At 60.6% G+C, this 65,435-nt stretch overlaps 6 protein-coding genes across 7 annotated transcripts; 2 read left to right on the forward strand and 4 right to left on the reverse strand.

Annotated features, from left to right (window-relative positions):
* The first annotated feature begins 3,544 nt into the window (after window positions 1-3,544).
* Window positions 3,545-8,414, forward strand: ASPHD2 (aspartate beta-hydroxylase domain containing 2). Its single transcript, XM_086474388.1, has 3 exons — window positions 3,545-4,430; window positions 6,993-7,106; window positions 8,305-8,414. Exons 1-3 carry the CDS (start codon window positions 3,545-3,547, stop codon window positions 8,412-8,414), a joined length of 1,110 nt encoding a protein of 369 aa, XP_086330514.1.
* Window positions 8,415-13,007: 4,593 nt separating this feature from the next.
* HPS4 (HPS4 biogenesis of lysosomal organelles complex 3 subunit 2) lies at window positions 13,008-26,747 on the reverse strand. The gene is made up of 13 exons (XM_086474455.1): window positions 26,707-26,747; window positions 25,645-25,735; window positions 25,024-25,167; window positions 23,943-24,050; window positions 23,450-23,566; window positions 23,227-23,321; window positions 21,639-21,711; window positions 20,904-20,937; window positions 20,199-20,295; window positions 18,824-19,712; window positions 15,761-15,893; window positions 14,763-14,871; window positions 13,008-13,214 (listed from the first exon to the last, which is right to left on the reverse strand). The coding sequence occupies exons 1-13, from the start codon at window positions 26,745-26,747 to the stop codon at window positions 13,043-13,045; spliced, it is 2,103 nt and encodes a 700-aa protein (XP_086330581.1). The 3' UTR covers window positions 13,008-13,042.
* Window positions 26,748-26,910: 163 nt separating this feature from the next.
* SRRD (SRR1 domain containing) lies at window positions 26,911-28,829 on the forward strand. The gene is made up of 7 exons (XM_086474457.1): window positions 26,911-27,011; window positions 27,089-27,129; window positions 27,220-27,356; window positions 27,439-27,537; window positions 27,684-27,838; window positions 28,076-28,121; window positions 28,420-28,829. The coding sequence occupies exons 1-7, from the start codon at window positions 26,911-26,913 to the stop codon at window positions 28,645-28,647; spliced, it is 807 nt and encodes a 268-aa protein (XP_086330583.1). The 3' UTR covers window positions 28,648-28,829.
* Window positions 28,830-29,637: 808 nt separating this feature from the next.
* On the reverse strand, window positions 29,638-38,457 carry TFIP11 (tuftelin interacting protein 11). Its single transcript, XM_086474454.1, has 12 exons — window positions 38,255-38,457; window positions 37,681-37,834; window positions 36,846-37,002; window positions 36,200-36,327; window positions 35,498-35,650; window positions 34,168-34,677; window positions 33,465-33,571; window positions 33,057-33,225; window positions 32,619-32,862; window positions 31,846-31,988; window positions 31,155-31,320; window positions 29,638-30,045 (listed from the first exon to the last, which is right to left on the reverse strand). Exons 1-12 carry the CDS (start codon window positions 38,449-38,451, stop codon window positions 29,690-29,692), a joined length of 2,484 nt encoding a protein of 827 aa, XP_086330580.1. The 5' UTR covers window positions 38,452-38,457; the 3' UTR covers window positions 29,638-29,689.
* Window positions 38,458-38,935: 478 nt separating this feature from the next.
* Window positions 38,936-48,126, reverse strand: TPST2 (tyrosylprotein sulfotransferase 2). 2 transcript variants are annotated; one of them, XM_086474170.1, is made up of 6 exons: window positions 48,082-48,126; window positions 44,197-45,104; window positions 42,488-42,686; window positions 41,097-41,147; window positions 40,027-40,075; window positions 38,936-39,293 (listed from the first exon to the last, which is right to left on the reverse strand). In XM_086474170.1, exons 2-5 carry the CDS (start codon window positions 45,030-45,032, stop codon window positions 40,046-40,048), a joined length of 1,116 nt encoding a protein of 371 aa, XP_086330296.1. In that variant the 5' UTR covers window positions 45,033-45,104; window positions 48,082-48,126; the 3' UTR covers window positions 38,936-39,293; window positions 40,027-40,045. The 2 variants fall into 2 exon arrangements, with proteins under 2 accessions (XP_086330296.1, XP_086330297.1); XM_086474171.1 differs by lacking the exons at window positions 38,936-39,293; window positions 40,027-40,075; window positions 41,097-41,147 and adding an exon at window positions 41,901-41,932.
* A 10,329-nt stretch (window positions 48,127-58,455) lies between these two features.
* On the reverse strand, window positions 58,456-62,163 carry CRYBB1 (crystallin beta B1). The gene is made up of 5 exons (XM_086474330.1): window positions 62,023-62,163; window positions 61,025-61,143; window positions 59,157-59,289; window positions 58,907-59,049; window positions 58,456-58,636 (listed from the first exon to the last, which is right to left on the reverse strand). Exons 1-5 carry the CDS (start codon window positions 62,161-62,163, stop codon window positions 58,456-58,458), a joined length of 717 nt encoding a protein of 238 aa, XP_086330456.1.
* Between the last annotated feature and the right edge of the window lie 3,272 nt (window positions 62,164-65,435).

The following is a 65,435-nucleotide window of genomic DNA, read 5'->3' on the forward strand; positions in this document are numbered from 1 at the left end:
GGGCCCCGCAGGCTGCCGCCCCGGCGCGGTCCCGGCGGGGGCGGTGCGGGCCCCTCCTGCCCGGGCTGCTGGGAGTTGTGGTCCGCGGCGGCGGCGGCGAACGGAGCGGAGCGGCGGCCCCGCACGGCCCCGCACGGCCCGGCCCGGCCCGGGCAGCAGGTCGGTACAGACCGCGTCGCATCGCACCGCAGGGCGGGCGGGGGGCGGGGGGGGGGGGGGGTGGGGGTGACGCGGCGGGGAGCGGTGGCCAGGGCGGGGGGGGCGCAGCCGGGCTGCGGTGGGGGCAGCGGGGCTCGGCGTCGGCCGGGCGCCACGTCGGCACGGTGGTGGTGACACCGGGGTGGCAGGTGGCACCGCCAGGCTGGGGGGACGGTGACACCGCCAGCGCGGTGGGCATCGCACCGCGGGTGGTGCGGCCGCACCGGTGACACCGGCTGGAGCGGTTGAGGCCACGCCGGGTGACACCGTCACGCTGGGCGAGGGCAGCGGGTTGGGTGACACCGCCGGGGTGGCACGGTGGCGGGAAAGGGCGAAGCCAAGCGCCCGCGGCTGCCTGGCTGTGCTCCAGCTCCGTAGTAGCAGCCGGCACCCCGCCTCACCCCAACGCTCCTCCATCCCCACGAGGCGCCGAGCCCCGCTTCCGAAGGCGACGCCGCCCGTGCCGAGCCGAGGACAGCCCCGCCACGCGTCCCGGGCACCACGGGGCCCGCGGCCTGGGCATCCCAGCCAGGCTGAGCGAAACCTGCCTCCTCTGGGAGATGCCGGGGTCCTCACGGAGCCACCGAGATGCAACTTTCTGCTGCATCGAAGCCTCTCTGCCTTCATTATGTAACGCCGCTGCTGCCTGGCACGGTGCTCGCCTCCACGTCCTGCACAACTTCAGGGCGATGTGGCATTGATTTCCACTCTTCTGGGCTGGCTCCGCTGCTTGTTACTAGCTGATGAGCTTTTTTCTCGGATCTCAGGCCAGGGGTGCTTTATTGAGACCGCCCGTCTCGGCGCAGGGCCGCCGTGCTGCGTGCCGCCGGGCTGGACGGGTGACGGCACCAACCGGCCCGCCAGTGGGTCCCGGCCACGCAGCGTCCGCCGAGAGCGGTGCCGGCGTTCGGGGCTCTGCCGTTGCCAGCGCAACCCCTGCGGAAGGTGGGTTGGGGCAGGTTGGCATCAGGGCTGCCTGTGCCGGTGCCGGAGGCAGCTGCTGGGCCGGATCGCCGCGGGCGGCTCTGCCCGAAGCAGCCCCGTGCAGCCCGGAGGCTCCCTGGGTGCGAGGCGCTGGGGCCAGGCAGGCTGCACGTGGGCGCGGGGGCTTTGGGCTGTTGCTGCTCTGATGGTTTGCTCCTTATTTTCCCCCTCTGAGGTGTGGGCAGCAGCACCGGGGCAGCTATGGGACTGTGTTTGTGCTGTGCTGCCCTCGCAGGGGTGTGAGCAACTCCGGCTCGGGGACCCCGAGGCTGTCGGATCCCCCAGCTCTGCCCCCTCTGTGCGCTCAGCTTCTGAACCAGCCTGGCTGCTGCGCTGAGGCGGCTCCCTGCTCACCTGTCAGGGCGAGAGCCACCCTGAATACAGATCGTGCCAGGGCTCTGCCTGCCTTCCCGAGCACGCTCCAGCACCCTGAGGGGATCGTGCCAGCCTCGGGGAACACCCCTGGGACCGGCTCCATGGCTGCGCCCCAGCAGCCGAGGCCTGGGCTGGAGAAGTTGGCGTGTCTGGAGGGATGCCAGCCCGTGGGGATGGAGGAAAGTTATCTTAAAATTCCCGGGAGGCTGTGACGTGCCACGTGGACTGCAGATCCCGGGACAGGGCACACAGGCAATGTGCTGCTCCAAGGAAGTAGGACGGAGGCCGGTCGGCTGTGTGGATGTCCCTCCCCAGGGTGTGTGACTGCCCGAAGCCTGTGTCCCCAGCCCTGCACCAGGCCCCCAGCTGAAGTGCAGCACCGTTGCAATCGATAGGGAAATGCACATTCATTAACGGGCTGCAGGACCTTGGCAGGGGGGGCTGGGAAGGGTTTGGATGGCTTCCCTGGCTAATAAACCCATCCCGCTCCTTCAAGTCAATGCTCTTACAGATGAGCTCCCACAACGCCTCCCTCCCCCTTACCTGTGCTGCCCTGTGTCACTCCCCCCGGACTGAGACTCGTTTGCCCTGCAGCTCCATCCAGCCTGCATCCCCCCGCCTGGGGCTGCGCGGCAGCTGGCGCATCCAGGGGGTGCAGTCCAGGGGCAGCACCAGCAGGGATGAACCAGGTGAGAGCCCGTATCCTTCCCTCCCTGGTTGGTGCTCCAGCGTGGGCTGTGACCCTCCACGTGTGCCCAGCCTGAGCATCCGCTTGGTGGGGAGACCCGGCCCGCAGACTCTCCTGTTCAGCTGCTGTCGGGGATCACAGGGCTCTCCTTGGGCACTGGCAGCGTGCCGTAGGCTGGGGTAGCTCTTGGCACGCTTCCCGACCTGGTTGGTGTTTCCCCTCCGTTTCTCCCCTGTTGCCTCGCCTGCCCCTTTGCCCCTGCTGCTCGGAGTGCCCAGGGGGGCGTTTGGGCTGAGCGAACGTCGCTCGTGGTTGTGAGGAGTGGGAGCACCTTCTCTTTTCGCCGAGGTGTTTTCCCAAGAGCTGAGATGGTAAGGTGGGACAGAACTGCCCAGAGGTCATTGAAGAAGGGACCGACAGTGGCTGGGGGTTGTGCAGCAGCCTTATCCCCTGCCTCGGGGAGGGGGGACAGGCTCCGCTTTTCAGGCCAGGCGTGCGGGGTGTTGTGGTGGTGCTGGGAGCCATTCAACTCCCCTGACCTGCGAGCTGGTAACCTCTGGTCGGTGAAATCAAACAAGCCAACCCTGACCTGCTGCCCTCGCCGCCGTGGCTGAGCGTGGGGCTCCTGTGTCCCTGGAGGGCAGACCCTTGGGTGGGCTCGGGGCGCTCAGCTCACCTCTGGAGGGAGAGTAATTTCAGAGCATTTAGGTCGAGGGGATAAGCTGATGCTGCAAGATCGGGCTGTGAAGCTTCCGTTCCCAGATTTCAGACACACTAAGGCAGCATTGGAGGAGAGAGATGGGGCGGGAGAGCAGGAGGGGGGACGGTCACCCTGGGCTGTGGGAGCAGAGGGGCCTGGCTCTCCCCCCTCCCCTTCCATTTGGATATTTGTGGAAGATGCTGTTGGGAGGGGTGGGGGTTTTTTCTCCACGTGGGATGATGCTGGGCTCCTGGGCACAGAGGAGGGCTCCTCATCCATCATCCCCCTCACAGCCCTGGCTGCACCCTGTGCGCTGAGCCCCCGCGGGGAGCCTGCCTCCCTAACGCCTCCGGGTTTCTCTCCCCAGAGCCTCCCTCCAATGCTGCCTTTCAGGATGATCGACCCAGGAGCACAGGCAGGGACCCTCTGGGCACGTCGCTGCTGACCCATGGTGCTGGGACCCCCGGGCAGCCTGGTCAGCCGCCTCCCCAGGAGCTGCCGGCTGCTGCTGCCAATGCAGAGCCCCCGGGTGTGCAGGGGAGAGCCGCAGCCCCGCTTCCCCATGGCAGCCCCTTCCCCCTGCGCCCCGGCCCAGCTGCATGGTGTGGGTGCCTCTGAGGACCACGAGGACTGACCACCGGGCCCCCCTGCGCGCACCCACCCCTCGCTGCACCACCATGTCTTTGGAGTGGCTGGTGGACTGGAGCTGGTCCCTGGACGGACTCCGGGATTTCATCGCCACCGGCATCCAGTCTTTCCGGGACTGCGACGCCACCGCCCTCGCCGCCGTCGCCTGCCTCCTGGTCCTCTTCGTGTGGTACTGCTACCACGTGGGGCGGGAGCAGCCCCGCGTCTACGCCACCGTCAACGCCCTGATGCAGAGCGCCGAGGCCAACGGCGTGCAGAACGGGTATGTCTACTGCCACTCGCCCGAGTGCGTGCGCTGCACGCACCACGACGGGCTCAACCAGAAACTCTACCACAACCTGCAGGAGTATGCCAAGCGCTACTCCTGGTCCGGCATGGGCAGGATCCACAAGGGCATCCGCGAGCAGGGCCGCTACCTCAACAGCCGGCCGTCCATCCAGAAGCCAGAAGTCTTCTTCTTGCCAGACTTGCCCACCATGCCCTACTTCTCCCGGGACGCTCAAAAGCACGACGTGGAGTTGCTGGAGCGCAACTTCCAGACCATCCTGTGCGAGTTTGAGACCCTCTACAAAGCTTTCTCAAACTGCAGCCTCCCGCAAGGATGGAAAATGAACAGCACGCCCAGCGGGGAGTGGTTCACCTTCTACCTGGTGAACCAGGGCATGTGTGTGCCCAGGAACTGCAGGAGATGCCCACGGACGTACCGCTTGCTCGGCAGCCTTCGCACCTGCATTGGCAACAATGTCTTTGGGAACGCGTGCATCTCCGTGCTGAGCCCGGGCACCGTCATCGCCGAGCACTACGGACCCACCAACATCCGCATCCGCTGCCATCTGGGTAAGTGCCCGGCGGGGTGGCTCAGCCTGGCCGGGTGACCCCGCCGCGGGCGGTGCCAGGGGCTGCAGCTGCGCCTGGGTGCAGGAGCCCAAAAAAGGCCTCTCGCACCTCGCGCTCTCCGAGTTCAGCCACTCGTTGCAGCCCCGGGGCCGGCTCAGGTGCCTGCTCTGCTCTGGCCTGAGGGAGGTTTTGGGGCTTTGGCGGCAGCGGCCTCCCCAGGAGAGGCCGGCGCTCCGTCTCCCCCAGGTGCCCGACCTCACCGGGGTCCCCAGCTCAGCAGCAGGAGCGTTTCGCCTCCTTCTCCCTCCGACCTGGAGGGGTGGGCTCTTGCCTGTGCGAGATGCAGGACTGCTTTTGTGCAGGGCTCTGCAAACGACCCTCACTCTGCAGGCACCCCCACCTCCCCAGCACAGGGTGCGGGACAGCCCGGGGTCCCACTCCAGGGACCGTGCTGTCTCCCAGCACCGCCCCTCCGGCTGCTCCCCCTCTCCCGGGATTTCGGGTGCCCTGCAGATGCGAGCAGAGGTGCTGCTTTGGTGCAAACCAGGGGTGGGGGGTGCTGGGGTATCCCCTCTGGTGGGGCGAGGGCTGGGCCAGCGGCGGGGTGCTCCCCCGCCCCGCGGGTGCCCGGGATGGGGAGAGCCTACGCGGCACAGATGGTCGGGACTGACTCTGCCGCGCTGGCAGCGGCACAGATCGTGCCGGGGGAGGCACCGCACGGGCCCTGCTGGCAAACACCGAACGCGCTTGTTCAGCCAACTCCTCTTGGGTAAACACACTCAGGCGGTGACTGGCCATTTAGTGAGAAGGGGAATCAGTCTTCAGAGCTGCTCCGAGGAGCTCTCCAGGCCTCGGGAGCCACTGGGGAGCTGGGATCTCTGCCCTTGCTGGTGCCAGGAGGCAGCTCACCGCCCGGCCGCCGGCTCTCCCCTCTCTCTGGGGCGCTGGGGGGAGGCACTCACCTTGCAAGAGGCTGAGAGCGGTTCCTGGGAGGGGACCGGTGAGGCGAGGTCCTCAGAACCCCCGGCAGTGTGGGGCTGGGGCCAGCCCTCCACCCGGAGCATGCACGGCCCGGCGAGAGAAGCCATGTGGGTCGTTCCCTTGTCCTTCCACGTTTTCCAGCTCCATCTGCTCCGGGGCTGCTGGCCCATGCGCCAGGACACAGCACCGTGCCTGGGGCTACTTGTACGCTCACCAACACCCCCGCCTCGGTGCTGGGGACTCGGCTCTCGCTGGGCCTGGGGCACAGATGCGTTTGAGAGACGACCAGCCCTTTCAGGCCAGCTTGCTCTGACAAGCCAGCACAGCTGTCAGCGTAGCCGAGCCACTCTCTAGGATTTACCCCGACCCTGCTACTGCTCCTATGAACGCCCAGGGCCAAGTGCAGGCACCAGCTCTGCCCCTGCGAGGGACAGGGCAGCATCCCCCGGGGTGCGGGCGCGATGGAAAGGCTGCTGGCTGCCGCCTCCACCGGCTGCTCAGCTCCCCCTTTCCAGCTGGAGCGTCTCCAGCTGAGGCTGTTGTGCAGGGAAATGGCTTTGGGTTTTGCAGTCTTTGAAACACCCGTTGGAAAAGCAGAGTGGCTTCTGTGCACCCCCAGCTCTCCTGGGCAGCTGGGAGCCCCTGCTGCGCTCGCTCGGTTTTGGCATCGCTGGGAGATCCGTTCCTGCTCGTTTGCTGCATCGTTACCATTGCCGAGCCACGTGAGCCCTGACCCCTTTCTCCGCCAGGGCTGCGTCCTCGGGGCAGGTTGCACCAGCACCAGCGCTCCTCGGCACCGCGGGCGGGTGACATTCCCGGTGCAGGGGGTGATGGGTTCGACCCTCCTCAAACTGGCCTGGCCTGCGCTAGTGTTTTAGGAAAAGACACGGTTTTATTTCTAGGATCGTGCTTCTTTATGTGGCCTTCACGGGGCCTCATCCCCTCCCGAATTTCTGTCCTTGCAGCTGCCTGGTGGGTCACCATGTGGCAGCATCTCGGGTGTGGGGGACCGAGTGACAAGGCAGGTGCTGAGCGATGCAAGGTCAAACGGGGAGTTTGTGTCAGAGCCAGGAATTGAGTCCATTCCTCAAGTCGCAGCGCAGCCTTTCCTCCGACCCCAGCCTGGCAGCGGGCAGGGCCATCGCAGCAGAGCTGGAGGAAGGAGGAGGCAGGATCCCCCTTTGGTCCTGAAGCTGGAAAATGCACCAGAGAACTGGCTTCCTGCGGACACCCCGTGCTTGTGGGCTCCGGCGACTTGATGGCCATTCCAGGTGCCAAAGAGGATGCTCAGGATGCTGAGCTCGTTGGGGTACAACGAGTGACTGCAGGGACCCCCCCCTGGGGCAGCTGGGGACAAGAGGGGCAGGAGGGAGCGGGCAGGGGCTGCAGCTGGCCAACGGGGTGCTGGCTCCGTGTGTGTTTTGAACCCTGGATGCTGCCACTGCTGCTGCTCTCTGGGGGGAAGCAACCCCCCGGCGGCAGCGTGGAGCCCCCCGTTCGCCTTTCAGGGCTGCTCCATCCTCGCAGGGAGCACAGCACCACCTCACCCTCCCTGTCCTCTCTCTCTTCTCGTGTCCGAAGGTCTGAAGACCCCCAGCAACTGCGAGCTGGTGGTGGGGGGCGAGCCCCAGTGCTGGGCTGAGGGCCGCTGCCTGCTCTTCGACGACTCCTTCCTGCACACGGCGTTTCATGAAGGTAAGCGCAAGGCGCAGCTCCCCGGGGCCTCCCTGTCTCGTCTCACCCCCGATGCTGGTGCTGGGGGGGTTGGGGAGGAGCAGGCGGGCAGGGCGACAGCACCCAGGCCCTTCTCCTGCCAAGGGGTCTGTGGGGCTGGGGGCACCTGCATCCCATGGAGGTCACATCGCTGCGGCCCTCGGCAGTACCCCCCTTCCTGGCATGGTGGGGCTCACGCAGGCTCCCTGCTGCTTTGGTGTGGTGGAGCATCCCAGTGCCCCTCACCCGGTGGAGCCCCCCAGACGCCCCCCTCCTCAGCCTGCCCCAGCGCTCGCTCCCGTGCCGCCCCGCTGCAGCACTGCCAGCCCAGCACAGGACTCGGTGATCCTCTCCCTGCCGTGGCAGCTGGCACGGAAAGGCTTCCCTCGGCCCCCAGATCTTCGCAGGGCAGCTCGGGCTCCCGTGCCGACAGCCTCAGCATCCTCCCGCCCTCGCTCACGGCAGCGCTGCCGGCTGCAGCGGCCCCGTTGCAAGGCAGCAGCTCAGCGCTGACGTGCCAGAGGCGTCTTTGTCTCCCGTGCAGCGAGAAAAGCTCCAGGCCGACCTGTTTTGTGGCCTCTCCCCGTCACTGACGGACGCTGTTCTGCTTCAGTTCTCCTGCATTAACCGGCATTAGTCACCGGTGGCATAAAAGCACCGAGCAGAGCTGTTTTGTGCAGGGGAGCGTGTGAAGAGAGTGGGAGAACAAAAGCTGTTGCTCCCACATCAACCCTGCTGTGGGGTTGGGAAGCGCAGCGTGGCGGGGCCGGGAGGGCTGGGATGGCGCAGCAGCAGCTCCCTGCACGGCTCTGCCACGCAGCTGCAAGGAGGGCGAGCTCAGCAGCGTGCCTGCTGCCCCGCCCCGGGCGGGAAGCCTTCGGGTCTGAACCCCCAAAGCAATGCCGGAGCCCCGTCAGGGGGGACCCTGCCCCACACTGGCTGCTGGAGGCACTGGGCTCCCAGTAAGCAGCAGTTCAGATGTTTACTGGAGTTTACTGCGCCGGGCAGACGCGTCCCCGCTGCCCGGTGCAGCTGCAGGGTGGCCCTGCCACTGGGCACACACTCTGCCCAGGGTGCAGGCAGCAGCCTCCCGGGGTGCAGCTCGTCACCCACGCGTTGGGGCGAGCGCCGGCCTCTCCCACGGGCGCACGGCCTCACCCTGTGCCTGCCTACCGCCCAGGTCCCCCGGAGGAGGGTCCCCGCGTGGTCTTCATGGTGGACCTGTGGCACCCCAACGTCGCCGCCGCGGAGCGCCAAGCCCTCGACTTCATCTTCGCCCCAGGACGATGACGGCGCTGCCTGGTGTCGTGGGTTTGAGGGCAGCCGGCGGGCGGGCGGCCGTGCCGGCTCGGCTCCGCCGCGGGTCCAGCACCCCACGCAGGCGCCTGCCGCGCTGGAAGCTTCCTCCCAGCACACGGCCTCGGGTCCTCCCTCCCGGGGCTCTTGTAAATGGAAACTGCAACGTGTACCAACGCCCATCTCCTCCTTTCCATCGTCGGCTTCAGGGGTTGTTTTCCAACACGACAGCGCATCGCCTTCCCGCCGTGGTTAGCTGCAGCGCCACTCTCGTACGTGTTATGTTGCTACTGTGTTTTGCGGTGTTCAGAAGTAGAGTAACAAAGCCAAGGGTGTTCGTTTGAATGTAATAATGTAAAACTTCTCGTGGTCATCAAAAAACAACACACACATGCAAACCCCCACCCACCCCAAACCGGCAAACCTGCCAAGCAGCCCAGTGCTGCGCTCAGCCTGCCCCTGTCCCGGCTGCAGTCCCTGGATGGACGGACAGACAGAGGGACGCCGGGTGCTGCAGCGAGCACAACGACCTCCCCTGGGCAGGGGCTGCTCGGGCTGGGGCAGCCGGGGCAGCACAGAGCTCTTGCCCCACAAGCCCAGGGGCTCCCATTCCCTCCCTCGCATGCCAGCAGGGCCCTGGCACGTGGCTCCCCGGCCCTCCTGCCTTGCGAAACCTTTTTGCCACACGGGCAGGGAGAAGAGGACGATGCCACCTCCCCGCTGGCCCTCGCCGCTGTGGGTGCCCCCAGCCCCAGCGAGGCAGCAAGCCCGGCAGCACCCTGACGTACGCCCTCCTGAGGGGCCAGCATGCACCGAGCCCTGCTCTTTCGGCCGACCAAGGGCATTACCAGTTGCCTGAATCCCCTCCTTGCTTTATCTGCAACCTCTGGTTTTCACCGCTCGTGCTGGGAAGCCCCCACAGGGGCAGGGACGCTGTTTGGGAATGCAGAGCAGGGCTTTCATTTGTCCGTAAAGGCCAGGGAAGAAAGGAGGTCACGCTTCCTGCTGCTGCGCCATCTTCTTTCCTTGGGCCAGGGCAAGCGCACGGAGAGGCAGCTCACGCGTACCTGACAGCAAAGGACAGGTTTCCAAAGGCAGGGGCTGTTTAAAGGAACGAGCCCTCCACCCTGCCCAGCACCCAACGTGCTTTTCCTGAAGTCGCCCAGCATCCAGGGTTTGTTTTGGGGGGGGTTTCAGGGTACAGAGCTGCCGTGCGGTTTGTGACACGCTCCAGGTGAAGCACAGCATGTCGTGGATGCTCACCGCTGTCCTTGCGCCTCCGGTTGGGGAACGGCCGTGCCGGGCTTGGTGGCCTCGGCGTGGCTCTGGGGACCGCTCGCCTCTGTGCCCTGCCTGGGAGGGAACGCAGCCCCGCTCCCCTAAGGTTTCTTTACAGATTTTTCAGTGATTAGATTGCAAGGTAAGGCAGAGATTTCAAATACATCCGAGATATTTTTTACACCTGTCTTGTTACAGAATATCTGAAGTGCATGATTTCTACACGCATTGACTACCCGGAACCAGACCCTGGGGAAGCAGGCTGGCTCGGTAACTGTCTCACAGTTCGGTAACATTCATACAGTGGATAAGCGAAGATTATCAATAAACAGTTGTGCTGAAAACAGAAGGGGCTCTGCCTGCTGCTGTAACCAGCCCAGGGTCAAGCCAAACACTGAGGGGTTGGGTCCTGCTGGGGAGGAAGGCGCTGGGAAAGCAGGAGCTCCAGGGTGGGAGGAGGGGATGGGCCCGGGCTGCGCTGGCAAGCGACACAGCGAGCGAGGGTAGCGCTTCAAACTACTTCTGTCCTGCCCGAGCCTCCCTGCCCCGGGTTCCACCCGCAGCCCTGGAGCACGGGGAGCAGCTGCTCCGCACCTCCCGTAGCCCAGGCCCCCCAGAGCCCGGCAGGTCACAGCACCCCGATCCTTGCCAGCCAGCGGCAGGACCAGCCCCAGCCCCGCTTGCCCCCTGCTCTCGGGGCTCGGCAGCGGGGCCACCAACCCGCCGGAGGGTCCTCAGCCATCGCGGGAAAGGCTTCCAGCTGCATCAACGGCAGCTTCCCCGGGAGCAGCGCTTGGGCGGAGGGTGCTGGGGCCGATTCCTGCCCCACAGCCAGTGCCCGGCGTCGCCCCCAGCTCAGGGCCAGCGCAGCACCGCCAGGACTCGCTGGCAGCACTCTCACAGCTCGGGCAGGACACGGCCAGCGCAGCAGCTGCTCCTCGCCTCGCTGAACTGACCAGTTTTTAAATGTCCTCTCTACAAGGCAACCATTAAGTCAAGGGCCTGGAGCTCCTTGCTGTACCACCCCAAGACAACGCTCCCCTTCGCATCCAAAGGATGGAAATCGGTCTTGGTGGCCAGATGCATCCCCTTCACACCCGAAGGACAGAAATCTTGGTGGCCAGATGCAGTTCAAGAAGCAAAAGGGAACGGAGCCGCCCCAGCTGTTCCACCGCCGACAGACGGCACAGCAGATTGTAGAGGAAGATTCCTGACGACAGCAGGCAAAAGCATCTATTTTGTGCCTTGCTGCTGTGCCAAAACTCCCTCCTGTCCTTCTAAGGGTTTTCCTTCAACTTCTTCGTGTTTCCTGATAGAGCACACCACCACTTCCCCAACACCCAGCTAGGAGACAGCAGGATCTCCCTCGGGGGAGCGGAGCGGAGCAGCCTGGAGCTGCCTCGCAGCCCTGCCCGCCGTCTCCAGCGTGCGGGGAGGAGACAGACGGGGCAGCGCCCGACCGAGGGAGCTTCTCGGCTCAGCATGTCAGAGGAGCCCAGAGCACCGCACGAGGGCTGGAGCACACAACCGGCCTTTCCCCCCCCCCACCTCATCCCTCACCTACACGGTGCCTCCCTCCGGAACCAAGCCGCTCGGGGAAGCAGTGCCTCGCCCCATGCCCCCTCCCGCACGGGTACCACCACAGCAGGAGGTCTCCTGGATGGCCGTAGCTCAGGCTTTCCAGTGAAGTTTCACCACTACACCGCCATCAGCCAACCCCTCGTCCTTCAGCGCGGAGCAGCTCCGCTCCCACAGTCCCCGCGCCAGGGCGGCAGCAGCAGGGAGCACCACGCAGCAGCACCACGCAGCTCTCCTGCTGCCAAAACGCCTCCTCGGCTGCCAGAGCTGGAAGCCAGACGGCGACCCGTGCCCAGCCACCTCCCAAGCCAGCAGCCAGCTCTTCCTCTGGAGTCCAGTGAATTTCCCAGCCAAGGAGCCCTGCACTGGCACAGCCACCTCGGGCACTGTCAGAGTGGAACGAGAAGCTGTGATAAGGGCGATGGTGACCTGACCATGTCCAGCTCCTGGGGTGCCCTGCTAACAGACACAAGTCCGCTCACCATTTCATGGCAAAGCCAGGAACACACCTACCTTTAGCCACCTTCCCAGGCCCTGACAAGGAGCTACTTTGCAGGAGTGATCGAAGCAACAGGCACGGCCCGTTCGACCCCACCAGTGCAGGAACTCGCCCTCTGGGTGGAGTTCACTAGGGCGACCCGACCCCAAACCCTCACACCAGGAACCACAAACACGACAACCAAGCAGTAGGTGGGACTCTGGCCGCTGCCACACAGTCCCTGGATGAGCCTTGGAGACTCTTTTAATTTTCAGAGCGACAGTAACATGTGTGTAACAGCAGCGGGCTCCAAAACGCACCGCACCGGGCATCCACCACGCGGGTCTAAGCGGCCGTCACCCCCCCTCCTCGCCGCAGCCACCGCCGAGAGGGGACCCGGCCTCTGCGCAGGGAGAGCTCAGCTGCCGGGGGGCTGCACCACCTCGTGGTCCCACGAGCTCCAGGGGCTCCCCCTCGCCCTTTCTGTGAAGAGCACGGACAAGTGGAGCAGCGAGAGCACGGAGGTGGAACAAGACTCTCCAGCAGGAGGGAGAGGAGGAAGCAGGGGGCTGAGGAGCCGGCAGGAGGTGCCACCACCACGGCCCCTGTGCCGGTGGGCAGCGGGGAAGGCAGCGCTGGGCTGCACAACCACCGCTGAGGCAGGCGCGGAGGGACAAGGACCTCCCAGATCCAGCTACAGCATAAACTCCTCCCGACAGCGCCCGCAGGAGGTGTGTGGGTTTGGCAGCACTTGTTCTACTCCCGTGAGTCCTGTTCATCAAGGTAAGGCGCTGCGTCATGGCAGGGGATCGTTTCTATAGATTAAGAGATATAAATAAAGCCCAAGTCTGACCAGGGCAAGTGCAGGCACGGAACAGACGTGGCATCTGACTGACATCTGAAAGCCAGCGCTGCCCCATAGCCCGGCCTCTGCGTAGCTGAGAGCAAGAAGAGGTTTTACTTTAGGTCAAGGCACTGCAGGAGTCTCTGCCCGTGGCAGCGGATCACCACGACAAGTCCCAGAGTCCATGTAAACCCAGCGCCTCAACAGAGCCATTTCCTACCTTCAGTCTTTGGTAAGTGCCAGCATCACCAATGCCCTGCACGAGCCCAAAACGCGCTGCAGGGACAGGGCCCTATGATTTCCCCCGCCTCAGGGCAAGGCAGGCGGGAGACCCCACAGCCACAGCCCAGAGCCTCATGCCTCCGATGGAATCAAGGGCTTTGAGACTTTGGAGACGAACTCCCTTTCTGCACAGGCCGAGACTCGCTGCCCCAGCGCCGGCGTTCAAAGCAGGTTCACCCCGTGCTTCAGCAGCTTCTGCTTGGCCTTGCTGGGCAGGCTGAACGCGCTGTCCTGAGGGTTGGGGACGCCCGAGTTGCGGAGCGGAGCGCCCAGCTGCTGGAAGTAGGTTTCCTGGACGGGGCTGCGGCAGGCGTACAGGGCGGTGGAGGCGTTCCTAGCGGGGCAGGAGAGAGGCAGAGGTCAGGATTTACAGGATCTTTGTGCGAGAGCTGCTTCAGCTCACCGGGCTGGGCGTTGGGATGCTGAGGGACTCCCAGCTGTTGAGAGGGACTGCAGGTCTCTCTCAGCAGAGCGAAGGAACCCAGCGCGAAAACGGGCACTGAAACCCTGCCGGGTGTTACCAGAAGGCCAGCGGGAAGCAGACCCTCCTTCTCAAGGGTCCTGGCATCCTAAAAGAGAAACTGTCACACGTCCCATCCTCCGGGACCTGCTCAGCAGCGTTAACACCCGCGCAGGCAGCCGTCCCTCGCTGGCAGCCCAGCCCAGCACACCAAGAAGCGGCAGTTAAACACCCCTCAGGTCTAACACCCCTTTTCCTGAGGAACCTGCTGCTGCCTCCCACTGCTGCTGGTCCGTAAGCAACCCCAGCCCGGCAGCCCTGCAGCAGGAGCCGTACGAGGCCGTTGGGTCGCACGTGTGATGCAGCTCAGACAACAGTCAGACACCGGAACCACGAAAGCTGAAGTCGCGGATTAAAACCCACCGCTCGGTGTTTACCTGCGAGAGGGCTGGCAGGGAGCAAAGCACAGGACTCTCTCTTCCTCCTTGGCGGAGGAAAGCAGCAACTGATTTGTTTGCTGACACCCTTCTGTGACAACTCCCCGTAACAGAAAGCAGATTTAGTCATCTTGTTACTCAGCCTGATTCACAGAGAGTTGCTTTTTTTGGGGCAACACCAAACACACCAGCTTAGCCGGCACAGGATTTAAGGAGCCAGTCGAACTAACGCTAAACAAGGAGTTCTCCAGCACTGAAGTCTATGATTCACATTCCCTTGGCAAGCTGTGCCAGAGGAGCGAAACGCTGCAATTCCCAGAAGCAGCTTTATTTCACTGTGTTTCGGAGAAACGAGCAGAGCCGGGCAGGCCGAGCCCCGGCACGCTCACCACAGCCCCGTCCTCCCCGGGGGCAGCGGGAGCCGGGGGCAGCGCCGCGGCACGAGAGCCGCTGGGTGAAGGGCTCTGGCTGGGAGCAGACCGGCCCGCTTGGCGCGTTACCATCGCGTTTGCCACGCACATCGCAGCGTGTTTCCAGCCCAACAAGCCGTGCAAGAAAACAAAATCTAGGTTGCCAATTCTGGGCGCCTTTGGCTCCCGGCTGAGACACAAATTTATTAGGAACAGCTATATTTAAAACTGTGCCTTAGAACCTCATGGTGCCAGGAACCGGCAATGTTCTGGTGCTGTCTCTCAATCCAAACCCGGGGCACGACCCAGCTGTGCCTTCAGCTCACTCGCCTCGGTGCTGGCCCGGCCCCTCAGCACCCAGGTGACACCGCGGGCAGAGCACCACGCAACCCACACCCAGAGAGCAAATCTCAGGGAATACGATGTCGTGATCGACCCCTGGCCAGACAGCAGTGGGATGACGGGCGCCAAAGCTCAGCCAGCCTCAGGAACGGGGTGTCCCCCCTCTCTGCCTGCTCTGCGTGCCACACAGCCCCCCTGTGCCGGGCAGAGGAGGGGTCAGGAGCCCACCTTACCGGATGATCACCTCCGAGGCAGTCGGGAGCTGGCCGAAGTCAGAGTGGATCAGCGCGGCCGCCCTCAGGAAGTGCCGATCCAGAGGGCCGGGCGTCTGGGGTAGGTTGGCTGCGGAAGGGGAGGAAGGGGGTGTGAAAAGCCCGCTCTGCGGAGGAGCGTGCCCCCACCTGCTGAGCAGGGGAAGGCTGTGGGCCTCTCCCCCAGACCCTGGATATCTGCAGAGCAGAGACAGGGCGACACCTTAAGCCCCAGGGTGACCTCAGTGAAATCGGTCTGTGACGCGCACGGCGGTCAGCCCCGCCAATAAAAGTCCTGGTGTGGCTTTCCCTGCACGTACACACATCAGAGGGGGGATGAGAAGGCCTGAGACCAGCAGGACCTCAAATCACTGGGGTTCCTCTCTTTCCCTAAAGCACTTCTAAGCTGGAGAGAGGTGAAGCCAGAAAAAGGGCAGCATTAGAATGAACTGGAGCAATAGGTGCACGGGGCTTTCTGCATGTCGATGGTCTACCCAGCGATCCAGAGCAGCAGCCTCTGAACTCCTGGCTCCAGCTGTTCCCTGTTCCTGCTTTTTATAGCCAGAAACATCTGACAACACTCTGCTGAGCAGCAGGACAAAAGGCACCACACCAGGGACGAAGGAAGCTGGGGGGAGGGAGGGCGGGTTTGAAGAGGATGTTGAGCCCTGTCCTCAGACGCAGCCCTTAGCAGAACCCCAAGCAATACCATCCGAGCAAAGCGCCAGTGGCAGCTGCTCCATCTCCCAGCGGCCTCTGGCCCTCCCCCAAACACAGCCATCAACAAGCCTTCAGCACATTATAAACTCACAAAAGGCAAAGCTTTCTCAACAGGGCCTTATGCCCCAGCTATCTGGTGAGTTACAGCAAGAAATGCTCTGAGAAGCCGCCTGAAGCACGAGAGCAGGTCGCTACGAACCCTGCCCTCCTCCTTATTCCCTCCTCCGAAGCGGCTGCTGCTCCAGAAGACGACGGCTTACCTGTGAGCACGTTCTGGACACAGTCATAGTGAGTGAAGCTGTAGGTTGTCCTGGTGGAGGATGAGGAGTCTTTGGGCAGAGTCTCTCTCAGATGAACCTCAAGGCCGTTTAGAGAAGCCAGACTGCTGTGGTACTGCAGGCAGGGCAAGAAAAAAAGGCGTCAGAGCAGAAGCCCCTTCGCCCAGAGGTCCCAGGAGGTACCGGAGGGAGCCTGGGTGACAGACGCCGATGACAGAGGGACTGGGCAGCTGGGGCACAGAGGACAGTGCCTCACAGCTTACAAGTCAGCGAGACGGGGACTCAGAACAGAGCACTCCAACCTGAAAATAAGCCACTAAACCACCCGATGCTATTAATTACAGGAAAATGCAAGACTCCATTAATTTACCATCAAACATCACTCTCTGGGGCTCATTGTCACCTCCCAGCCATGACTTCCAGCTGCAGCAAGAAACGTTCCTTGGCTTCCCGGGCTTTATCACACCAGGCAGGCAGCACAGGACGCAGCTTTACACGCTTGGGCTGGATGCAACCGCCTGCAGCGCTTCCCGCAGCACCCTCTCCCCACAGGAGTACATCTCCTAAGAGCACCCGGCCTCCACGCTGAGCTTCTGGCCAGCTGCAGGCACTGGGCTGCCTCCAGCAGGAAAAAGAGAACAGCCAAGGGAACAGCCTCGCCTGTGGGGTAGGGACAGGCCCAGCACAGAGCAGAGGATTCACACGATGAAGTGCCAAGGTGAAAGCCAAGCTGCTTTCCTGACAGGGCTCTTGGGAGCCCAGCTGCCCTGGCCATGCCGAGGCTTCCAGGCAGCAGGCAGGGCTCAGGGCCCTCCGGCGCTGCTGGGACGATTAACTCCATAATCCTCCAGCCTGCCCGTGTGCTCTCCTCCGCCACGGAGAGGATCAAGCCTCCATTCAGCAGGGCGGCAGTGCCTGACCTACCCCTGACCCCGCTGGTCACGGAACAGATTTTCTTTTCTGCGCAGTGAAAGGAGGGGATAAGATCAAAAGGGCGGCAGGAGGTGAGCCTGAAAGCCTCCTGCTCCGGAGGGGAAGCCTGCACTGGAAACCGCCCTCCCGGAGGGATGGTCGGTGCTGCCTGCTGCTCTCAGCTGCACAAGGAGCATATTTTACCCTTCTTTGGTGTCATTCAGGGCCCTCAAAGCATTCGACAAGCATTAATTATAACTAAGCTTTGACATCCCGGATTGCTGAGCGTCATTTTTAATCTACAGATAAACAAAGGAACGGACAAGCTGAGGTTGCGCCTCAAATCCACCACGACGCCAGCAGCAGAGCCTGGCTCTACCTCCCCAAACAATGCTCTTCCTCCAGGGATGAGGGGACAGGCAGCACATCTCTCCTGTGAGATAACAAACACCTGCAGCCAGAGGAAGGGGGTAGTTGGAAGACCCCAATCACAGCCCAAATCCAGGCTGTGTGAAAGCACAGTTTTGCCAAGACGGGACCCAAAGTAAGAGTATGTGAGAGGGAAGCAGCACGTTTGGGAGAAGAGGAACCTGGACGGAACAGGGCTTGTCGACCCTGGGGCAACACATAAAGGAAAACCGACTGCTACACGGCACAGCAGCGTCAGGCAGCCGATCTTGAGACTTAACGAACCGAACGGCAAATTGAGCCAGGCTGGGCCTGCTGCTGGTCTTGCCCGAGCATTGGATGGGAGGAGGCTGTGCCGTGTGCCCCCAGCAGAGCTCACCCCCCCACCAAGGCACTTCACTCCCCCTTCGGACGCTCCTCACGGCAGGTCGGACACGAAGCGGAGCAGAGGCTGGTTTCCAGCCACGGGCGGCTGCCGAGCGGAGCGGGGCTGCAGCCGGAGGAGAGCCCGGGGAGCGGAGGGTCCCTGGGCACCGAGGACGACCTTCAGCTCTCGAGAGCGGCAGCCCCTGCCTGCCTGCATCCCCCCCGCTCCCTGCAGCCGGAGAGGACACGGCGAAGCAGGGCCGGTCGGGCAGCTGCAGGAGCAGGAAGGGGACAGAGCAACGTGCTGTGTCTGCTGCCAAAAGGCCAAGGCTGCACCTCCTGGCTTCTGCTGCTTTTGCAGCAACCCCTTCCCCGGCACGCCAGTCCTCGCATGCTGTGCCGACGGCGGGGTCACCGCCACGGCCTCCGAGTCCCAGAGCTCAGAGGGAAAAGGAGGAACCTTGAGGATCTGCTAACGCTGGGAGCCGGCGTTAGTCTGAGCTTCCCTCCACCTTCCCGTCTGACGGTTACAGAAATTAGGTTGTTCCTATGGCAACTGGCACATCAAACAGGCCTCTGCAGCTTTGACTCAGCTCCCGGTAGGGAAGCAGAGGCCAGACAGCAGCTCTGCAGACTGATGCTTCACCGGGAAGCGCCGGGGCCCGGCACGTCCTTCCCCCGCAGCCCCAGGAGCTGCACCCGCCGCTCGACAGGGAAGCCCACACACCGAAGCGAATCCCACAGCAGAGAAATTCGGGATCATTCCGGTGCAGCACCTATCTGCAGTGCCCGAAGGGCAGCCTTTGCTCCGGCCCCCAGAGAGCGGGCTGGGACGCAGACAGCCAGAGTTCCACGCAGAAAGGAAACGCTCTGGGGGACTCGCTGCCAGACACGTCTCTCTGGGGCTTCCAGAGCGAGAAGCTGCGAGATGCAAAGTGGAGGTTAAACAGAGAACAAGCCTCGATTTCCAAAAAGCACCACGAAACTGACGGGGTTTCCCAACAAATCCCCCAATCCAGCACAGGCCCTTGGCAGCCCGCGGGGCTGTCTGACGGTCACACCTACACGCTCTGCTCCGGCGCTGGCACCGACAGACAACACCAGGCAGCGGGAGTCGCCTGCGAGACGACGCTCTCACCTCTCTGCTCACTGCCTGACGTTCGCAAACAATCTCCCACGCAGCTTCGGCTGTGGCGACGAACCCCAAGCCAAGCGGCTTCGCCTTGCACAACACGAGCAGGGGAGGGAAGAGGCAGGGACAGCGACCCAAAGCTCGCTCTGCAGTGGTAACCCCTGTCCCCGCCACCAGGCCGGCAGCAGCGAGCATATCTGCAGGCAGGGAAGAGCTCTCCCACTTACCACGTCTTCTACGGAGCTCTGGTCCTCTCGGAGGTGCTCTTCAGCCAGCAGGGAGAGCACCAGGCCCTTGATGCAGTGAACGTACAAGCTCATCTGAACTGCTCTGCCTGACTCCACGCCAGCCTGGGCTCCCAGAGCATCCACCCGAGGTGGCCAGCCACTCTGCCCGTCCCTGGGACAGTGCATGTCCTCTGCTGGGTCACTGGGCAGACTCTCCCGAGCCTCCACAGCTGGCAGCCGGCTCCTGCTTGGGAGCTCTGCGTGTACAGCAGCGGCTGGACGAGGCAAACCCCACGCACCGCCACCAGCTGCCCCGCTGCTTTCTCCAGAGATGCTGTTGTGGCTCAGAGTCCCTTGCTCGCCTTGTTCGCTCCCCTTCCTTCTGCTCAACTCCTGGGCAGGAGAGCCAACAGCTGGGCTGTTACTGGCTGTGTAGCTTTGGAAACGGCGTGTCTCAACAGCAGAGTCCACAAGGGATGTCCCCACGCTCCGATTCTCCTGCTCCCGGGCGTAAGGGTTTGGAAAGGAAAAGCCTTCCAGATACGGACCTGTAGTTCGAGCATGTTCATCAGCATGGAGAGTGGAGGGGCTTGGCAGCGGCCTCGTGTCTCCCTCTGATGGGAAGGATGCTTTTCTGCTGAGCTCTGAGCTCTCGCTGTCTGCGCTGCTCAGTTTTGCAGTTGGAGAATTCTTGGTACTGGCCTCCCTTTCGGGGAAGACCTGCGAAGGATCTGGGCTTGCAAGGCTGCCTGAATGCGCAGCTGTGCTTGAAGCTCGCTCAGGGGACTCCTGCACAGAGGTATTAGTCATGTCTCCTGTGAATTCTGAAACTGCCTGGGAGCAGAGAGCATTCTTCTCTCCTCTAGGGCTTGCCAGGGACACGGAGGACCTAGCGGGAGATGACAGGTTGATTCAGCTATGGAGTAGGATCTGTTTGGAGTTATTACACACCTAGTAACACTGTCACCTCCTAGTAGTGTTCAATAGCTGATCTATTCTCTGCTACAAAGAGCATCCACCTCGGAAAAGGACAGGTGAAGGTCTAACACAGGTGAAAAGCAAGCACCTCTTATGCTGCAGACTCCTGGGAATGTCACTCCCCCACCCACACAGCACAAAGGCAGCCCTGCGAGCTGAGAAACAACGGGACACCGCGGCTGGCCTCGGGAAACAGTTCTGCCTTGGGCTGCCTCACCACAGAGGGACGGACACCACGAATTCCCTCCGGCCTCAAAGGCCTCAGGCAGCTTTATCAGCCAGACGGCAGAGCCTGAGTTAGGACCAGGGGAAGCAGTAACGATGGCGAGCGAGGGCGCAGCGCCACGCTAGCTCCCTGCCTGCAAAAGCCTCTCTGTGCCTCAGGTTGACTTCCTACCTCGTCATCCACTCCACAGGGAAGTCTCGGAGCGCTGAGACTTCATCTTCTGTTAGGAACACGGGGATGATACGGACACCCTGCGGCAATGGCGAATCTGCAAGAGCAATGGGGGTTTGAGGATTAATGTGCCCCAGCACACAGAACAGAAGCCAGACCCCACCAGCCCAAAGGCTTCCGCGGGAGGAGAAGGCATGCTGTCACCACAAACTGACCACGTCCTGACTAGGCAGCTTTTTCCCATCCTCCTCACACACTTAATGCCCGACACAGTCAAATTTTCCCTTAGTTGTTTTTTTTTTTCCTAACCATCCTGGCAGAATATCTATAAACTGACGCTCCAAACTGATGACTGAAGGTTTGGACTGAAAGCATCGGCCATCTGTTTTCAGGGCTCCGTCAGTGGCCAAGCAGGCACATGGGTAACGGGAGCTACAGCAGGCGTGTTGGGAAGCTTCAGAACTGACAATTAAACCCAAAAGAGCAAACTCCTTTGCTTAGCCAACGGAAGGAACTACTCCTGATGACACAACGCCCACTGGCACACGCTGACTAGCAGCAGCAACACCCTCAGGGATACGCTCCCGCACCCAGCAAGACCCCAGAGAAGCAGCTCACGCTCTCGCTGCGGAGGACACAGCCCCAGGTTGCCCATACGCTGCTGCTGGGCCCTTGGCAACCAGCACTCTGCAGCTGGATGCTCACCAGGCTCCTGCTGCTCCTCACCTCCAGGCTGCCTCTGAAAGAAAAGCCGAGAATCAGCTCTGTGGCGTGACTCAACACCTGCCATCAGCACCACCAGGACCTCTCTTCCAGCCTCCTCAGCCTCCCTGTGATTACAGCAGACCCCAGACCATCCCCTCCAGCAAACGCTGCAGCTGGTTTACCATACCGGGCAGTGATCTGCTCCTTAGGTAGCCCTCAAAGTCAAGGGGACTTCCCAAGAACCAAAATACACCTGAAAGCAAGGACAAATATCACAAAACTTGACATTACTGCTTGCTCAGGGCACAAAAACTCAGTCACTCCACCAGAGTAAGAGCAGAGGCCGCCTTCATACCTGGATCTTGACGGCTTTTTTGTAGATCTGGAACCACATAAATAATGACTTTCCACGGATTTTGATGGCAACAGAAATTGATCCATTTGTCGCTTCAGACATTTATTTTGTATATTTAACACTAAATACCCAAACCTTGGTAAAAAGCCGATCAAAACATCACACAGATGGGAATTCATGAATTTAGTAGCTTAAAGACCAAAAAAAAAGGCAAATTCCTAGTGCAGGAGTCTTGAAACCTTACTCAATCATAACTAATAAAAGCTTTTAGCATCAATATTTGCCCTTCCCAGTAAGGGCAGACACAAGATTTCTGTGCCAAGAGTTCCCAGGTCGCAGCCTTACAAGCCGGTACCTGCACAGAGGGAACAGCGACATACCTGGCCGGGAGACTCGTTGCCTTGGAGGAGAACCTTGGCAGTGAGAGGAGGTGGCAGCTGGGTGCTCACGATCCTAAAAGGACAAAGCAAAGTCACCCGTGAGCAGTGTCATTGCCTGAGCTCAGCCACAGACTCCCTCGACTGAGGGCACCAGGAGAGGCAGAGCCAGCAGGAACGCTCACACCGCGCTGTTACGTGTCCTCTGAGCAAAACCGACGGTGCTGCAGGGCTCGTTTCACAGCTGGGTGATCCCTGGGGGAGTCTCCGAGGTTCCACCTCTCCCAGTCCTGACCAGACACTCTGCAAGGGTCGAAGGGCCAGCCCCAGACACGGGCTGGAGCCAAGACATGGCCCCACAAGAGGAACACGAGCTGGGTGACCGTTGGGACTCTCGTTTTCCTCTTTCCTCTGGGTCAGTTCCACTTTAAACTGAGGAAAATCACCTGCTGGCGTTTACTTTGGGCCAACAAATCTAGTTTTACCGAGTCAAGACCTCAGGCAGCCCAATCCCCACAGGCCTCCTGCCACCCCCTGAAGAGCTGTGGGCAGCGGCACTCGAAGCACTGCAGCACAGGCCCCTTGGACGGGGCTTCCAGAGGGGTTCTCCTTGTCGAGATCCATGCTCTGGAGATTCTCCAAAAGAGAAGGAGAAGTTTAACTCGTCCACAAAGCCCTTTGTAGGACTCAGAGTTCAGAGAACTCCAATGACATTTGGTGAAAAACCAGTCTCTATCAGACAGACCAGTGAGACCCACCCCGCAGGGCCGGGGTCCAGAGCTCCGCTCTCCAGTCAGGCACCCGCTGCAACACGCCGCCAGCCTCAAGGTGCTGCAGGGACTCCTGCTCAGTGTCCTGCTTGCGAGCACGAGATCAGCCCCTCAAAGCGGCCTCTGACAGACCCAGAAAGACACACACACTGTGGGGTGTTCCCAGTGCTCACGGAAGGTGTTACGGGAACAGTTTATGCGAAAGAGAAACGGCGCTTGAATGCTGTGGCCAGGAAGTTGCCGGAATCCCCCACCTCCTGTCCTGCAAGGCCACCTCTGAGGCTTTCCTTGGTGTCAGTCAGCGCCACATCTGCAGCACCTCCAGCGGGTTCAAAGCAGCCCACGCTTCTCACGGGACGTCCTGCCTCCTCCTCCTCCTCCTGCGCACCTGCCACCAGCCCAGGCAGCGCTCCCGGCCAGCGAGTCGCTCAGAACTACACACCCACAGACCCCCCTGCACCGTGTTTGCAAGACTGCACAGAGAAAACGAATGGGAAAGAATAATATTCACATCTCTTCCTTTTTCTTGGTGCCTTCCACCTAAAAAGCCTAAGAAGTTCAGTCGTTGGTAAGTATCAGAGAGCAGATTGCTACTAAACCCCAAACCTTACACTTCCTGCTTCCTGCCGATAAACACAAACAACTATCCCACACTTTCCCTCTGTGGAACACGCCAGCAGACACAGATTACCCTGCCTGAAGCAATCATGCTCCTGCCAGGAGCCACCAGCAGCCCTGCGTGCAGGGCCCTTGCTCTGCTCCCCGGATCACAGCCCTAGGAAGGGGCAGATTAACCCTTCAGGTGACACTCGGTGACTTACAAGCCTTTGTAGAGAATGCAGCCGGCCAAGACGTGGGGAGACCGCTGGCAAGTCTGCAAGATGAGAGCTGCTTTCAGCAAAAGCAGGGGGTCCACCTAGAGAGGGAGAACCACAAGAAGTTAGGCCAGAGGATCCCGGGAAATGCTCAAAGCAGCAAACAAACGCAAAACCTCTGGGACTAAGGCAGCTCCAGAGCCAGACACTGCAGAGGACAGGCTCTTACCTTGGTTTTGTCCAGGTTCCAGAGAGAATTGAAAATCTTGTGGAGGTCACTGGTGTTTTTTTGGATATGTTCGATGTACCTGTCCCACCTCCTGCTCAGCTCCTCCTTAGAAAATGCCTGCAGACAACAAAACCCCCCAGGGCTGTCACCGCACAGGCCTTAGGGCAGTCAGGGTGTTAGGTGGGACCGGTCTGGGACAGGACCTGCAAGTGACAAACCTCGTGAGGGTAAGGAGGAAGGGGATATCGAGAGGAAGCTGCTTTTGACTGAACACCCAGGAAACTTCCAGTAGACACCCACGCTACGTCGGTGCAACAGGAGGACGGGACACCCTTCAGGTCCCCATCCTTTGGTACGGGAGCTCGCTCTGACTCTCGCCAGCAGGAAAGGGAACACACCAGCACGCGCGTGCCGGGGCAGAGCGCGGCCAACACGGGCAGGGTTTGAGATCTCTGCCCAGGCCCAACCCCCACGGGCGCTGGTCTCTAGTTACCGTGTACGCGCGGTGCACGGGTCCGTTGTAGAAGGAGAAGAGGCTGATCAGCTGCTCCAGAAACCGCCTGCAGCTGATGTCAGGGAGCTCCACGGCACAGCCCAGGACCTTGCGCAGGAAAAGCCAGGAATGAAGGATGTTTACTGACGGAACCCAGGCACAGCAGGTGAGAACAGCTCTCACAGCTTCCAAAGGCATATCAGAGCCACACAAGCAGCTCTGCGGCAGGCAAACGTCCCCCGGATCCGCAAGTCAGATGAAAAGGAAATTCAAAAATACCCACGGCAGGGCCCTGGCACAGGCAGGATAAATAAATGATACCAGAAACCCAGCGTTTCAGACACGCTCCCTTCCCACGTTAGGTGACCTAGCTCGGTGCTCTAACAGCTAAGAATATGTTCCTGAAACCAAGTACTTTAAAACATTCAAATTATCTTGTTATTTACAGCGATGAAGATGCTTCATTTAGTTTCTGAGTTGCCAAGAGGAACAGAAGCACCAGGCCTTCTGCCTCCAAGAGAGCCCGGGGAGCCTGCAGAGCCCTGCCAGTGACACAGGCCTGACCAGTCTCAGCCCAGTTTCTGGGGATGGTTCGGGGCATTTTTGTCACAACTCTGCCACACGCTGCTTTTTACAGACTAAATGTCTGTGGGCGCTGGCAAAGCTCCGCAGCAGGGAACACAGGAGGAAAGAAGGGTCAGACTGTCAGAGAGGGAGACCGAGTCCTTATTATAAACCACACCACTGGAAGTCCCGTTTCCAGCCATGGCCAGTGACCCACGGGCACACACAACGAGGGGAGCTCGGCATTCTACAGCTGTTGCCAGGCGCATCTAAGAGAACATGCTGGGTGGGGACACGCAGGTGAGGTTCGTGAAGCTTTTCACAGAGCAGCTGAAGGGCACGCGAGCCACCCGGCAGCGAAAAGCTGTGCCTTGTCATCCCCGCCCTGCCTCTGCCCAGGGCCAGCGGAGAGCAGCCCCTACCCCGGAAAACAAAAAAGCCCTCGCTGTGTGATACAGGAGTTCAGACTCTCTCACTGTTCTTCCTCTGGGGCTGCCTGCAGATCTCTCCCACTCACCCACAGGTGGTCTCCGTCCACCACAACGGCAAACTTGAGCTTCCTCAGGCGAATGAGACTGGGAGGGACCCCAGAAATCTCGCTCATGCAGTGCACCACCCCGGCGATCTGTCCGCACAGCAGCTCCTGCTGGTCGGGGAGAGTCTGTCGAGGAAGGCAGGGAAGAAAGACTTGGGTTTTTTCCTTTTAAAAGAACTCGGGGAAAAAAAAAAAATCACTACTGTTTTCAGGTGTAAATAAAAATTAATTAGAAGTTCAATTCAATTATACATCTAATGCAGTAGCACAGGCAAGTTTCTGGGGAAAAAATAATCGGACTGCTTGTTTCCAGCAGCACAAGGGCCTGGAGCTTCTTCAGGGGCACTTTCAGCCCTTGTGTGTATTTATCCACATCACCAGAACAGACCCGGACTCTGCTGGTCGACTCCACCGAGCAGAGGCCGCAGCGAGGGCGCAGGGCACCACCCCACCGGGCCCAGCTGCCTGAGGTCTCTTACAGCTTTAGTGAACGCTAAACAAGAACTAATCCAGAGCGCCACCTGGAAGCCCCATAAGAATTCCCAGCACTGACCCAGCACACAGGCCCTCCTTCACAGGCACCGAAATAAAAGCAGATGTTACCTGAGGAGGGTAAAAATAACAGATCCCGGCACTCGTAGGATCTCCTTCTTCCTTGACCTTCGAACCATCGTAAAGGAAAAAGTAATTCCACCTAAAAGAGCGAAGCATCAGCAGAAACAACTGTGTATGTGAGAACTGTTACGCTTCTCCCTCTCCCTTCTATTATTCCAGGCAGGGCAATAAAAAGGTTATTTTAAAAAGGGAGAGAGGCGGGGTTCTGGCCTAATCACACCCAGCTCAGACAGGGAAGCAGCACTAAAAGAGCCCCATACTATGAAATCCAACCACTTTGGTAAGTTTAAGATAGACTGTGTTACTCTGCAGCCAAGACACCGGGAAGGATAGGGCCCCGTGAGACACCCCCCTACTCTGAGCACAGGGAACCATCAAGCACCGACCGCGGGCAGCCCGGGCAGCCCCCGCAACCCCCCGCCCCCCCACGCCAGGCCCCAAGGAGCACGAGATGGAGGTTTCCCTCAGAAGCCGGCCCGCACCGCCGCGCCATCCGCTCCCAGCTCCCAGGTCGGGGTTGAACATCGCTTTTTGACCGCCCCTGCCAGCCAGCGGCTCGGTCGGCTCCTTCCAGGCTCCGCACACGGACACGAAGCCCGGGACAAACGCAAAGGGCGGCTCGGCCGGCGAAGCCGAGGAGCAGGGGTTACTGCCCGCCCGGGAAAACCGGGCTGAGCTCCGCCTCGGCCCGTCTCCCCGCGCTCCCGGGACGATTCACCGGAGAGACGGAGCCGCTGAGGCCCCGCTCTGGCTTCCAGCGGACCCGGGTCCCGCTCCGGGCTCTGCCAGACCCCTGCCCAGCGCCCCCCGCCTCGGCGCTCCAGCGGGAAAACCGGGGGTTCCCCCCCACCACCCAAAAAAAAAAAAAAAAAGGGGGACAAACGCGCAGTGTTGGGGCAGCACCGCGGCCGCACCGCCGGGAGCCCCGCACCGCCGGGAGCCCCGCACGCCCAGCCCCGGCCGGGCAGGAGCGGCGCCGGTGCCGGTGCCACAGGGACCGGGAGAGCCCGGCGGGCGGGAGGGAGGGAGGCCTGGGGGGAAGGGGCTCACCATGGCGCCGAGCTGGGCTCCGGCGCGGCGGGACGGGCCATCGGGCCCGAACCGAGCAGCGGGCCCGTCTCTCCGGCGGGGCCCGCCGCCGCCGCCGCCGCCGCCCGGGCCGAGCCGCTTCCGGGAGGCGTGGGCACGTGACCGCGCCGCCGCACGTGACCGCCGGCGCTACGGCGGCCGGGAGGGAGAGCGGGCGGGCGGGCCATGGCGGCGGGAGGGTGGCGGGCAGCGGGCGGGCGGCGGCGGCGGCGGGGCCGGGAGGCGGCGGAGGGCGGCGCGGTGCTGCGGCGGCTGCGGGAGGCGCGGTGAGTGCCCGGCCCCGCGTGTGCCACCCCCGGCCCGCGCTGCCGGTCCCCGGTGACGCCGCGCTCTCCCCCCGCAGGGACGATCTGCTGAGCTCCGGCTTCTGGGCGGCGAGCGCCGGTGCGTGCCGGGGGAGGGGAAGGATGGACGGGAGGACGGGCCGTTCCCCTCCCCTCCCGCCGGGCCTGACGCCTCTCTCCGTGCCCGCAGGAGCCGTGCGGGCCCCGCTGGGCGGCAGCGCGGAGCCGCCCGCCCGCTGCGTCTGCTACGGCCTGGGGCGGTTCAGCGGCTGCCCCGCCGCCCGGCACCAGCTGGCCTTCCTGCTGCTGCTGCTGGAGGAGCTGGGGGTGAGGACCGGGGGGTGCGTGTGTGTGGGGGGGGTTGTCCCGGTGTCCCGGCCCCCGCTCACGGCCGCCCCTCTCCCCGCAGGTGCCGCCCGGGCGGTGCTCCCTGTTCGACCCCGCGTTCTCGGCCCAGGAGGCGGCGGCGCTGGGGGAGCTGGGGCTGCGGCTGCTCCCGGACAACGAGGTGAGAGGGGCCCGCAGGGCTGGAGCGCCCCCCCCCCCCCCCCCCCCCCCGACCTGGTCCTGCTGCCGGTTGGCCCGGCCCCGGTGCGGCGCGGCAGGGGGGGCAACGGCCCGTCCTTCACTGTAACGGGGTCGGTTGATGTGCAGGAGGGGAAACACGGCGTTGAGGGTTCGGCCACGCTGTTTTACATGGTGCACTGCGGGAAAGCCTTGTACAACAACCTGCTGTGGAGGAACTGGTCCGCAGGGGCACTGTCCAGAATGGTCATCATCGGGAACAGCTTTAAAGGAATCGAGGAGAGGTGCGTGTGGCCCCCCCGGCCCCCCAGGAAAGGGTCTGGTGCCTCCGACAGCGCTTTCCTCTCCTGCCTCCCTTCACTCCTTTCTTTTTTATTGCTTCTGACAACGATGTCCCTCTTTTACTTATTTTCAACTTGCTGTGTGCAGCGATCAGCCATCTCCCACCTTTTCTGTCCCACACTGCTCTTGTCTGCGGTCCCAGGGTCGTGGCTAAGGCTCGTTACCTTGCGTTCCCCTAGGTTGTTGTCAAGAGTATTGGAGAGAGATTATTCTTACATAGCAAAGGTAAGAGACACTAGTTTTTTAACATTATTGTTTTGCGGTGACAAAGCACCTTTTAATGAGAAAGGAAATTAATTGCAAAGGGTGGCTATTTTTAAAATCTTTTGTCCTGGCTGCTACATCAAAGTGAATCCTGCACTGTCAAAGTGAAGGGCTTTAGGATCATTCTGCATGACCTGCAGAACACGCTGTACACAGGGGCTGAGGTTAACATTACACCATCCTCATCTTCACCAACTCTGAACTTTGCAGAAAAGTTCCTCTGCATCATAAGTAACTTTTTTCCCCAAATGCTCCTTAGGTCTTGAAAGGGACGGAGGAAGTACCGCTCCCTGCTCACCCCCGGTACCTGGACACCTTTAACGACACCTCCGTCCACTGGTTTCCCCTGCAGAAGCTGGAGGAACTCTCCCCTGAGGTCTGGGACTTTGTGGAGGAGCCGACATACCAGGACTGTGAGGACCTGGAGATCATCAGAAAGGGGGAGGACAGGGCTGACCAGTGCAGTCCCGCTGCTGCCCAGTCCTGACCCCTCTGCAGCAGAGCGGGGCCTTGGCACTGCATCTCTTCCCCCGGTGGCTTCTGCGCAGACGCAGTGAAGCTCGAGCACCGGCAGCGTTGTGGTGCTCTGCCGAAAGTGCAGCAGCACCTGAACACGGAGCATGAGGGGACGTTTTTGTATTTTAATTATTTAATAAAAGGTAAAGCTGTGCTTCGACTTACACCCACTTAACCACAGCGAACAAATTTAACTAAAACCATCCGTACTGCATGGCTGCTCTTTTGATGCCCTCCCCTTTCACGAACAAGTCAAAGCCTTTGCATGTACTTCACCCACTCTGAAGCATCAGGCGGGGGGAACTACTTGAGAGGGGTTTGCAGGTGAGGGTGGCGATGTCTAGTTCCAGACGCAGGCATACCAAAGCAGTCTCACAGGCAGGGGCCTTCAGCTGTCCAGTGCTGCTGAAATCGGGTCTTTACCTGTTCCTCTGGGAAGAATCGGGTCACCCCCTCGGGGGGGAAGAAGGGCCTCGGTTCCGCTCCCTCACTTCTGTGCCCTGAACCGCTGCAGTCCCGCAGAACATGTTCTGGGAATTTGATGGAAAGATTCCCCCGCTTCCTGCTCTGGGCTGACAGGGCAGAGGGGGCACCCGGGGGCGGGCACAGGGCTGAAGAAGCCCCCAGCACACCCAGAGAGAGGGGAGAGGAGTCCCGGCTGGGCACGGTGGGGCAGCTCGCTGTGTGAGGGACAGCAGCTCTCACTGCCAGAGCAGTGCAGCAGGCGAGAAGCGGTGACATCTCTCACTGGAGTCCTTCAGGGTCTGGCTGGAGCAGCCCTCGCTCCTCTGCTGGAGCAGAGAATTGCCTCCCACAGTCCCTTGGAACCTGTCGCAGGTGGCGGTTACACAGGCGTGGGAACAGCTTGTTCCTCGCTCAGCGCCGGCTTCCACACGTCATTTCATCCCTTGGCACCGCCCGAGAGCTCTTCGAGGGAAAACGCTGACGTGCAGCCCAAGTCTCTATTTACAAACCTCTAAGGTCTTTATTCCAGAACAATCACACCAACAGCCTCACTTGGCCATGTCGATGAGGCTCTGGAGGGAGGTGGGCACCCAAGTCTTCTCCCCCTGCACAAACACGACGCCCCTGTCGATGTAGATGACGATCCGCCCGAAGGTGTACAGCTGCTTCCCTTCGTGCCGCTTCCCGATGACGGGCATGAACACGATGTTGTGCTCCTCCGCCTTGGTCTGAATGAGGTCCTTGAAGTTCATGGGCACGGAGCTGGCGGCCATGCCGATGCCGCGCTGGGCCATGTTCTCCGCCTCGCGACGCTCCTGCATGGCTTCGTACTGGAAGTCTTTCCTCCGCTCGGTGTGGGTGAGGTAGGCGATGTTCTCCCGAGCGCCGGGCTGCATGTACCCGCCTGTTGGGAGAGACAAAACACGTGAAAACAAGGTCCCGGGCTGTTTCTGGGTGAACTCCAGTCAGTTAAGTCAATCAATAATAATAATCCTTCACCCATTCTAGTTCATGAAGTTTTATAGTGCTGCTGCTAAAACACAGGCTACCTCAGTGAATCTGAGCGCTGCAGGAGAAGCAGCAGGATTCGACACAATCCCAAACTGTATCTGGGCACGCACAGGAGAGGAGGACAGTGCACTGCTGCTGGCCAAGGGAAAACGTGGACAAGAACAGCAACAAAAAAACACTCCTCAAAGCCAAAGCCCGGCCCGTGGCCTCCACCTGCCACCGCCGAGTTATAGACAGTGACGGCGCAAAAGCCGGCGAAGGACAGAGCAGCCCCACGCTGCAGGAAGCGGCGCTGCAGCAGCAGCACCTCCGCTACCAGCCCCCAGGTCGCTTTTTGGCTGCATGACCTATCATGCCACAAACGCCTCAACAGGCCAATTCCGCTTTGTGCGACGTGTAACCCCTAAAATGGGCCTCAGGGAATCCTCCGTGTTTCTGGTGCGGACTCTCCGTCACACTGTGCTGCCCGCCGGCAAGGAGGCAGCAGGAGGGGAGTTCTCAGTCCTGGCGGGCAGGGCGGAGCTCAGGAGCTGCTTCCTTGGGCACAGCCTCCTCTTTCAGACAGTTTAAATTCCTAACGATCTCTGTTAGGTCCCAGGGAGAGTCACGTGGAAGGAAAGGGCACGGCTCTGAAGCTAAGGAGAACCAGCATCTCATCATAAAGAAAAAAAAACCCCAACAAATCATAGCTTTGGAAGTCAGCCTCTGTAAAACGATGGCCTCCCAGTGACAGACATAAAACACACTATGGGCAGGCGAGGCTGAACGAGAATCAGCTGCCGAATGGCACAGGCAGCCCAGCAGCAAACCCCTGCTTCTGCCTCAGGGACGCACAGACGGTTATTAGGCAGCACCTTACGGGCATTATTTGTGGACACAGCAAGGCAAAACCAGTTTCACTGCTTGTGGCAGCTGCTGCGACGCCCAGTGGCAGGGCCACGCCTCGGTACGGACCCACAAGCACTGCGGGAACCTCTGCTGCTGTCCCCCTGAGCCACCTACCGACGCTGGAAGAGACGGCCCGGTTCATGATGTCGAGGGCTTCGTTAAATTTGTCTTTGATCGACGGGTGGGCCAACACTTGGTCCGAGAACATGGACTTCCACCCCAAGTACCACTTCGTAATCTCTTCGTAATTGGGGCTGTTGCTGAGCCAAGAGCACAGCACCTGCAAAACAACACGAAGGGTCAAGGGCAGGACAGGCACCTTCATGGAGGAGAGTCCTCCTCACCCCTTCGTTTATTGCCGGGACTCCAGTAACAGAAGGGACTCCAGTAACAGAAGGGACTCCAGTAACAGAAGGGACTCCAGTAACAGAAGGGACTCCAGTAACAGAAGGGACTCCAGTAACAGAAGGGACTCCAGTAACAGAAGGGACTCCAGTAACAGAAGGGACTCCAGTAACAGAAGGGACTCCAGTAACAGAAGGGACTCCAGTAACAGAAGGGACTCCAGTAACAGAAGGGACTCCAGTAACAGAAGGGACTCCAGTAACAGAAGGGACTCCAGTAACAGAAGGGAGGGTCTTGGGAAACAGTCTGTTCTGAGGTGGGTGGAGCTCTGAGTGGAAACCCCCCAGTTTAAATGGGTAGTTAACCCATTTCAGCCCCAGGGCAGCAATTTCTAGGCAGGAGTCACTAAAACACTTGGCAGCCAACCAAGCCTCTTTACTGAGCTGGGACTGTTTCTCACCTGCAGCCACTTTGGGAAGAAGTGTTTCTCCAGCAGCCCAACAAGACTGGAGACAGAAATCATCCCCTCCCAGTCAATCACCCAGTAGAAGGCGTCCATGTGCTGCTGGTGAGGGTTTATGATGAGTTCATTCAAGCACATCCCTGGGAAAAGGGGGAGATGAGTTAGAAAAGAACCTGACTGCACTAAAACCGTGGTTTTGCCAGCACCTGACCTGTTTCACCAGCAACACGCGTGAGGGGTGCCCGTACTGCTTATGGCCCTAAGGGACATTCAGGCTGATCCCTGCCACCAGAACAGGGCACTTCCAGCGATTACAAGTTGCTGCCAGAACTCACTAACTTCACCCATTTCACTGATTTTTAGACTACAGAGCCTTTTGGCCAGTCTGAAATGGCGAACTACAAAATCTCAGGGTGAAAGCATTGGTAGAGACCAAAGAATACAGGAGGAACAGAGAGACATTTTACAGCTTGGTACTATCTGACAGCTACGAGAGAGTCCTGTCAGCTGAAGAAGAGAGGAATTGATTTTGAAGAGTAAGACAGAAAACATCAAGAACCATCAGAGCACTTCCCCCTATTTTCTAAAATGTCTGAAAAGAAGGCACAGCACTAGTAGCAGAAAGGAAGATGCAAGCTTGGTCTAAACTGACTGATCATATTCTCTGAAGTTACACTGGCAGCCGTGTTAACACGTGTCTTGTCCAGGTGTAAGGGGGAAGGTGGCAACCAGCGGCTTCCAGAACATCAGCACGGTTTGGCTTCTCTCACCCAGCTTCGGCACGATGTTTTTGACCATGAAAGCCTCCCATGACCCGGGCGTGAACACGTCCTTCCAGGGCTGAAGGATGAGCTTGGCGGAGGAGTCGCTGGGATGCCACTTCTGCAGCGCGTTCGCCAGCTTGTTTCGGATGGGCGAATACAGCGGCTCCAGCCGTGCCTGCATCAGGGGAAGCCAGGGATGGATCCACGAGTGGATCGGGACTGTGTCTGTCAAAGGATTCCAGCTTTCGACCTCGAGGTAAAACAGAGAAATGACTAAAATAGGTCTATCCTTTCGGGGTAAGTCTTGCCAGACACAAGCCCAGCCACAACGCAACCCCGTGACTCCCAAATGCAGCGAGCCCCCGGTTCAGCAGCTCTGGTTGAGTGCAATTCAAATCCAGGGTCAGAGCACGGCTTTGCTCTCACACAGCCCTCTCGCCTCACCTCCTTCTGTAGCTTGGGGAAGATGAGCTGATCCAGAATGTTATCCAGTATCCAGACAGGAACAACGCTGACCCAGCTGTCCAAGAAATCGACCATCGACCCGCAGTTCCTCGGTTGCCACTGCGCCACGATGTTCCTGACATATGGCATCCAGATTTCCCACATCAGTCTGGAGGAGAAAAAAAAACAACCAAAAAAAAAAAATCAAAGTTAAGATCAAAGCCATAGCCCCAGGCCTAAATAAACCAAATGGAAGCTGTTACTTAAAAGCCGCTTCTTTTTATGTAGCTGACAGCTGGATTTTAACAGAGACGTCAAGAGAATCAGCAGGAAAGCTCGTGGCTGTTCTTTTCCGTCCCGGAGGAAGCAACACTGGGAGATGCTGCACAAAGAGCGTTTGCTCTTTACCTGTGAAAAGCATCTGTTGACAGGTCCTGCCCACTGTGTGATAAGAGCTGGTCGTTTTCCAGAAGGCTCTTCCACTTGGCTATGATCTCTGTGCCGTACGTACAGTCCTGGAAGTGGTAAGGCACAAGCGTTATCCTGCGCAGCCATTCCGGCTGGGATCTCCAGAGAGCAGGCTGGTGCTGTGCTCGGCTGCAGGCAGCGCTCTCGCCCACTCAGAGGCAAGCCAGGAGCTTGCAGCCATGACTAGCGAAGCCCCACAAGAGGAAAATCCCACTTTATGGATTTAATGTACTTCCAAGGGGGAAAGGGGACAGTCAGACCTTCTCCGGGTGTACAGAGAGAATTCAGACTGTCCCATCGCAGCCGACACGGCACCAAGGAGGGACAGCACACACCCGACCACTCCAGAGACAGACCTCCCGCTTTTGCTAAGAGACCAAGGACTAGAGACTTGGCTTTCACCTACTTTTTCTTCCCAACATCCATGAAAGGGGTCGGCTTTAACCTTTAGCTCCCAAATTCTCAGCCGCTTTGCAGAGCGGTACTTTCAGCCGTAGCAGATGCCTGAGAGCGGGGGTTTGGTTCGGTTCCTTCTTTCCAGACTGATCAGGAATTTGGGACAAGGAGTGGGGGAAGAGCCAAGATAATACAGACTCCTTAAGCCATCACGTAAGGACTGCAGATAAACCAAACACACACACACCTTGAGGGGATCCCAGTTCTTGAAGTAATCCTTCATGAGAGGGTAGACGATGGCCACCGCCAGGTCCACCCTGTCAGACATCCTGTACTCCTCGTAGTACTTGTCCTGCAGTGTCTCAAAGATCTTGGCACACTCATCCAAGGTCAGGGGGTTTCCACAGCCGGGCTGCATCCGCCTCTCGCACTCCTCCACCATCTCCAGCACCTTGCTGAGGTTGCCGATGGCCGTCTCCCCGTGCGACAGGACCTCCGACATCTTCTGGATCTCGTGGGTCAGGTTGACGACCATGTCTCGCTCGTACTGCAGCTGCCGGTCATTCTGGATGATCTCCTGCTCCGTGATGTCGATGAGGAGCTGCAGGTTGTGCTCCAGCTCGGGCAAGGCAAAGCCCTGGGGCTTGGCGTCCTTGCCCAGCGGCTGCTGAGGGCTGTCGTCCGGGATGTTGTGCTTGTGGCTGATCTGGCTGTAGCTGTAATAAACCTTCTGCTCCCGGCCCGTCATGTCTATCACCTTCCAACAAACAAGAACAAACATGGCTCAAAAAAAAAAAATCCCAACCTGTATCTCCTGTTTTAAGAAAGAAGGAAATCCCTTACTCCAACTTGAAACTGGGCATTTCCAAGTACCTTAATTAGCCCAGCAGGCCACTAACACACACACTGGTGTTCCGGACGAGGCAACTGGGGATTGCCTCCAGAGAGGCCTAGTCCTGACAGGAAGAGTTAGCACGAGTAAGAAGGGTTTGGAATCAGAGCTACAAGAGTCTCCTCTTCTGATCTCAGTTTTGCCATTCTGCTGAGCAGTTCTACCAGCAGTGATGATGCAAGCAGTATCTATTCATTATCGCCCCAAACTCTCAGGTACTTCTATACTTTCTTTAAAGACACGTTAATTTTAAATGAATAACGTTATTAAGTGCCTACAAGACCAATCCCTTACCCTCCCCGTTTTGGGTAGCAGACAGTTCAAACTGTGTGCTTAGGTGCACAGCCCCAGTAAGGACAACTGTACTGCCAGAAGTGGATGAGCGTTTTATCTACAACGACTGTGAAACAATTAAACTTAACGTGCAATTAAAAAAACCCAACACATTGAAGCTAATCTGTATTTTTCCGAGGCCAAAGAACTTGCATAAAAACAAATGCCATGTCCTGGGTGACACAGGGATCTGCTGCATGATGCAGCGATGAGTCCAAGGCCCTGATTTTCAGGAGGCTGCAGTTGGCAGGACTGGCTTCTGGTGACGTTACCGACGGCTCAGAAGCACCCACCATGCCAAGGTGGGCAAACCGCTTCCCAGAGATGCCACCTCGTGGGTTACCAACCTCACCTTGACTTGAGACAGCTCCTTCTGCGGGGCTGAGAGCTGCTTGTTGATCCTGCCCTTGGCTTTCAGTTCTTCCACTGTCTTGTAGCTGTACTTGGGCTTTTTCTTGCCTCCATTAGGATCCTTCCGCCACTGACTGAGCTCTTTTTGAAATTCCTCAACAAACAAACAAAAAGAAGAGTTGTGGTTGTCACCCCTCAAAGTTGCTTCGTGCTGCTCTTTGTCACACCCCAAATTTGCCTCTCTTTTCCCCAGGAAAATAACCCCCAGCTCGATGCAGAACGCTGTACAGGGAAGGCTCAGGGACAAACCAGCTGAGGTGCTGTGGTCCAGCCAACCACCCTATTCCCAACACTAGCAGGATGTTTCTAAGGGGTTTGGTGGCTGTTGTTGTTTTGTTTGGTGATTTTTTTTGATTGTTTGGTGGTTTTTTTTTTTTATTTTAACAAAAGACAAACACTATTTACCGGGGAGACTCTGAAGGTGGGTTCTAGCGAGACCACTGGAATGAAGCGAGCCAGAAACAACAAAGAACAGGACAGTGCCAAGAAAAACATGTCTAACTGAAATTAACGTGCCATGTCTTTAGCTTCTCACCCAAAACGACCCCAAACAGTTTTTCCTGACACAGAAGCTACCATTAGACCCAAGTTTTGCATGGACAACACAGCAGGCAGACAGACACACCAAGAATCACACAAATACCTCTTCAGCTTCTTCTTCCGAGTCCACAACAGGGAAGTCTTGCAAAGACTGGCTGGTTCTTTCGGAGCCATAGGCCCCCACAGCTCCTTTGCCTTTTCTCTGCTTGGCCTCAATGGGGTTGATGATACCTGGGAGGATGGGGGGTAGATCCCAGGGAGCAGTTTGGTTACTGAGAGGGAACAGCAAATGCTCTTTTTACAGCACCCTAAGCTGCCACATCGGCACGAGACCCAGCCTGGCCTCCTGCCGCTACCACTGCAGTATCTTCTACCACCTCATGAATTTCTTTGTGGCTATAAGATCACTTAATTCCAGCACACACCAAAAAACCCGAAGCAGAGCATTACTGGCGTCTGCATTTCATTGCTTTTTCATTCTATCACATAAAATAACATCTCCTTTTCTGCGAGCTGACTCCCTTTGGAACTTTATCTCCCTTCTTTCTTTCTCTCTTGCAAAACAAAAAGCATAAAACTGGCCTCTTACAAGTTAAATACAATTGAATCTTACCAAGATCACTTGCAAGAGATGCAAGAAAAGAAGAAGGAAGTTGTAAGCCACGGGGAGATGGCGGCTCTTTAAAGAATCCAATCTCTCCTCCAAATTACCAGTTAACAACCACCAACCAAACACCCAGCCCCAGTACCTTGGGCATTCTTCCCGAGGCCTCTTCCGGGGACGTAACCCATCTTCTGGAGGAGCTTCTGCCCAATTCCCTTCGTGTGCCTCTCCCAGCTGCCAAAATCCACGAAGGATTTTGTGCCCCCAACAAAGCCTTTCTGACTAGGCTTGAAATTGCCGCCCTGTTAAAACAAATAAACTCACTCACACGACCTTTTTAAGGCATCATATTAACCAAACTCTTTATAATTCTACTGAAAAAGAAGGTTCTTCCCAGAAGCGAGTAGCTGTCGCCACACTGCCCAGCTCGCTGTGCCACAGAGCCACTGGGGCATCCAGGTAAGCTGCCTGACCCCTCAGGAGCTTCCCGAAATTCCTCAGATGGAAAAGGCAAGGCCTGACAGGCTCAGACTGCCGACCTGACGGCGACTGGGCTCTGCCACTGACTTCAGCTAACGCCGATTCCTGATTCTGTGCGTGGCAACTGAAAACAAGAGTTTGGATTTCAATCTACAAAACGCCTGGATTTGATATGCTGTTCTGTGAGATTAAAAAAAAATAATACACAAACCCTTTGAAAGGCAGTAAAACCACGGGCATGCTTTTATTTTAACCTTAACTGACCAAACGGGACATAAAGGAAGATAAAAGGGCCCAAAGGGCTGATGTTCCCCAGGACTCACAACGATACATCAGAACAGCAGAGGAAACACCTCCCCTAACAGCACGCTGCCACACGTGGTTCTCTGGTTTTAATTATTTCTCCCTTTCTTTAGTGCTCTAGTGTTGTTTCAGCCTTTGCCTACACCCTGTTTCATAAATACATCACATTGAATGGAAAACTTCCTGGAATAACTCACTGTTTTTAACTTCTTTGGCACAAACTCTTTAGGGGCTTCCTCCTGCTTAACAGGCTTTTCGTCTTCATCAGAATCTTCTTCAGACACGTCCTCGGCCGCTGACTTTTTCAGCCCAGCGCTGATGAAGTTCACGGGGGCCGAGTAGTCCCTGGAGCTGCACCAAAACGAGAGCTCTGAGCAAGTCCTGCCCCAGCGGGCCAGGGCACGGCCTTGCACAAGCCTGGGGGCTGCTATGCCTTAGACACCCCCCCCTTAAAACGAAATATGACAGACCAACGAGGGATTCCCCACCGGTTTTGCCAGGAAATAACCGTTCTTTTCCCCCTGGGCCGCAGGGACGCGCTGGCACAGCCCAAGCCCCCGCAGGCAGCTCTGTGCCCCCCACGGCCGCCCTGAGGGCAGCCCCCGCCCCACGCTGGGCTGTTCGGGGGGGGAACACACGTTAACAGCCTGAACCCCTCCGCGAAACGGGGCAGCCCACGGGGCTCCGCAGACCCACCACGCCGGGCACAACCAGGGCCGGCTCGGCCCGTGGGCCCCCTCCCCGCCCCCCCGCCGCGGCCCCGGCCCGCACCGCTTCCCGCCGAAGCTGGGCCGCTCCTCGTCCGAGTCGCGCTCGGCCCACACGCCGTAGGTGGCCTCCTCCTTGCTCTGCCGGTGGCGCTGCCGGTGGGGGTTGAATTCGTTCTGCAGGTCCCAGTCCGACACCTCGAAGTTCTCCATCTCCACGCCATCTTCCCCGTCCGTGCCGTACAGGTGCGACATCGACATGGCGCCCGCGGCACCTCCCGACCCGCCCACGGGCGCCCCGGTTACCCCCTCGAGCCGCCCACGGGCACCCGCGGGCACCCCCCGACCCGCACACGGAGACTCCGGTGCCCCGGGCCCGGCCCCGGCCCTCCTGACTCCGCCGCTGCCGCCCGGAACTGAACCATCTCCTTCCGGTACCGTCACCCCTTAAGCCACGCCCACGACCATAGAGTAGGCAGGAGCGGTCGCGCTGGGGCCTCACGGGCAGCGGCTCCTCTATGGTTCGGCGGTCTGGGCGCGGCCTGCACCGCCGCAGCGGGGGGGGCGCTGAGGCCGGGCCCCCCCGGGAGCAGAACGGGCCGAGCCGGCGCTATTAAAACAACACTTTAATGGTGTGCAACGAAGGAAGGAGGCGGGGGGGGCTCATATATTAACTCTGCAATAGCCTCTGTAGGTCACAGTGAAGGGCTGGGGGGGGCGGGGGGCGCGGGGCGGGGGGCGTCACTCGCACGACAAAGGCTCCACAAGGGCAGGACACCGGTTCACGGCGTTACGAGACGTTGAAACGCGATTTCACGAGTCCTCCGGCCACGGCCCACGAAATCTCTCCCTGGTGCACGCCGACACCCTCCCGCTGGGCACGAATTCCCCACAGCCGGTGTGACGGGGAGCGCTGGGGAAGGCGGACGGCGGGTGTCCCGGTGGGCGACGTGTTTGGCCTTTGCAAATAAATGCAAATACATTCCTCGTCCAGCAGTCATTTGGCAATAGTAGGAGCAAGCAATATGCTTGGATAACCCGATTTCCACTGGTGCCATTGCAAACTCTTCTGTGTCGGACCACCAACGGCCACTTGCAGCGTTCTGGAAGAGAGAGACACACTGAGGGCAGGGCCCGGCCGCGCCGGCGCGGCGGGTGCCCCGCTCGTCGTTACAGAGCTGCCGCGGCACGGAAAACGGTCAGAAAGAAGCCAAGGCCCAGCGCCAGGACGGTGGGCACACAGCTCCTCTGCTCACTCCATGCTTCTGATTATTTTTTTGTTTAGCACGATATACTGCTTTTATGTAGAAACTGGTCTTTAAAGGGTCGTTTTTAGTAAGAAAAATGACGTTTTATGCATAGAGGCTGGCTGAAGAGAGAGCTGGAACAACATCCAACAAATCGACAGTTGTATCTGGAGCACAGACCCGCAGTAGCAGCTTTGTTTTCCCAAACTGACAGCTGCTGCGACTGCTTTCTCTTCCCTTCCACGGTCCGTGGCATGCCCTAGAAGACAGCTGGGGCGCAGCACAGCTCATCTACACATTACCACCTCCCCCTTCAAAGGTCCCCACGGGGACAGTCAGTATTAACTCTCCCAAGTGGCTGACTCTGATTTTGCTGAAATAAGCCTGTTTCCAGAGCTCAGAAAAAGGATTTTGGACAAATTGTCTCACGTAACAGTATTGTTCTGAAAACCCAAGGCAGCTGGGAAGGGGATCATTTGCCTAACGAGCGTGCCTGGAGCAGGCACAGGACATTGGACAAGCAAAACGCTCCCCCTGGAGCAATGCAGGCAGATTTGCCCGTGTCCCAAAATGATGTACGAGGTCTTACCTGGAAATCATTAATTTTCTTAGTGGGAAGTCGACGTGTTCTGAGTCACCTAGAACAACCCAGAAACAGAAGGGTCAGCTTTAAGCCACCATCTGCAACTCAAAACATTCCCGCTGTGTTCCCAGCAGCAAGAAAAGGAAATGCTCAGGACGCAGAAAGCAGCTCAAGGGCAGGGAACCAGCAGCCAGGAGACGCTGCCACGGGACTGCAGCCTCTTGCCTCGCTGTCATCCACACAAGGCCCTGGGTCGCCGGCAGGGAAAGCCACGCCACGCTGGCTTCCTGGCAGCCCTGCCTCCTCAGCCTGACACGGCGGCGCAGCTCAGCCCCCTGCTCTCTTTAGGGGGGCACACGCTGAGAGGGTAAAACCTGGCACCTTTGATGGAAACACCCGCCCCAGTCCACTGCGTCTCCACACTGGGCAGGTAGCGCTTTTTGGAGAGCAAACATCCAAGAAGTCGGGGGTTTTGGTTTTGGTTGTTTTTTTTTTTTTAGTCTGTGTGTGCCATGGCTGTTGGACTGCTCTCCGTTACAAAAGATGGTTATTAACTGGTTTTCAAGCGCTGCTCTTTAGGGCGGGAGCCCCATAGTGTACTTTTGACACCTGAACACAATCAGACAAGTACAAGAACTAGAAGACCCATCTGTAACCTGTAAATCGGACAAGCTGCCCTTCCCCAAGACAGGCGAGACCTACGGCAATGAAAACTCGAGGAGTTTTGGAACAGCCAGCAAGGTGGAAAGCGTCTTAAAAGTAAGAGAATAAAGAACACAAGTTTCTGATGAGTGAACACAGAGCTACACGGCACGAAACCACAAGAACAAATCAGGGAAGAAGTGACCGAGATGCAAGAGCAGGGTGTGAGGAGCACAGAATACACAGAATACACAGGACACCAACGGAAGCGTGGAGGGCGGGAGCGGTGCAAGCAGGAAGGACAGGCACGGCGTCCCCAGGGCCAGAGGCAGGAGCGCAGGGACATCGCTCACGCTTCCCTGCCCAGCCTGCAGGTGCCTGTAAGAAGGAGCAAGGCACCTGGCGTTACCCAAACAGGGACAGCAGGCTCTTACCTGCGGGTGACCTTTCAGGTTGGCTGGCGTTTTATAATCCCCCTTTAAAACCTACGGAAAAGAGAAAACTGGAGTGACCCTTTAGGGCAGTGGTTCTACGACCATGGCAAGCCCCCCTCATTAACTGTGTCCTATGTCCCAGCACAGCTGAACCCGCTGAAATACCCTGATGGGTGCTGGGTCTACGTCGAGGTGCTATATTGGGGCAAAAGCAGAAGGTCTCCTCCTTCCTGACTGTAAGCAAAGACAGGGAGTGGCGCTGTGCTGGGGCAGGGAACCGACACAAGCAATTCTCTGGTTCCCCCCTTAGCCTGGGGCTGGGGGGAAGAGTATTTTGGTCTTTACCATAGCGCCAGTTCTCCAAATTCATCCCAAGAAGTACTGAAAGGTCCACGCCAGAGACTCAAAGAGTCCCTAACCCTGCCCAGGGCAGATGTTCTCCCAAACCACTTGTGGCCTAGAACAGCTCCCAGCAAGCACAGAGAACAAGGAGGAGCTGCAAGAGACCAGAGCACTCGGAGCACAGACCAGCTCCAGGGAAGCTCTTCCGACCTTCCAGGTCAGTGCTGCTCCCTCCCTGCCTGCATACGCCCTGCACCAAGTACCACGGGCACAGGTCCCACCCCAGGGATCACCCTGCTCCCACCAGTGTGACAAAGGACACCTCGCCCAAGGCGTCACGGGGAAGCTGGGGGAGGGCTGCAGAGTCCAGCCTCAGGCCGGGGAGGAACCTGTCCACCCCAAAACCATGAGAAATGTCCTCTCCTTAGAAGCTGCTGTCTGTGGCTCTGCAGCTTCTTCCTCCCAGTTCTGCTTCAGGGACATGAGTCAATATTCTAAAAAAAAAAAAAAAATTAAAATCTTCTGGTTTTGCCCAAACGCAGTATGAGGCTCCACTCGGGGCGACTGGTGAGCACCCATGGACCCAGCACAGCCTGCGTGTCCTCCTGGGGCTGCAGCGGGTGTGCAGGGCCCGCAGCCGTGCCAACATACCACCAGCACTCACCGAGATACCACCAGCACACACTGGGATACCACCAGCACACACTGGGAACTCCCAGGGCTGAGTTCAGGGCGGGACAAGTCCTTATCTGCCGCAGCAGATGGGACGAGCCCCACCACCAAATCCCAGGGAGTGCCACCGGTGCGAGCCACGCTGGGCTCACCTACCCCACGCATCTGTTTCGAAATCATTGTGGCGTAACCGCGCGTCTGTCGCTCCCAGTCTCCCGAAAGGAAGGGAGTGTTTGCTCCTCCCCTGCCCTTTGCCAGTTTGGGTCAGCAGCCTCTGCTGCTCCAGAGGGCTCCGGGGGGTGCAGAGACCCGCAGCCCCCCGGGGCCAGCGCCCCCTCCGCGTGGCAGCGCCGCGGGCAGCCAGCAGCGACACTCACTCTGTGCGTGTTGTTGACGACCAAGGGGTCGGGGTGGCCGTAGTTGGGCGGGTTGGCGTAGGGGTCGTAGCCCAGCCTGGCGAGCATGGGGGCGATGTGGGCCATGTCCTGCAGCACATCCCCCGGGATGTGCCCGATCCACTTAGATAACGCCTCCATGTTCACCGGCTTGATGACCTGGTCTGTTGATCTTTCTATCCTGGGGGAAAAAACAAAACAAGACACTAAAGCTGGATTTCTCACACGTACTGGGCTCAGACAAAGAGCCCTGGTTCCCTGCCACCTCAGCATTTCACTTCCAAAGCCCAAGACACAAGCGCAGCACCAGAGCTCAGCACCCACCAGGTCCACCCGGGGCAGAGCCGGCTGAGGCACAGCGGGGCAGCTCGGGGCAGCCGCTTCCCACTCACAGGGAAGATCCTGGCAGGGGTTTCCACAGCCCCAGACCCGTCCTGCACCAGGGTCGGGGTGTTACCAGGACACCTCTGCTTATTCCAGGGAAATAAGGAAAGCTGTGTGGTTTGTAGCACAGATACCCCATGCGACCCCAGTGAAAAATCCAAAAACTTTCCTGTTTAAGCAACCTCACCAAAATTTACCCTGAGCCAACTGCTGCAGAAATGATCTCTTCAGCCACCAAAGGTGCCTGCTACGCTCCAGCTGCCCACCTGGGGTAAGGGCACCAGGACATGCTCCTCACCGGCCGCACTCCCTGCCCCCCAAACCCCGAGGAGCGAGCCCCTCGCCGGCACAGCGCCCCTCTGCACCCTGTGCTCGGCGGGACGCTGGCCTGGGGCGAGCAGCCGCCTGCTTGGCTCTGGCCAAAGGAAACCCCACCCCAGGCGGCGCAGGCGACTCGGCATCCTGGGAGGGGTGAACGAGGCTGAGCCCCGTGAGAGCACCCCGGTCATCGACTGCCGGGGCACAGGCGGTGCCGCACAGCCCCGTACGGGAGAGCATCTCGGGGCCAAGGGAAGCGGAGCCCGGCCACACACCCGTGGCCGTCATGGAGGAACGGAGCAGCCGCGTGTCCGCAGCTGCCCCCACCTCTTGGGCATGAGCCCTTCGTACAGAGACCGCCTGTACGGTTCCCTTACACCACTGATTAAATTTAGTCAGGCTTAAGCCTCCCTTTAGGAACCAAAGAGCATTAAAAGAGGAGAAGAAGTGGGAGAAGGCAAACACCCCCCTGGCACCCACAGTCGTACAGCCAGCGAGGAGGGCGTGCTGGGGTGTGTCTCCACAGAGCAGGTATTTCTTTTATTCTGCAACACCAGCACCAAACCTGGCAAGAATTGCTGCCTGCTGCTCAAAGCCATTCATTAGTGGCAAAACTAATCGCGGCAGGGAGGTGTTTGAGGACGGGCGGAGAAAAGAGGCATTAAAGAGCTCATGTTTCAGAGCAAGCAGTTCTTTTCAAATTAGAGACCAAAATCATTTCTGCGCTGTCACGACAGATGAATAAAGCAGTCACCTGCTCCTAAAATCCTCGCCTGACAAGCTGCTCTGTTGGGTACAACAGGCTGTTGGTATTCCAGGCATCTTCTACTCAGAAACACAAAACCTGCTGCAGCCAAACTGGCTGTGCTGCCACTTCTGCCCCTGAAAAAGCACGCTCAAACACAAGCAACAGCTTTGCCACCGGTTTTAGCCTTGACCTGCTCCGTGTAACAAAAATGCTCTTCGAAGAGCCGGGTCGAGACACTCACTTGGAAAGCGACACCCCACCGGGCTTCCCTATCAGCTCCTCGTGGTGCAGCACCGTGTCGCTCCAGGAGATGTCCAGGAACTTCATGATGGCGTGCATGGACTGCTCGGGGTGCAGCACCAGCTGCTCGTAGTAGACGGGCAGGCAGCGGGCCCGCCCGATCTCCAGGCACTGGGAGTACATCACCTCGATGGCTTTGTTCCACTTGGTCAGGCAGTCCCGGTAGCTGTTCAGGTCGAAGCCCGCGATTGTCACCTTCCGCGTGATCATGGAGTGGACCGAAGCCCGGCCGTCCCGAACCATCAGGAGGAACTTGGAATTGGGGAACAGCCTGGACAGGTAGACGGAGGACTTCAGCGTGAAGGGGTCCTTGTTACACAAGTACCTGGCGGGCTCGCCGTGCTTGGCGATCACTTCCAGTATGAAGGCCTGCATCGCGGCGTCCAAAACCTGGTCCGTCACCCCAGCTTCGTCCAGGCGCATCTTCTCTCGCCCCGATTTGGACCAGGCCTGCCGCATCGCCAGCACCCGGGGGATGATGCGGGTCTCTTCTCCGCAGCGCACCTCAGGGTGGGCATCCAGCATGGCCCTCATCAGCGTCGTGCCGCTCCGGGGGACCCCCCCAATGAATATCAGGGGCATCTCCTTGCTGTAACGGTACTCGACGTGGTTGGAGTCCATCATGACCAGTTCCTCATTCTCAGGTCTCATCAGCCTGTGCCTCCTCTCGCTCAGGACCTGCTGGCATTCCAGGACCTGCTGGCCGAGGTGCAGAGTCACCATCAGGGCGACCACTGAGCCCACCACCAGCAACACCCTCCTCATGGTGACCCGCATCCTGTTCTCCTCCGCACAGGCTGGTGACCACGCTTCAGCTTTTGGCTAGCGGGCGTTCACCCCAGCAGGCATCTGCAACAGAAACACAGCCCGGTCAGAGGAACCTCAGCGCCCAGCCGGGCTCCTTCAGGACGCTGACACCGTCCCAAGCTTTCATCGTCTCTTTTGCTTATCAGCAACTTCCAGGCTAGGTGCCTTCTACCTATGAGGTAATTAAAGTCTGTCTCAGAGCACACCCAAAGAGATTATTTCTGGGCTGTTGGCGTACCCAGAAACAGGTTTACAGCTGGAGTGAAGCTCCAGGTACGCTGTGGAGAGGAGGGGCCACGCGTACCCAGTCAGTCCTTAAAAAAAATAAATCTTTACAGAGAGCCTGTTCCATCCCAGATGAAGCCCAAACCCTCCCTGCAGTTCTCCTTCCTTCCAAAACGGAGCTCAGCACACCACCGGCTCCTCCCTCTCTCAGCCACCTGTCTCCCCCCTACATTTTCTTTAGTTTCAACGTGCTGTCACAGGGGAGGGGGGGAAAGCTGAAATAAAGAGAAAAACAAAAACATCTCATGCAAATTGTAACGGTCTGAGTCAGGAGAAGCAGCTGCCCATTAGAATGAAACACTCTGAGAAATTAAACCATCTGAAGGCTAACAGCAACACACCGAGCCAGTGTTAAAATGCCCCTCCTCTGGGGACTGACCTCACACAAAAATCCCTGCAGCCTTCGTCTGGTGTTAAGGCTTTTGGGGTTTTCTGCGTCTCGGCAGGCTACCCAGCAGGAAGCCTGCAGTTTCTGCAAGTCCCCTGCTCTGCTGCCTACCCGGCAGGGACTCCTGCGAACGCTGGCACGGCTTCCCACACCCTCCCCCCTCCTGCTCCGCTTGTGAGCGCAGGTTTTGCAATCCTCCCCTGGGCTCACCCTGGGATTTCAAGTTCTTTGTGATTATGTGGCTGGGGCGGGAGCTGAATGGAGGGGAAGGAACTGGACGTCCAGGCGGGTTTTTTTTTTGCTGACAGTCCAAAGAACTGCTTCAGAAATCTCCTCTCGACTCTCTCCGCGTTTAGCAGCGGCCCGTGCAAAGCCCCTTCGCGGCGGGGAGCAGGCAGGAGAGCCGTCCCGGAGCCAGGCGGCCTTCCTGTCCTCCCTGCCAGCCCCAGGACCAGCCAGGCGCTCCAGGACTCGCTCCGTTCCCCTGCCAGCCCCTGCCATCCCGCTCCACCTACCCAGACCGGCAAAGCCCTCAGTTGCTCACCATCCACCCACTCTGCTTTCATCCACTCCTGCTCAAACCACGACACAAAAGGCAGTGCCTCTCTGCCCGCCCAGGTACACACTTTCCCATCCCAGCAGCAAAGCAACATCACCGCCAACATTGGTTTTGTGGCTCTGGAGCACTGTGGTTCACATCCCGGCCGACTGCCTGGTTGCCAGGCCAGGGTTAAACGCCTTCAGATGCCTGCCCATACACTGCAGACAAGTCAGAAAGTCAAAAGCTGACCCACTTGATTAGATGCAGATCAGAGGGAACAACAAACACCTCGGGCACTTTTCCAGCACTAAGCCAGAGTCAGGCCCATTACAAAGACAACCTGGCCTGCTCCTTCCTGCTATCTTGATCTGCCTCAGTCATGTAAATATATTCAAATGTCCACCCAGAAATAATTGCAAATGCCACAAGACCCGTTTCAATGCAGGGCAGTCAGGATTTAAGGCCAACTGGAATAATTACAGCTTTGAGGATCAAGACAGGCTAATTAGCAGGAAAGATCTGCAGTTTGAAAAGGAGGCTGTGAGCACAGAAGTGCTCTGTTCTTCGCAGAAAAGGGCTCACAGAGAGCGTTTCCCATCGCGATGCTCCCAGCAGCTCCGCTCCCAGTGCCTTGGGAGGGGAACAAAGGGACTCACTCATTTTGCTGGGTGAAGCAGGCGGCTGGCTGGGAGCCTGCGGTACCGGCCCCGCTCCGGCAGCACCGGGTGGGACAAAGTGCCGTGTCCCTGGGGATTGTCCTGCCTGCCTGGCCAGGCCAGACAGCAGCCCCCACCGCTGCCCACCCAACACCACCAGTGTGGGGAAGCTCTCGCTCGGCAGCGGGGCAGTGGGGAAGGCAGAGGGGCAGGTGCCAACGAGGAGCACAGCTTTGGACTCTCCCCGCTGCCACAGCACACCACTGCTCCCGCCAGCAGAACAGCCCCGCTCTGCCTCCTGCTGTGGGCACCAGGAGGGCTGAAGAAGGACAAACTTCTCCAGTGGGACCAGCCCAGCGTACCCGGGCGGGCTGAAGAAGCATCCGTAAGGGCGCTTGGCAGCAGCCTGCTGAGCAACCCCAGACAGTTCTGGCTTATTTTCAACTCTTTTGAGCAATCCTCCACTAAGAATTTCCCCAAATTTATGGGGCTTATTAGTCTATAAGAGAAGAGGGATGGATAATTTCCTCCACAGCAGATATTCTGGTGGAAAATACCATGGCATAACTAGGCGGCACGGCTGTGTGATCAGAGACAACCTTCCCGTCCTTCCGACGCCCAAGCTGGCTCTGAGAGCTCCCCGCTCCAGCAGGAATTAGGGAGCTCTCAGGGGCTTCTCTGGCACATCATGGCAGGGACTGAAAACCACTGCAGCCGGCGACAGGGAGTGGAAATCAAAGTGCCAGCAGCCATCCCGGGGCTGAAGCCCCCGAGCACAGCTCGGACACTACAGGACAGGGACAGGCTGTGACCCACAGCCAGGGGCTCCATCCCCAACCACGACCAGGGCAAGGCTGGGACCGAGAGCAGAGAGCGTGGCAGAGGACAGAAGCCGATGGGGAAGTGACAGCGGAGCAGTGACAAACCAGAACACAAGAGGTCCTACAGGCAGAAGCTCCTCCTTGTTTCGCATGCTGATCAGACAGGAGCATAAACAAGGCTTACAGCGTTTCTTGTCAGCTTGCGAAGGCAATTCCATATGAACGGGGCACCAGCGGCAGCGTGGGCAGGCGTGAAATACTCGCCGGCCTGCACCCAGCATCGCAGGGGACTCAACTGCGCCGGCACACGCCATCCCAACGTGCTTACCTTCCCCCGGCACGTTCATTTTGCCGCTAGCCAAGCTTCATGCTGAAACGCAGGTGGCCACGAAAATACCTAACGGGGAAGAAAAGCCACAATGTTGATTTGTTTATTGCACGCGGCAACGAGTGGTGCTCTCCTCCTCGGCACCTTCCCCTCCCGCCTGCACCCCTCCTGCCCACGGCCTCCCTCTGAGCCCAGGGGAAAGGTGGCCCTGGCAGGGCCGGTGCCCCCGGCTCATGGGCAGTGCTGGCAGCAGGACACGGCACGCCTGCAACTCGGCCGCCCGCCTTGAGGCACCGGCACCGCTCCACCGAGGTGGTGTTTGAAGGGCTGAGGCAGGAGAAACCAAGTGAAGCGGGAAGGTGGCTGCTGCTGGAAGGGAGCAGACCCAGGGGGACATGAGCAGCTGGGAAGTTTAAAACCCAGGGGACGACAGTCCGAACCCGGCATACTCCCATCGCACACAAGCGACCGGCGCAACAGCCTGTCCCAGAGGAATCGGCTCCAGACTCGCCTGCTGCAGGCCTTGGTACAAACCAGGCGAAGGTCAGACTGTGCTCAGAGGCCCCAAACCAGTAACAGCAAAAGGAGATGGGGCTCAGAGGACTCCCCAGGTCCGGCAGGTCACACTCCTGCCTCCAGGTGAGGTCCTGGTGGCATCCAGGGATGCCAACCCCTGCCCGCTGCCAGGATCTCCCCAGCCCGAGGAGCAAAGCTCTCTCCAGCCTGGCCACTCGCCGAGGCAGCAGCGCCGGCCCCTCGCAGCACGCAAACCCCTCCAGGCAGGGAACCACAACCCGCACGTCGGCCCAAACACCAGGTTTTCCACGGGGACGTGACACGTGCACCCACGAGGACTGCACCCACCCTGGGGAGCCCCGCAGCCACCCGCACTGCCTTGGCTGAAGCTGTCCTGCAAGTGCAGAGCATCCTGGTGACAGCGCGGCTGTGGAGGGGTCCTGCCGGCGGTACGGCAGCCGTGTCCCTGCAGGACACCCTGCTCTGGACACAGGAGGGCAGCAGCAGAGGGGACCCATCCCAGCAGGGCTGCAGGTTCCCCAGCAAAGCTGCCGTCTGGGATGCCATGCTGCAGTGGAGCACCCCGAGGGCCCAGGACCCAGCGGGCAGGCAGGATGGCACCCTGCCCCGAGGCTCCCAGCGTGTCCACGGGACCACAGGGGCCGCTGCAGCTGCGCCCTTCCCACAGTCAGCTCCCCCTTGATGCACTTCGGCGTCCTGGCCTCGGAGGATGTTTCTGAGAACGTTTCAAGTACGGACACTAATTGTTATTCCAGCCACCCAAGAGCCTCCTCCTCTCCTGTCCAGCTGCCATTGAAAATCACGCAGCCCCTCTGCTTCAGCACTAATTAGAAACCAGAGGGAAACTCCACCCAGAACGGCCTTTGCAAGAGCTTATCCACCGTACACGCATCACCCTCCGTCCCTGCAAGGCTTTCTGCTCAACCCTGGCCCAGCCTCTGTCAACCGTGGGACTTCAGGCCCACCTGAGGCTGCAGGTCTGCGGAGCAGCCGCCGCATGCCCGGATGCGCTGCCGCAGCACCACGAAGGATCTGGTGCACGAAGCAGCAGCGGTTTAACAGCTCAGACCCAAGACACCCCGCTCCGGAAACGGCTCCAGCCCTTGCCCGCGCTCACGCCGACACAGGCGCGCTTGCAGACTTCCTTCCTGACGCCGCGCCGCACGCCGCTGCACGGCTGCTCCGTCGCCCGGGAGGCCGCCGCAGCCGACCCAGCCCCAGCAGCCAGACCCACCGACTGGGGCCTCCACGTCCTCCTTCACCTGCTGTTGTGAAACAGGTAAACCACCACCAGCACCGCCGGGGAGCAGCCCCGGGCGCCAGCACAGCGTGGGGCCGCCGGAGCGAGGGAGCCGTGCGCCGTGGGCAGCGAGGGAGCAATGCCTCGAGTCCATTTTTCAAAGCGGCGACAAGTTACAAACAAAACCACTTTCTATGAGAAGCTCCATATGACCAAAAAAATGCATTTTTCTTTAAACCATTCCCAGAAACAAATGCTATTGACTGCAACTTCCCCAAAAGACATAGGTGTGGCCTGGAAAATATTAGCTCAAGCCATTGGTGCTTAATAAAAGGATGACGAACTGCAGACGTCTTTGTGGCGGAACAGCAGCAGAAGCTGTGGTCAGCAAGAAATATCCCAATATATCCAGCTCACCAATTTAATTTTTTACAAATCAGCAAAATTGAATTACCTAACTGATAGTCCACTTAATTCACAGGCGGCACGCAACACACAAACACACGCAGCCTGCCTGAGGGCAACCGCTGCCGTCCCAACCTGCGCCCAGACAACTGACCCCACCAAGGGCAGGCGTGCTTCTCCCGGTGGCACCTCTAACACCCGTTTCAAAACACCCGATGGCTCCAAGGCATCTCCCTTGGCAGGACAGGGATGCTCACGTCCTGAGGAGACCGCAGCGAACAGGAGAGGGGTCAAACAAGCCCTGGGAGAGGAAAACTGGGAAGAGTCAGCAGAGGCTGAGGGCGAGGAACGGGAAGGGATGGGCTGCTGGCACGCAGACGCACTGGGTGTTTCTCCATCTCAGTTTCAAAGCAGCCGGAGCGAAAGCCAAACAACAAATTTTAAAACATTCCCCCAGAGGTCAAGGAGCAGCCCTGGAAAGCAGCAGGCACGGAGCAAGCACCGACCTCTGCTCGCTGCTGCGGGCCCACGGAGGCCGCCACGGGCACGGCTGCCGTTGGCCCAAGGGCAGCGCCAGCCCCGTTGCACAACCCGTGGCTGGGGCTCGTCCAGCCCAGCCCAGCCCAGCCAGGATCGACCCCCGCGGGGCCGGCCAGCCTGCGGGAGCAGGGTCCAACCCGTGCCGCGGCTCGCTGCCCAGCCCAGTCGACACTGCAGCCACTCGCAGCAGAACAGGGGCTTTGCCCAAACCTCTGCCGGAGGTCAGCCACGGCCTGAGGCTCCGGGTGATGAGAAGAGCCCGCTTTTATGTGCATGAAACGAAGCTGTTGAACGGCACCTACAGCACTGTAAGAGAAAAGAAGTTGCTTTCAGGCCACCAAGTGGCGAGAACAGCAACATCAACAGCACAACCGTTTCTGCTTACTAAAGCTGAGGATGCACTGCAGGCCACAAACCCAGGCACACCTACAGGAACCAGAAGCCAATCCCGGGAAAAATGCATGGATTTTAGAGCACTTCAGGGTTATGTGTCCCTTTGAAAATCCCCGAATAGAACCAACAGCACCGGGGTTTGCATTTGTACCGCTGATGCCATCCCAAGCAGAATCGTAACAGTCAAAAGACTGTGAGAAGGAGCGTTCGAGCCCACATCCCAGCACCCAAACCACAGGGAGGGTGCTGAAGCTCGCATCTCAGCACCCCGCCGGCTCAGCTCACCTGCACCACAGCCTCAGGACCCACCCACGCTGCTGCGCTCGTAGGTCCTGCCCCGTTTCCTTTCAGCTCGGCGCTCTCAACGCGACGCAGCAGCCAGAGTCCCTGCAGCGACGCCAGCTCAGAAAAGCCTGTGAGGTGGAAGCCCTGAGCCACGCAGCGCGTTCCCAGCCGAGCACCCCAACACACCACCACCATCCCTGCAGAGCCTGGCCAGGGAGGCATGCACGGCGCGCCAGCCTGCTTGAACGCACCAACAAAGAACCGACAGACGTTTCACAGCACAAATGGACTGTTTGCTTACTGCCTCGAGGCTGTGAGGATTAGAAAAACATTTTATTATCCTGCTCAATGCTACCATGTTCCTGAAATAATCAAAATCCCAGCAGTTTACAGCAACTTTGCTCTGCCTGCCTCTTGTGCCAAGCACAGCGATGGCATTTTATCGTCCGGTGATAGAAACCACAGTATCCACTTCTGCCAACCTCTCTGCAAGGTAACAGCCTTTCTCTCAAACTGGCTTATTAATTATGAAACGCCCAAAGTGAAAGCTGCTGGCAGCAGGCAGCGATGGAGGCACCCACCCCCAGCGACCTGGCACAAGCCGCTGCACCCCAACAAAGCCCTGGCAAAGCCAGGAGGGAAGGGGCTCACCACGTCTCCCCCTTGGCTCCAGGAGCAGGGTCGGGAGGCACAGCTGCCGCTGGAAGGACCGAGCCAAACGAGGGGGTACAGGCGGGGAAGGGAGACCCACCCGCCGCCCCGTGCCACCGGTGCAGGAGGGATGTCCGTGACCCCCCCAGCGATGGATGGGGCCACCCCCAGCAGATCGGCTCGGTCTTTGCTTCAGAGGCTCTTGTGCTGAAATGGGGCAGGAGCTCTGCGCTTCGGGGGGGACGCTCCTGCCTTTTAATCAGCCCACGGCTCCAACTCACAGAGCTTCACCTTCTCTTAATCACTCCGCAGTCGCTGCTGCAGCGGCCCAGAGGCGAAGCCAGCGCGTGTGCCCCTGCACCAACAGCGACAGACGGACAAACATGCTCTCACCTCGCTCCTCTTGCACCCTGACCAGTGGCCCCATTGTCCTGCTCCCCCCGCAGAGCGGGACAAGGGGTTTCTCGGGAAGCACGGAGCTGTTCCCTTGCTCCTCCCCGCACCTCTGACTGGGGTCCCTCCAACCCCCAGCCCAGCCCAGGGTAGGTTCCTGGGGAACCCCACTGGAGAGGGGCCTGGGGAGCGCTTCAGGGCGAGGGGGGCTGGAGTTTGCAGCCTCTGCGCTAACTCACCGCGCTCGGTGCAAACATGAATCTTCCCTCCCAAAACTGAACAAAGATTCCCCGCGTGAATGTGGGCGGTCAGAGCCCGCCATACAACAGGGAGAAAAAGAAGTCAGAGGAGCTGCTAGAAAAAATAGTAAGTCTCTTCAAAAAAATATCTTCCAAATCCACGTGCCAAACCGTTAAGTCTCAACAAGCTCAGTTCTTGCACACACAAAGATCAGGATTTGCAAATAAAAGATTGTTTCTGCAAGAGAAACCCCAAAACCTCAAATTTGCCTAAGAAACAAAATCAAAATATTTTATTTCCCCATGCAGCAACACCATGCATCCCCAGAGCTGAAGGCACTGACTGCGGAGAGGTGACGTGGACAGAGGGGCACGCTGCACACCCCTTGGGCAGCAAGGCGAGGAAGAAACGCTGCTGTACCCCACCTCCCCGCAGCCCCTCTCTGCTCGTCCCTGCCCCATTCCCTGTGGCTCCTGGTGCAGATCACACGGTCCTGAGCACGGAGCGGCCCTGGGATCTCCACCGCAGCCCAGCCAGGCTCGGCACACGCCAGCTGCCACAAAGGCCGGTAATTTTGGGAAGGGCACAGAGCGCTGCCCAGCACCCACTTCAGGGACACGTGAACACGTGGCCTCCCACTCGACAGGGTGCAAAGCCCGTGCACCTGCACAGCCCCCAGCGAGGACATGCAGCGACCTCTCACCAAGCCCCGGCGAGGGGGAAGCTTCTCCTGTGAAACCACGGGCAGAAGAAAAGGAACCAGGTCCTTCCAAGACGTGCTGCTCTGCGCCCAGTGTGGCTGACCCGTGCAACAAATCACCCTGAACAGCACATCCGAGTGCTTCACGGCTCGGTTCCTGTCTGCAGAAGCCCAGCTGCAAGCCCTGGGTGTCCTCTGCTGCCACTGACATCTGCAAATGTCGGGCCACCGAGGGCTGCTTCTGCACGCTGTCCCTCCTCTGCACGCTGTCCCTCCTCTGCACGCTGTCCCACCTCCTGCATGCTGTCCCACCCGGCCGCGCTGGCCTGCAGCCAGCTGTGAGCACAGCTGCCCAGGCGAGGAGGAGGTGGGGGGGTGGGTGCTCTCCCACCCGCCTTTGCAGCGTGTTTGGGCACGGCCACTGCCCAAAACAGGGGCTCACACCGCAGGAGTCACCCCCAGCACCAAGCAGGAACAGGAGCACTGGAAATACCCCAGCTGCTTCTCCCTGCCCCGCAGCAGCAGTCTGCGGATTGCAGCGGCTCCGGAGCCGAGGAGCCGGCGGTCATTTCTCCATGGAGAAGCACCTCGGTGCTGCAGCCACTTGTGGATTCCCTGGTCTCGGTTTGGGCGGGCTCATCTGGGGCCACGCGATGGGAACCAGCTGCTCGTTTAACTTCCGAGCGCTGCAGCTTGAGCTGCCCTCCGCTGCCACCGGCGGTTCTGGTTCGCAGACCCTGCGAGGGGGTGAGGGGTGGCCACACGCTGCACGGCTCCTGCGGGCAGGGCCAGCCCCAGGCAGCGTTGCCAACCCACGGTCCTGCCCGCACCCGCACTGTGAGGCCAGCACAGAAGGATGGACTGGGAATGAAAAGGGGGGGAAAAAGCATCATTCACCATTCGACAGGATTTCTCTGAGGAGAACCCCTGCGGTCCTGGAGACAGACCGAGGGGCAGGAGATCTGCACAGCCGAAAGGCTCGCGAAACGGTATGAAACAAAGCAGGCAGAGGACGACGCGGCAACCTTCTCCCGCCGGCCTGCGCGCTCGCTGCCTGCGCTCGGGGGGCTGCGAAATCTGAAGTGAAACACTCTCTGCCGAGGCACGAGGCCGAGGCTTCCCAAACGCATCGCAAATTCATCACAAGACGCATCTGTACGGCGCCAAATAAAACCACCCGCCGGGTGTTTGTTTCCTCTCTCCAAAAACGTTCTCGGCAGCCGCTGCGTTTCACGGTGCTCCTGCCATCCCGCTCGTCCCCCGAAGGCTCAGCGTCTCTGTGATGCAAACGGCCTTTGGAAGCACCTTCTCAAAATAGCGACAGAAATTACTAAGACAGATTTAAAAACCTACAGGCAGAGCGCGGCAGCAGCGTGAGCCTGCCCGTCCTTCTGGGGGGCCCACTAGCAAACCGCGTCCTGGGGAGACCCACAGCAGCTCCCGCCTCTGTGCCCCCAGCCTGGGACATCTTGGCAGCGCCCATGGAGGGGGGTATAATTCTGCCCCCCCTTTCCCCCCCGCAGCAATGCCCCCCAACGCCGGCTGCAGCAGCGGCTTTGGGCGATGCTGGGAAGGACCCGCGCAGCACCATGCACGGCTCAGCTGCCGCTGCGGGACATGGCGAGGGGCGTTCGGCTCCTGGGGGCACAGTGGTGGCTGTGCCATCTCAGCTGTCGTGCCACCAAACGCTGAGGCATGGAAACCGTCTCTCACGGCCGGGTCCCAGCAGCGATGCTCCAGTCTTCTGGGAAACGCCAGCCGCTGCACGCACACGGGCACAGAAGCAGCTCACAGGAATGGAGAAAGCTCAGCGCTCTGGACCAAAACCGCAGGCTGCTGGAAGGGCTTCCGTTGCTGCACCAGCACCATCCACCAGCCCCTTCCTCAAACTCCCCCCGTGCGGGTTCGCAGACAGACCGTGCGGCCATTCCGAAGGTCAGCGCTGGAAATCAGCGCCCGATTTCAGGGGCTGCCTCCCCTGCGTGAGCACCCTGCAGACCCCTGGCTCTCTCTGTGGGCAGCACAGCACGCCCGTCCCTGCTGGGTGCCACATGCAGCCACCGAGCAGGAGCTGCAGCCAAGCACGCCATTGCAAAACCCTGCTTGGAGGAAACATCTGAACCCGCGTTGGCACTCGACAAGCTCCCCGCGAGCACGCCGCAGTATTCCCAGAAAAGCAACGTCAAATTTGGAAACCTGTTCGCACAAATCATGGTAATCTCTCCACGCACCCTTGCTCAGTGCCCAAGCAGGAGGGAGTGGCACAGCCGTGCAGGGGGGAGCCGAGCCTCGCCGCCCGGACATCCAGCACAAGCAGCTGGCGGGGCCGGGCTCTGACTCGCAGCGGAAGACGTGCGAAGGGTTTTCAAGCTGTGAGATGTTTTTTGGACAGAGCCGAGCACGCAAACAAACACAGCGAGGGGGAGAACAAAGGCCCGCGCCATGCGAACCAGACCCTTCCCGTGGAAGATCGTGGCCCAGCTCACGCTGCCAGCAGCGGGAACACGCTGCCAGCACCGCCAGGGACTGCGACCCCAGCCACGGGTCCCCAGGAATCTGAGCGTGGCTCTCGCATCCCCACCGTGCAGCAGCACCGCGGGGCAACGGCCCCATGGGAGATGGGAGAGCGCCGGTGTTCGGGTTGGGCTGCGAGGTGCCAACGCAGCCGCTCGCGAGCCTGGCTGCAACCCCTCCAGACAAGGCGCCTGCACCCCCAGCCCCGCAGCAGAGGTTGCAGCTGCCCCAGACCTCAGCTGCTGCCAAAACCTTCCAGCCCCGAAGTGGAGGCTGACGCTGACTGAGACCTGCGGGCGCAGCCTCTCACTGAGCACTCGCTTGCCCACGCCACCACGGCACAGGAGGGCTCAGCCCCAGGTGCCTGGATGGACGGACATACGGACAGCCCTGGCCTGTGGGTGCCTCCTGACAGGCAGCGTGCCCGAGCCTGCGCTCCATGCGGATGATGCACGGGGTGATGGAGGGCAGGGCCTGGTGCTGGGCTCCCAGGACGGCCAGGGCCGAGGGGGGCACGCCGGAAGGCAGGCACAGGGGAAGACGGGGGTCCCTGGCGCACCCTGCACCCCGCACCCTGCGCTGTGCGCCAAGCACTGACCTCTGCGCACCCTGCGCTGCACAGCATGCAGCCTGCATCGCTGCGTGCACTGAGCACCCCGCACCGCTCCGAGGACTGAGCACCCTGCACCGCTCCACGCACCCTGCACCGCTCCGCGCACCCTGCACCGCTCTGCGCACCCTGCACCGCTCCAAGGACTGAGCACCCTGCACCGCTCCAAGGACTGAGCACCCTGCACCGCTCCGCACGCCCTGCACCGCTCCGCACGCCCTGCACCGCTCCAAGGACTGAGCACCCTGCACCGCTCCGCGCACCCTGCACCGCTCTGCGCACCCTGCACCGCTCCGCACGCCCTGCACCACTCCAAGGACTGAGCACCCTGCACGGCTCCGCGCACCCCGCACCGCTCCAAGGACTGAGCACCCCGCACCGCTCCGCGCACCCTGCACCGCTCCGCGCACCCTGCACGGCTCCGCGCACCCCGCACCCCCCGCACCGAGCAACCCACGCCGCCCCGCGCACCGCCCGCCGCGCCCCTTCCACCGGGCACCTCGCACGCCACCCACCGAGCACCGAGCGCTGCCCGCGCTGCTCCCAGCGCCCGCACCGCCCGCCGCTACCGAGCGCTGCGAAGCCCCGCCGCTGTCACCTGCCTGCCGCCGCCGCCGCGGCGGGGCGGGGGGAGGAATCGAACCGGAGCCGCTGCCGAGCAGCGCTGGCGGCCCCCGCCGTGCCGATCCCCCCCAACCCCATTCCGCCACTCACCGACACCGGGGCCGCCGCCGGCCCGGAGCGGCGCGAGACGCGGCGACGTCACGCGCAAGGGGCCGGGATCCCCGCGCCGCGCACCGCCTCGCTGCGCATGCGCCCCGCCGCCGCCGCCGCCGCCGCCACCGCCGGGCTGGAGGGCGGTATCGGGCGCGCGCGGACGGCGGCGGCGGCAGCGGCGTCACGCGACGCGCGTGTGCCCGCACCGGGGGCGCGCGCGTGTCTGCGTGTGCGCGACGCGTCTGCGTGTGCCCGGGACACGCGCGCTCCCCGGGCAGCACGGACGGACGGACGGGGGGGGGGGGGGGGGGGTGCGGTCCGTCCCGGTACCGGCACCGCGCTCCGCCCCGCCGCTCCCTGCGAGGTCCCGGGGCCGGGGGTGCTACGGGGCGGGACCGATCGCCCCCGGGCACGCCCCCCCGCCCACAGCAGCAAGCGCCGCGGTGGATCGCTGTGGTCGCTGATGAGGAGCGCGGGGAAATGCCCCGGAAAGTGCCTGACGGGGGGGGGAGGGGGACGAGGGGAGAGGGGAAGCGCCGGGGGGACGACGGGACACAGGGGACACGGCGACCGAGGGGACAAACAGCGCCTTGGAAGTGACTTGGCCTTGGGTTGGCCGCACTTAACGACCGGTCGTTAGTGACGGGTCCTGCCGCTCGCAGACCGGCCTCTGGACGTGCCCCCACCGGCAATGGCCCCCGGAGCCCCCCCCGCCCCGCAGGCACGGAGGGAGCCGCGACACCCCCGTGCTCCGTGGGCTCCCCCTGAGACCTTCCCCCCCCAACCACAGGGGGCTGGTGAGGCCACGGCTGGAGGAGCCTCCCGCCACCCCCTGCCTCCTTTCGCCGGGGTCTCCCTCATCTCCAGCGTGGGCCTGAGAGCCGTTCCCCCCTGGAAAACCCCCCTCCGCCGCGGCCCACCGGGCTGCCCGCAGGCGGGCGGGAAAGTGGAGCTCGACGCCCGCGGCCGCGCCGGCACAGCACCGACTCCCGAGCAGCTCTAGTCTTCTGGGGTTTTTTTAATTTGCCTCACAAGGTCGAGTACATCCAGGGAATGTGCAATGTACAAGGAAAGTGCTGGGCAGGCGAGCGCGAGGGGAGGCGGGGGTGCCCCACGGGGCCCGGGACTCGTAGCTAGCAGGCGGCACGCTCAGTCAGAGGGCGCGTCGGGGGTGACGAAGGTGCCCTTCTGGTCCCACTGCATGTCCCGGATGCGGCGGATGGACTGGATCTGGGGCTGGAAGGCAGACCACTCGTTCCAGTGTCGGAAGTCTCCGGTCTCAAAGAGGTACTGGTAGCCTCTGTAGCCAGGGTACTGGTACCCGACCCAGCTGCGGGAAAAGCAAACAGAGGGCGCCTGAGCGGGGTCGGCCGCCGCAGGCAGCGGTGACGTGGCCGGCACGCTCTCTAGCCCCCCTGCCTCCCGTTGCACCGGGTGCGAACCCCTGGGTGATGGGCTACGCCACTGAAAACGGCCGTGTGGCACTTTCTGGCTGCCCGAGAGCCCTGTGCGGGTGCTCGGGGTCAGCGGGCGGCGAGCCGGGGCGCGGGGGAGGACGGGGAGCCTGGCAGGAGGCAGCCGCCGCCGCGGCCCGGCTTACGTTCCACTGGGCACCTGCACGCTGCCCACGCGGTCGCAGAAGCCGTAAGCCCAGAGGCTGGGCACGTCGTCCTCCTGGATTTCCATCTTGTTGCCCTTGAAGTCAGCAGACTCGTACAGGGAGATTTTGTGGTCCTCAGCCTCCTGCGGAAGACAGAGGGAAGGCGCCAGGTCGCACGGGCAAAGCCCTGCAACGCAGATCCGGCCCTGGCCAGACCCCGCTGGGTGCTTTCTGCTCCTGGACCGCTCACCATTTTGATGGGACGCATGGACATGAAGCAGTCGCTCCGGTAGCTGCTAGACCAGGTGTCCCAGCGAGGGTACTCGCCCTTCTCCAGGATGAACATCTCCCCGCGCATGTTGGCCTGCTCGTAGGCCACCCAGCTGGGGAGAGGGGGAGGACGACAGCAGGTCAGATACCACCCAGCAGCTCCTCTCCCACTCAGCCGGTCTGCAGGGTTCCGCAGCTGGGCTCCCAGCGCCCAAAAAAAGCTGTGGGTGCCAGGACTGGCCCCACCACCCTGCTCCCGCCTTTCTCCCAGCCCAGGTGCTATGGCGAGCGCAGATCCGGCAGCTGATGCGCAGCGCCGAGCCGCGGGCTCTCAGCTGAGCGCTCGCAGCAAGGCGGGCAGCAGGCACCGGCGTACTGGCAGCACTCCCCTTCCTCAGCCCGGGGGGCGGCGGGACCCCAGGGCAGCTGGCCAGCCCTGCGCGCCGCACACCGCGGACTCGTCCTCGCGTTACCTCAGGACTGACTGTTCTCCCTCTCGCACCGCCGGGGCTGCCCTGGCTTGCTAATCCTGGCACGCTTGCATGCTTCACTGCACCAGCTTCAGCCAGCTCTGACGTTCATCCCATTACCAGGGTGCGGGAGCTCGGGGCTTATTCAGCTGCGGTGTCACCTCTTTAGCACTGCCACGAGGTGCTGCTGCGCTGTGAATGTCACAGGCTGGGCGCTCCAAAAGCCCCTTGGCACCAGAACAGCCCTGCAATTGCCGCTTCCCTTTTCCCTGCGAAACGGGGCTCTTTCTGCAGATGCCAACAGGCATTTTCCTCATGGCAGGAGGTACCTAATGTGCTCGGGTACCACAGGCCACGCGACCTTCCACTGACTTCTAAGGCTCAGCTTGGTTGATTTTGTCTTTCCCTAAGTAAATTTTTGGGCCCAGGGTCTCACCAGTGACTCTCCAGCAGACTCTGGGGACTTAGGACCCCAATAACACTCTTCTCCAGGGTTCACCCTTTCTATATCTAGTGTGGCTTCCCAGGCGTCACCACACCTGAGCTCCTTCGGGGCTGCTCCGTCCCCCTTCCGTTTCAAGAAGAGTTGGATATTCTGCGTTCCTAATAACAAAGTTGTCATCGGTGCTACATGGTGTCATCCAAGGTGACCACAGGTCACCTTGCCCGGTCCCTGAGCGCTGCTGTCGGGATGAGCCATGTCCCGTGCATCCTCCCCGCAGCACTGCCAGCCCCCCCGGCTGCCCCACCACCGGGCTGCATTCCCGGGCACGGCGTTTCCAGCCAGGCACGGACGTGGTGAGAAGCTCTTTCAACACGAAGATCATCCGTCTGTTCAGTTATCTAGTTTGGCGATCGTTTTTGTCCCTGCTTGTGTCAACTGTTCCCACGGCTTTTGGACCTTCCCAGCCCCTTTATCGCTGCTCAGCTGCCTGTGTGCAGGCAGGCGTGCGGAGCTGCCTGCCTGCCCTCCTCTGCCCGCTCCAGCCTTGTCTCTGCGGTGGCCCTGGCCACCAGACTGGTCCAGGGCACCTGCCTCATTTCACCTTGGCTTCTCTAAAGTCTACAGGTCTCTTGCATTTCCTAGGCAGCTTTGGGTGGCAGCGCTGATGGCCACCTTTCTTCGGCTTTTGGCTTTGCCTCTAGTGCCTGTGCTTTACAAACGGCCCTGGCACCCTTCCCGCCTGCCCAGGTTGTCCTGCCCTCCTCGAAGGAGACCCGGGGTCCCCAGCTCTGCTCCTGCGCTGGTCCTGCTCCATTCTCTGCCTGGGCTGCAGGGAAATGCCCGCTGCACATCCCACTGCTCCCCAGCACTGCGTCCCCACCTCCCCAGGGCATCCCCAGGGACACGGTCCCCTCCGTGGCTGGGTTCACTTACGGTCCAGAGGTGACAATGACACTGCGCACCCGGTCAAAGCCGCGGTCCCCCAGGTTCAGGCACTCAGTGGTGAACTCCATCTGCCTGCCCTGGAAGTTCTCCTGATCGAAGACGACAATCTGGGGGCAGAGGGAAAGGGTCGGATGGGGACAGGCGTGCTCGGGGAGGGCAGGGCAGTGCTGCGTGTCCCTGCACGGACCCTGCACACTCCCCCTGGCATCTTCCTCGGCTCTCCAAGGCTTCCTGCAGCTTTTCGGGTATGGCGCCCGGGCAAGCCAAGCTGAGCTCTGTGCACGAGCAGCCCATCCCAACACGGGCTGAGCACAGGAAGGTCCCCTCTTGGCAGCCATCCCTGCCTTGAGATGGCCTGATCCTGCTTCCAGTTTTGCGGCTGCAAAGCCACGTCTCCCTGTGTCAGTGCCCCCAGCAGGCCCTGGCCAGGCCAGAAAGGAGCTGCTTTTCCAGGAGCTGAATCCGCCCCGTGGCCTTTGCTGCCTGGCACGCGCAGAAGCGTTGCCGGAGCCCTGGCATCGCTCACCCCTTGTCCCCAGCCCCACTGCAGCACCTCGGTGGCCCGCTGCCCTGGCATCACAGCAGCGTTTCGATGCTGGCCCTGTCACCCACAGCCTCCTCTTCCACCCTCCTGCAGCACCGCAGGGTGACCTGAGGGAGCGGGTGGCAGCACCCAGCCTTGCTGCCATGACCAGGGGGGAGGGCATTTCCAAAGCCTGTGGTCCCCAACGAGCTGTCCCAGCCACGGGGCACCCAGAGTGTCCCTCCTGCAGCACCCCCTGCCTGAATCCTGCACCTTGAGAGCTGCTGCCCAGGAGCGATGCAGCGGGGAGGGATGGCATCGCCCGCGCTCTCCTCCTGCTCCCCGAGGAGGGTCCTTCCCCCTCGGCCGCCCGCGCTCTCCTCCTGCTGACTGCCCTGGGGATGCTGCCACCATCCCTCACCCCCGGCCCGTGCCCCTGCGTGTGGGGAGCAGCAGGGCTTACCCTGAAGGCTTCTGTGGAGGGCTCCTCGCCCTTGCTGTTTGCGACGGGAGCAGGGTCGAGGGATGGAGTTGGAGCTGGGGCTGCCTTCTCCTTCTCCTCCGCGGCCTGGCCGGGAGCAGCGGGTTTTGTGGTCTCAGACATCGCGGTGTTGGGCTCAAGTCTGGGACAGGGCACCCGGCAGAGATACCAGCAGCAGGTTAGAGGGGAGGCACGGACGTGGGCACCCACCACCCACCCCAGCCCTCGCCTTGCCCTGGGGATGGTGGCGTTGGGATGGGGGGCTCAGAAACAGGGTGGGCGGCTGGGCCCGGGAGAGGAGCTGCCGGGAGGTTCTCCAGGTGGGCACAAGCAGGGGGTCCTGCCTTCAGCAGAAGGACCACGGGAGGTCCCAGGTGCCCACTTCTGTGGTCAGGAGAGCCCTGAGCGTGGTCCCACCACTGCAGGAGTGCCCAGGGCAGCCCAGACCCCCAGTGCTCCCTGCTCTCCCCAGCCAGGCTGGGGCCTGATGCTGCACCGGGTGCTGGGGCCATCCCGCACGGGGTGTGCCTGGGACCCCAGCTGGGCACCGGGGCAGCGTGTGAGGGGGTGGGATGGGGACAGCCCAGTTTGCATGAAGCCCACCGGTGGGCACCCTGCCGGTGAGTGTCACCAGGGGCCGCCGGGGGAGCGGAGGGCAGCGGGATACTGAGCACCGGGGTGCTCCCAGACCTGGTGGCCCCAGCGGTGGTCACAGCTGAGACCCTGCGTTTCCCTCTCCCCCCCTCAGGTCCGGCTGCAGCCCGGTGCCCGGGGACTTTGTCCTCTTACCTGGGCAGCTGCTGCTTCTTGTTGGAGTGAGCGGGCTTGTGTTTCGGGGCGCAGCGAGGCCCCCACTTTATAGCCTGGCAAGGGCAGACCCCCGGCCGGGCGCACAAAGGAACTGCCAGCTCATCAGTGTCTGCGCGGCCGCCCAGTCATCACATCCTGCAAAGCGCTGGGTGAGCTGGAAGCCTCTCCCCGGCCCCGTGCCCAGCCGCTGAACCCAGCACTTTCCTTTGTGCCCGCGGCACAACAGAAGACCTGACCGTGCCACTTTGCAGCGCGCGGCAGCACCCGCTGCCCCGCGTGCGGCCGCCCCGGCAGGGCATATATAGCCCTCGCGCGGCCCAGCCGGCGCCGGCACGCCGCCCTCCCCTGCCCACCGCCCCTGGCGCCAGACCCGCACGGGCACCCGGCTCCAGCGCCGCTGCAGCCGGGGAGGGTGCACCAGCCCCGTGCCCCGATGCCCTGCGGCCGCTCTGTGCTCATTTCTCCCCGCCAAACACTAAATCTCTCGCTCTAAACTTCGCTCCGTACCCGCCAACGCCCGACGGCGCTGCCCTGAAGACGCCAGGATGTGAGACTTAAGTGCTCTGAAATGCTTCAAGAGTTGTTTTTTTTTTTTTTCCCGAACGACGTGTAATCGAAGCTGACACTTTCCAGACCATCCCAGTCCCTGAGAGTGGTGTTGAGGATGTCCCTGTTCACCGTGTCCACTGGCGGGGACGTTGGCTAGGTTTTAGCCCATTTAACCTCTGCTGTGCTCATTCTGTACCTCTTTTTGCCACACTACATGGTACCAGATCCCACGTGGGGTTTCGGTGCATCGGTGCTGTCTGTGACTGATGGCAGGCAGAGGGGGACGCGGGGTGGCTGGCCGGGGACACGCTGGGCACCAGTCCCTGCGGCAGCTCAGCCTGCAGTGCCGCATCTCCTGCGCCCTACGGCCGCTCTCTGCACCAGGAGGCAGCTTGGGGGACCTTCCCCTGACTCCCACCGAGCTGCCGTCCCCGTTTGCCTGCTGTGATCCTGTTCATCGTGTAAATACCTGCACACTTGTTTCCTCCCGGCCCATTCCAACACCCCCAGCCTCCTGCAGCATCCAGCACCAGCACTCCTGGGCCGGCTCTTCATCACCGGCAGCAGTAAATCACCCAAGGCTACGCGTTCAGAAAGCTCAGAGCACTCAGTTCTTTCAATCTTTCATTCCCCTCAAGTGTGAAGCATCAACCAGCAGCGGTGGGATCCAGCTGCACCCTCTGGGCTATTGCCCAAAATCCCAAACAAAAAGCTTTTATTGATCCCTCCTTCTTTTCCTGCAGGGCTATGGTGGGCTATACTGTGCCCACAGGCAGGGCTGGGTGCAGGTGCTGCTGCCCCATTTCCCTGGGCACTCCCCGCAGCCTGGTCGCTCACCTTGGCGCTGGGCAGCTTTCTGTGATTCACGGCTCTCTGTCTGCGTTCTTTTTCATCTTTGTTAGACACATGTCTATTTTAAGCTGCATTCTCTTCCTCTTGGATCCAGGGTGGGTTTTTTTTAATGGGGCTGCCTCGGCTGTGGTTCCTGGGCATTGATCAGCACATCTCACCCAACCCCCAAGCTTCTGCTGCCCTGCTTCTGGCTCTGCTTTCCCTTCCAGCAACTTTGGACGTGGGCATTGGAAAACCGTGCTCGGAGGGACCAAGCTCTGCTCCAGATGGCTGCCCCACTTTGCTTTGGCTGTTCCTCCGAGGGCTCGGTGGCCCAGTGGTTTTCCCCGAGACACTGCTGTGGAAGGGCTGACAGCAGGGACCTGTCCTGGGCAGCTCCTGAGCCCCCCAGACACAAAATCTCTGCCCTCCCCGCTGAGCATCCCTGCTGCTGGCTGCAGGCGCTTCGGAAAGCCCCTCAACTGCAGCGTCCCGCCCCGGCACTGAGGGGCACGTGGGATGCGCAGCTCAAACACAGCGAAGGGTTGCCCAAGCCCCACGCCCGGTGCGGATGGCTGGAGCGGGCCCAGCTCGGCCCCGGCAGGCGCGGGCACGGGCGCACGCTCAGCGCAAGGGGTTTGCTCTGCCCCGGTGAGCCCCGCTGCACGTGGAGTTCCTGCGGCTGCGTCCCCTGCCCGGTGCTGAGCGGCACCATGGGCGCACCCAGCCCCAGCCCGGGCTCCGCACAACCACGTCCCCGTGCCGGGGCACGTCACGGAGAGCGAACGAGCTGTGGTCACCGCGCTGGTGGCCGGCGGCAAGCTGAGTTTAGCTCAGGCCACAACAAGAGGCTGGGGGCACAACTTGTGCTGAACACACATTTGCGGGGGGCTGCAGATGTCGGGGATGGCCAGCACAGCCCCACTGCAGCCAGGGGCAGCCGCTTGCGGGTGAGCCCCCCCGGCTGCCGCACTCGCCTGCTCGGCCTCCTCTGCAGTGCCCAGGGCTGCCAGGGCTGCGGCTGCCTGAAGGAGGATGCTCCAGCTCAGCCACCCGGGCAGTTTCCCCAGCAAATGCTGTCCCAAAACACAGCACTGCCTGGGAATGCTGGTTTGGCCACCCAACCGCTGCCCTGCTGCTCCCCCCTCCCATGGCAGGCTGTGTGGGTGCCTCTGCAAGGTGCCCTCGGAGCCCTGCACGCTCCC

Source organism: Leptosomus discolor, chromosome 16 (assembly GCF_034619465.1).
Source record: "Leptosomus discolor isolate bLepDis1 chromosome 16, bLepDis1.hap2, whole genome shotgun sequence".
In the NCBI taxonomy this organism is placed as follows: domain Eukaryota; kingdom Metazoa; phylum Chordata; class Aves; order Leptosomiformes; family Leptosomidae; genus Leptosomus; species Leptosomus discolor.

Bases quoted from the DNA above. Each gene is read 5' to 3' on its own strand.
- ASPHD2 (XM_086474388.1), top strand. From the start codon at position 3,545: ATGGTGTGGGTGCCTCTGAGGACCACGAGGACTGACCACCGGGCCCCC. The intron at 4,431-6,992 runs GTAAGTGCCCGG...TCGTGTCCGAAG, and splicing joins CCGCATCCGCTGCCATCTGG to GTCTGAAGACCCCCAGCAAC. The intron at 7,107-8,304 runs GTAAGCGCAAGG...CCTACCGCCCAG, and splicing joins GCACACGGCGTTTCATGAAG to GTCCCCCGGAGGAGGGTCCC.
- TFIP11 (XM_086474454.1), bottom strand. From the start codon at position 38,451: ATGTCGATGTCGCACCTGTACGGCACGGACGGGGAAGATGGCGTGGAG. The intron at 35,651-36,199 runs GTATTTGTGTGA...TTGTTTGTTGAG, and splicing joins CGGAAGAAGAAGCTGAAGAG to GAATTTCAAAAAGAGCTCAG. The intron at 32,863-33,056 runs GTGAGGCGAGAG...TTTTACCTCGAG, and splicing joins TCCCCAAGCTACAGAAGGAG to GTCGAAAGCTGGAATCCTTT.
- CRYBB1 (XM_086474330.1), bottom strand. From the start codon at position 62,163: ATGTCTGAGACCACAAAACCCGCTGCTCCCGGCCAGGCCGCGGAGGAG. The intron at 59,050-59,156 runs GTGAGCGGTCCA...TGTCTTCCGCAG, and splicing joins CCATGCGTCCCATCAAAATG to GAGGCTGAGGACCACAAAAT. The intron at 58,637-58,906 runs GTAAGCCGGGCC...CTTTTCCCGCAG, and splicing joins GTGCAGGTGCCCAGTGGAAC to CTGGGTCGGGTACCAGTACC.
- SRRD (XM_086474457.1), top strand. From the start codon at position 26,911: ATGGCGGCGGGAGGGTGGCGGGCAGCGGGCGGGCGGCGGCGGCGGCGG. The intron at 27,538-27,683 runs GTGAGAGGGGCC...GTTGATGTGCAG, and splicing joins GGCTGCTCCCGGACAACGAG to GAGGGGAAACACGGCGTTGA. The intron at 27,839-28,075 runs GTGCGTGTGGCC...GCGTTCCCCTAG, and splicing joins TTTAAAGGAATCGAGGAGAG to GTTGTTGTCAAGAGTATTGG.
- TPST2 (XM_086474170.1), bottom strand. From the start codon at position 45,032: ATGCGGGTCACCATGAGGAGGGTGTTGCTGGTGGTGGGCTCAGTGGTC. The intron at 42,687-44,196 runs GTGAGTGTCTCG...TTTTTCCCCCAG, and splicing joins GGTGGGGTGTCGCTTTCCAA to GATAGAAAGATCAACAGACC. The intron at 41,148-42,487 runs GTGAGTGTCGCT...TCTTTTCCGTAG, and splicing joins TCGTCAACAACACGCACAGA to GTTTTAAAGGGGGATTATAA.
- HPS4 (XM_086474455.1), bottom strand. From the start codon at position 26,747: ATGGCCCGTCCCGCCGCGCCGGAGCCCAGCTCGGCGCCATG. The intron at 25,168-25,644 runs GTAACATCTGCT...CTTCCTCGACAG, and splicing joins GTTATTTTTACCCTCCTCAG to ACTCTCCCCGACCAGCAGGA. The intron at 23,322-23,449 runs GTAAGAGCCTGT...CTCCCTCTCTAG, and splicing joins GGAACCTGGACAAAACCAAG to GTGGACCCCCTGCTTTTGCT.